The sequence below is a fragment of the Hemitrygon akajei genome, chromosome 9, assembly GCF_048418815.1.
Source record: "Hemitrygon akajei chromosome 9, sHemAka1.3, whole genome shotgun sequence".
NCBI lineage: Eukaryota > Metazoa > Chordata > Chondrichthyes > Myliobatiformes > Dasyatidae > Hemitrygon > Hemitrygon akajei.
Window position 1 is genome coordinate 35,087,319 of NC_133132.1, and position 68,771 is coordinate 35,156,089.

A 68,771-nucleotide genomic window follows, 5' to 3' on the forward strand; every position below is an offset into this window, starting at 1 on the left:
GAGTCCCCGAGAGTGTGTGTGCATAGACCACGAGAGTGAGTCTGCAGAGACCCCGAGAGTGAGTGGGCTGAGACCCCGAGAGGGAGTCTGCAGAGACCCCGAGAGTGAGTGTGAAGAGACCGCGAGAGTGACTGTGCAGAGACCCCGAGAGTGAGTCTGCAGAGACAACCAGAGTGAGTCTCCAAAGACCCCGAGAGTGACTGCGCGGAGTCACCGAGAGTGAGTCTGCGGAGAATCCGAGAGTGAGTGTGCAGAGACCATGAGAGTGAGTGTGCAGAGATCACGAGAGGGAGCGTGCAGCCACCCCTAGAGTGAGTCTGCAGAGACACGAGAGTGAGAGTGCAGAGACACCGAGAGAGCGTGTGCAGAGACACCGAGAGTGAGTGTGCAGAGACCCCGAGAGTGAGTGTGCAGTGACCCCGAGAGTGAGTGTGCAGAGACCCCGAGTGTGTGTGTGCAGAGGCCCTGAGAGTGTCTAAAGAGACCCCGAGAGTGAGTGTGCAGAGACCCCGAGAGTGAGTCTGCAGAGACCCCTAGAGTGAGTGTGCAGAGACCCCGAGAGTGAGTGTGCAGAGAACCCGAGGGAGAGTCTGTAGAGAGCGGGAGAGTGAGTGTGCAGAGTCCCCGAGAGTGAGTGTGCAGAGACCCCGAGAGAGAGTCTGCAGAGTCCGGGAGAGTGAGTCTGCAGAGACCCCGAGAGTGTGTGTGCAGTGACCGCGAGAGAGTGTCTGCAGAGACCCCGAGAGTGAGTGTGCAGAGACCACGAGAGAGAGTCTGCAGAGACCCCGAGAGTGAGTGTGCAGAGTCCCCGAGACTGAGGGTGCAGAGACTCCGAGAGTGTGTGTTCAGAGGCCCCGAGAGTTGGTCTGCAGAGACCCCGAGATTGTGTGTGCAGAGACACCGAGAGTGAGTGGGCTGAGACCCCGAGAGAGAGTCTACAGAGTCCCCGAGAGTGTGTGTGCAGAGACCGCGAGAGTGAGTCTGCAGAGACCCCGAGAGTGTGTGTGCAGAGGCCCCGAGAGTGAGTGCGTAGAGACCGCGAGAGTGAGTCTGCAAAGTCCCCGAGAATGTGTGTGCAGAGACCGCGAGAGTGAGTGTGCAGAGACCCCGAGAGTGAGTCTGCAGAGACAACGAGAGTGAGTCTCCAAAGACCCGAGAGTGACTGTGCGGAGACACCGAGAGTGAGTCTGCGGAGAAACCGAGAGTGAGTGTGCAGAGACCATGAGAGTGAGTGTGCAGAGGTCACGAGAGGGAGAGTGCAGAGACCCTGAGAGTGAGTCTGCAGAGACACGAGAGTGAGTGTGCAGAGACACCGAGAGAGCGTGTGCAGAGACACCGAGAGTGTGTGCAGAGACCCCGAGAGTGAGTGTGCAGTGACCCCGAGAGTGAGTGTGCAGAGACCCCGAGTGTGTGTGTGCAGAGGCCCCGAGGGAGAGTCTGCAGAGAGCGGGAGAGTGAGTGTGCAGAGTCCCCGAGAGTGAGTGTGCAGAGACCCTGAGAGAGAGTCTGCAGAGACCGGGAGAGTGAGTCTGCAGAGTCCACTAGAGTGCGTGTGCAGTGACCGCGAGAGAGAGTCTGCAGTGACCCCGATAGTAAATGTGCGGAGGCCCCAAGAGTGAGTGTGAAGAGACTGCGAGAGTGAGTGCGCAGTGACCCAAAGAGTCAGTCTGCAGAGACACCGAGAGTGACTGTGCGGAGACACAGAGAGTGAGTGTGCAGAGACACGAGAGTGAGTGTGCAGACACCCCAAGAGAGTGAGCAGTGACCCCGAGTGTGAGTGTGCAGAGACCCCGAGAATGAGTGTGCAGAGACCCCGAGTGTGAGTGTGCAGAGACCCCGAGTGTGAGTGTGCAGAGACCCCCAGTGTGAGTGTGCAGTGACCCCGAGAGTGAGTGTGCTGAGACCCCGAGAGTGAGTGTGCTGAGACCCCGAGAGGGAGTCTGCAGAGTCCCCGAGAGTGTGTGTGCATAGACCACGAGAGTGAGTCTGCAGAGACCCCGAGAGTGAGTGGGCCGAGACCCCGAGAGGGAGTCTGCAGAGACCCCGAGAGTGAGTGTGAAGAGACCGCGAGAGTGAGTGTGCAGAGACCCCGAGTGTGAGTGTGCAGAGTCCCCGAGAGTGTGTGTGCATAGACCACGAGAGTGAGTCTGCAGAGACCCCGAGATTGAGTGTGCAGAGACCCTGAGAGTGAGTGTGCTGAGACCCCGAGAGGGAGTCTGCAGAGTCCCCGAGAGTGTGTGTGCAGAGTCCCCGAGAGTGTGTGTGCATAGACCACGAGAGTGAGTCTGCAGAGTCCCCGAGTGTGAGTGTGCAGAGTCCCCGAGAGTGTGTGTGCATAGACCACGAGAGTGAGTCTGCAGAGACCCCGAGAGTGAGTGGGCTGAGACCCCGAGAGGGAGTCTGCAGAGACCCCGAGAGTGAGTGTGAAGAGACCGCGAGAGTGAGTGTGCAGAGACCCCGAGAGAGAGTCTGCAGAGACCGGGAGAGTGAGTGTGCAGAGTCCCCGAGAGTGTGTGTGCAGAGACCGCGAGAATGAGTCTGCAGAGACCCCGAGAGTGTGAGTGCAGAGGCCCCGAGAGTGAGTGTGCAGAGACTCCGAGAGTGAGTGTGCAGAGACCATGAAAGTGAGGGTGCAGAGACACCGAGAGAAAGTCTACATAGCCCACGAGGCTGAGTGTGCAGAGACCCGAGAGTGAGTGTGAAAAGACCCCGAGAGTGAGTGTGCAGAGACCCCGAGAGTGAGTCTGCAGAGACCCCGTGAGTGTGTGTGCAGTGACCGCGAGAGAGTGTCTGCAGAGACCCCGAGAGTGAGTTTGCAGAGACCACGAGAGAGAGTCTGCAGAGACCCCGAGAGTGAGTGTGCAGAGTCCCCGAGACTGAGGGTGCAGAGACTCCGAGAGAAAGTCTGCGGAGATACCGAGAGTGAGTGTGCAGAGATCACGAGAGTGTGTGTGCAGAGACCCTGAGAGTGAGTCTGCAGAGAACCAGAGAATGAGTCTGCAGAGACCCCGAGAGTGTGTGTTCAGAGGCCCCGAGAGTGGGTCTGCAGAGACCCCGAGATTGTGTGTGCAGAGACACCGAGAGTGAGTGGGCTGAGACCCCGAGAGTGAGTCTACAGAGTCCCCGAGAGTGTGTGTGCAGAGACCGCGAGAGTGAGTCTGCAGAGACCCCGAGAGTGTGTGTGCAGAGGCCCCGAGAGTGAGTCTGCAAAGTCCCCGAGAATGTGTGTGCAGAGACCGCGAGAGTGAGTATGCAGAGACCCCGAGTGTGAGTGTGAAGAGACCGCGAGAGTGAGTCTCCAAAGACCCGAGAGTGACTGTGCGGAGACACCGAGAGTGAGTCTGCGGAGAAACCGAGAGTGAGTGTGCAGAGACCATGAGAGTGAGTGTGCAGAGATCACGAGAGGGAGAGTGCAGAGACCCTGAGAGTGAGTCTGCAGAGACACGAGAGTGAGTGTGCAGAGACACCGAGAGAGCGTGTGCAGAGACACCGAGAGTGTGTGCAGAGACCCCGAGAGTGAGTGTGCAGTGACCCCGAGAGTGAGTGTGCAGAGACCCCGAGTGTGTGTGTGCAGAGGCCCCGAGGGAGAGTCTGCAGAGAGCGGGAGAGTGAGTGTGCAGAGTCCCCGAGAGTGAGTGTGCAGAGACCCTGAGAGAGAGTCTGCAGAGACCGGGAGAGTGAGTCTGCAGACTCCACTAGAGTGCGTGTGCAGTGACCGCGAGAGAGAGTCTGCAGAGACCCCGATAGTAAATGTGCGGAGGCCCCAAGAGTGAGTGTGAAGAGACTGCGAGAGTGAGTGCGCAGTGACCCAAAGAGTCAGTCTGCAGAGACACCGAGAGTGACTGTGCGGAGACACAGAGAGTGAGTGTGCAGAGACACGAGAGTGAGTGTGCAGAGACCCCAAGAGAGTGAGCAGTGACCCCGAGTGTGAGTGTGCAGAGACCCCGAGAATGAGTGTGCAGAGACCCCGAGTGTGAGTGTGCAGAGACCCCGAGAGTGAGTGTGCAGAGACCCCCAGTGTGAGTGTGCAGTGACCCCGAGAGTGAGTCAGCATAGACACCGAGAGTGAGTTTGCTGAGACCCCGATAGAGAGTCTGCAGAGACCCCGAGAGTGAGTGTGCAGAGACCCCGAGAGGGAGTCTGCAGAGTCCCCGAGAGTGAGTGTGCTGAGACCCCGAGAGTGAGTCTGCAGAGTCCCCGAGAGTGTGTGTGCAGAGTCCCCGAGAGTGAGTGGGCTGAGACCCCGAGAGTGAGTGTGCAGAGTCCCCGAGAGTGTGTGTGCATAGACCACGAGAGTGAGTCTGCAGAAACCCCGAGAGTGAGTGTGCAGAGACCCCGAGAGTGTGTGTGCATAGACCACGAGAGTGAGTCTGCAGAGACCCCGAGAGTGTGTGTGCATAGACCACGAGAGTGAGTCTGCAGAGACCCCGAGAGTGAGTGTGCAGAGACCCCGCGAGTGAGTGTGCTGAGACCCCGAGAGGGAGTCTGCAGAGTCCCCGAGTGTGAGTGTGCAGAGTCCCCGAGAGTGTGTGTGCATAGACCACGAGAGTGAGTCTGCAGAGACCCCGAGAGTGAGTGGGCTGAGACCCCGAGAGGGAGTCTGCAGAGACCCCGAGAGTGAGTGTGAAGAGACCGCGAGAGTGACTGTGCAGAGACCCCGAGAGTGAGTCTGCAGAGACAACCAGAGTGAGTCTCCAAAGACCCCGAGAGTGACTGCGCGGAGTCACCGAGAGTGAGTCTGCGGAGAATCCGAGAGTGAGTGTGCAGAGATCACGAGAGGGAGCGTGCAGAGACCCCTAGAGTGAGTCTGCAGAGACACGAGAGTGAGAGTGCAGAGACACCGAGAGAACGTGTGCAGAGACACCGAGAGTGAGTGTGCAGAGACCCCGAGAGTGAGTGTGCAGTGACCCCGAGAGTGAGTGTGCAGAGACCCCGAGTGTGTGTGTGCAGAGGCCCTGAGAGTGTCTAAAGAGACCCCGAGAGTGAGTGTGCAGAGACCCCGAGAGTGAGTCTGCAGAGACCCCTAGAGTGAGTGTGCAGAGACCCCGAGAGTGAGTGTGCAGAGAACCCGAGGGAGAGTCTGTAGAGAGCGGGAGAGTGAGTGTGCAGAGTCCCCGAGAGTGAGTGTGCAGAGACCCCGAGAGAGAGTCTGCAGAGTCCGGGAGAGTGAGTCTGCAGAGACCCCGATAGTAAATGTGCGGAGGCCCCAAGAGTGAGTGTGAAGAGACCGCGAGAGTGAGTGCGCAGTGACCCCGAGAGTCAGTCTGCAGAGATACCGAGAGTGTGTGTGCAGAGACCCCGAGAGTGTGTGTGCAGAGGCCCCGAGAGTGAGTGTGCAGAGACTCCGAGAGAGAGTGTGCAGAGACCGCGAGAGTGAGTCTGCAGAGACCCCGAGAGTGTGTGTGCAGATGATCCGAGAGTGAGTGTGCAGAGACCCCGAGAGTGAGTCTGCAGAGTCCCCGAGAGTGTGTGTGCAGAGACCACGAGAGTGAGTGTGAAGAGACCGCGTGAGTGACTGTGCAGAGACCCCGAGAGTGAGTCTGCAGAGACAACCAGAGTGAGTCTCCAATGACCCCGAGAGTGACTGCGAGGAGTCAACGAGAGTGAGTCTGCGGAGAATCCGAGAGTGAGTGTGCAGAGACCATGAGAGTGAGTCTGCAGAGTCCCCGAGAGTGTGTGTGCAGAGACCGCGAGAGTGAGTATGCAGAGACCCCGAGAGTGAGTGTGAAGAGACCACGAGAGTGACTGTGCAGAGACCCCGAGAGTGAGTCTGCAGAGACAATCAGAGTGAGTCTCCAAAGACCCCGAGAGTGACTGCGCGGAGACACCGAGAGTGAGTCTGCGGAGAATCCGAGAGTGAGTGTGCAGAGACCATGAGAGTGAGTGTGCAGAGATCACGAGAGGGAGAGTGCAGAGACCCCTAGAGTGAGTCTGCAGAGACACGAGAGTGAGGGTGCAGAGACACCGAGAGTGAGTGTGCAGAGACCCCGAGAGTGAGTGTGCTGAGACCCCGAGAGTGAGTCTGCAGAGTCCCCGAGAGTGTGTGTGCATAGACCGCGAGAGTGAGTCTGCAGAGACCCCGAGAGTGTTTGTGCAGACGCCCCGAGAGTGAGTGTGCAGAGACTCCGAGAGTGAGTGTGCAGAGACCCCGAGAGTGAGGGTGCAGAGACACCGAGAGAAAGTCTACATAGACCCCGAGGCTGAGTGTGCAGAGTCCCCGAGAGTGAGTGTGAAGAGACCCCGAGTGTGAGTGTGCAGAGACCCCGAGAATGAGTGTGCAGAGACCCCGAGTGTGAGTGTGCAGAGACCCCGAGAGTGAGTGTGCAGAGACCCCCAGTGTGAGTGTGCAGTGACCCCGAGAGTGAGTCAGCATAGACACCGAGAGTGAGTTTGCTGAGACCCCGATAGAGAGTCTGCAGAGACCCCGAGAGTGAGTGTGCAGAGACCCCGAGAGGGAGTCTGCAGAGTCCCCGAGAGTGAGTGTGCTGAGACCCCGAGAGTGAGTCTGCAGAGTCCCCGAGAGTGTGTGTGCAGAGTCCCCGAGAGTGAGTGGGCTGAGACCCCGAGAGTGAGTGTGCAGAGTCCCCGAGAGTGTGTGTGCATAGACCACGAGAGTGAGTCTGCAGAAACCCCGAGAGTGAGTGTGCAGAGACCCCGAGAGTGTGTGTGCATAGACCACGAGAGTGAGTCTGCAGAGACCCCGAGAGTGTGTGTGCATAGACCACGAGAGTGAGTCTGCAGAGACCCCGAGAGTGAGTGTGCAGAGACCCCGCGAGTGAGTGTGCTGAGACCCCGAGAGGGAGTCTGCAGAGTCCCCGAGTGTGAGTGTGCAGAGTCCCCGAGAGTGTGTGTGCATAGACCACGAGAGTGAGTCTGCAGAGACCCCGAGAGTGAGTGGGCTGAGACCCCGAGAGGGAGTCTGCAGAGACCCCGAGAGTGAGTGTGAAGAGACCGCGAGAGTGACTGTGCAGAGACCCCGAGAGTGAGTCTGCAGAGACAACCAGAGTGAGTCTCCAAAGACCCCGAGAGTGACTGCGCGGAGTCACCGAGAGTGAGTCTGCGGAGAATCCGAGAGTGAGTGTGCAGAGATCACGAGAGGGAGCGTGCAGAGACCCCTAGAGTGAGTCTGCAGAGACACGAGAGTGAGAGTGCAGAGACACCGAGAGAACGTGTGCAGAGACACCGAGAGTGAGTGTGCAGAGACCCCGAGAGTGAGTGTGCAGTGACCCCGAGAGTGAGTGTGCAGAGACCCCGAGTGTGTGTGTGCAGAGGCCCTGAGAGTGTCTAAAGAGACCCCGAGAGTGAGTGTGCAGAGACCCCGAGAGTGAGTCTGCAGAGACCCCTAGAGTGAGTGTGCAGAGACTCCGAGAGTGAGTGTGCAGAGAACCCGAGGGAGAGTCTGTAGAGAGCGGGAGAGTGAGTGTGCAGAGTCCCCGAGAGTGAGTGTGCAGAGACCCCGAGAGAGAGTCTGCAGAGTCCGGGAGAGTGAGTCTGCAGAGACCCCGATAGTAAATGTGCGGAGGCCCCAAGAGTGAGTGTGAAGAGACCGCGAGAGTGAGTGCGCAGTGACCCCGAGAGTCAGTCTGCAGAGATACCGAGAGTGTGTGTGCAGAGACCCCGAGAGTGAGTCTGCAGAGACAACCAGAGTGAGTCTCCAATGACCCCGAGAGTGACTGCGAGGAGTCAACGAGAGTGAGTCTGCGGAGAATCCGAGAGTGAGTGTGCAGAGACCATGAGAGTGAGTCTGCAGAGTCCCCGAGAGTGTGTGTGCAGAGACCGCGAGAGTGAGTATGCAGAGACCCCGAGAGTGAGTGTGAAGAGACCACGAGAGTGACTGTGCAGAGACCCCGAGAGTGAGTCTGCAGAGACAATCAGAGTGAGTCTCCAAAGACCCCGAGAGTGACTGCGCGGAGACACCGAGAGTGAGTCTGCGGAGAATCCGAGAGTGAGTGTGCAGAGACCATGAGAGTGAGTGTGCAGAGATCACGAGAGGGAGAATGCAGAGACCCCTAGAGTGAGTCTGCAGAGACACGAGAGTGAGGGTGCAGAGACACCGAGAGTGAGTGTGCAGAGACCCCGAGAGTGAGTGTGCTGAGACCCCGAGAGTGAGTCTGCAGAGTCCCCGAGAGTGTGTGTGCATAGACCGCGAGAGTGAGTCTGCAGAGACCCCGAGAGTGTTTGTGCAGACGCCCCGAGAGTGAGTGTGCAGAGACTCCGAGAGTGAGTGTGCAGAGACCCCGAGAGTGAGGGTGCAGAGACACCGAGAGAAAGTCTACATTGATCCCGAGGCTGAGTGTGCAGAGTCCCCGAGAGTGAGTGTGAAGAGACCCCGAGTGTGAGTGTGCAGAGACCCCGAGAGTGTGTGTGCAGTGACCGCGAGCGAGAGTCTGCAGAGAACACGATAGAGAATGTGCAGAGGCCCCAAGACTGAGTGTGAAGAGACCGCGAGTGTGACTGTGCAGAGACACCGAGAGTGTGTGTGCAGAGACCCTGAGAGTGAGTCTGCAAAGACCCTGAGAGAGACTGTGCGGAGACACCGAGAGTGAGTCTGCGGAGACAGCGAGAGTGAGCGTGCAGAGATCATGAGAGTGTGTGTGCAGAGACCCTGAGAGTGAGTCTGCAGAGACCCCGAGAGTGAGTCTGCAAAGACCCTGAGAGAGACTGTGCGGAGACACCGAGAGTGAGTCTGCGGAGACAGCGAGAGTGAGCGTGCAGAGATCATGAGAGCGTGTGTGCAGAGACCCTGAGAGTGAGTCTGGAGAGAGCCCGAGAGTGAGTCTGCAGAGACCCCGAGAGTGTGTGTGCAGAGGCCCCGAGAGTGGGTCTGCAGAGTCCCCGAGAGTGTGTGTGCAGAGACCCCGAGAGTGAGTGGGCTGAGCCCCGAGAGTGAGTCTGCAGAGTCCCCGAGAGTGTGTGTGCAGAGACCGCGAGAGTGAGTCTGCAGAGACCCCGAGAGTGAGTCTGCAGAGTCCCCGAGAGTGTGTGTGCAGAGACCGCGAGAGTGATTATGCAGAGACCCCGAGAGTGACTGTGAAGAGACCGCGAGAGTGTCTGTGCAGAGACCCCGAGAGTGAGTCTGCAGAGACAACCAGAGTGAGTCTCCAAAGACCCCGAGAGTGACTGCGCGGTGACACCGAGAGTGAGTCTGCGGAGAATCCGAGAGTGAGTGTGCAGAGATCACGAGAGGGAGAGTGCAGAGACCCCTAGAGTGAGTCTGCAGAGACACGAGAGTGAGAGTGCAGAAACACAGAGAGAGCGTGTGCAGAGACACCGAGAGTGTGTGTGCAGAGACCCTGAGAGTGAGTCTGCAGAGACCCCGAGAGTGTGTGTGCAGAGGCCCCGAGAGTGGGTCTGCAGAGTCCCCGAGAGTGTGTGTGCAGAGACCCCGAGAGTGAGTGGGCTGAGCCCCGAGAGTGAGTCTGCAGAGTCCCCGAGAGTGTGTGTGCAGAGACCGCGAGAGTGAGTCTGCAGAGACCCCGAGAGTGAGTCTGCAGAGTCCCCGAGAGTGTGTGTGCAGAGACCGCGAGAGTGAGTATGCAGAGACCCCGAGAGTGAGTGTGAAGAGACCGAGAGAGTGACTGTGCAGAGACCCCGAGAGTGAGTCTGCAGAGACAACCAGAGTGAGTCTCCAAAGACCCCGAGAGTGACTGCGCGGTGACACCGAGAGTGAGTCTGCGGAGAATCCGAGAGTGAGTGTGCAGAGACCATGAGAGTGAGTGTGCAGAGATCACGAGAGGGAGAGTGCAGAGACCCCTAGAGTGAGTCTGCAGAGACACGAGAGTGAGAGTGCAGAGACACCGAGAGAGCGTGTGCAGAGACACCGAGAGTGAGTGTGCAGAGACCCCGAGAGTGAGTGTGCAGTGACCCCGAGAGTGAGTGTGCAGAGACCCCGAGTGTGTGTGTGCAGAGGCCCTGAGAGTGTCTAAAGAGACACCGAGAGTGAGTGTGCAGAGACCCCGAGAGTGAGTCTGCAGAGACCCCTAGAGTGAGTGTGCAGAGACACCGAGAGTGAGTGTGCAGAGACCCCGAGTGTGTGTGTGCAGAGGCCCTGAGAGTGTCTAAAGAGACCCCGAGAGTGAGTGTGCAGAGACCCCGAGAATGAGTCTGCAGAGACCCCTAGAGTGCGTGTGCAGAGACCCCGAGAGTGTGTGTGCAGTGACCGCGAGCGAGAGTCTGCAGAGAACACGATAGAGAATGTGCGGAGGCCCCAAGACTGAGTGTGAAGAGACCGCGAGTGTGACTGTGCAGAGACACCGAGAGTGAGTCTGCAGAGACACCGAGAGTGAGTCTGCAAAGACCCTGAGAATGACTGTGCGGAGACACCGAGAGTGAGTCTGCGGAGACAGCGAGAGTGAGCGTGCAGAGATCATGAGAGTGTGTGTGCAGAGACCCTGAGAGTGAGTCTGCAGAGAGCCCGAGAGTGAGTCTGCAGAGACCCCGAGAGTGTGTGTGCAGAGGCCCCGAGAGTGGGTCTGCAGAGTCCCCGAGAGTGTGTGTGCAGAGACCCCGAGAGTGAGTGGGCTGAGACCCCGCGAGTGAGTCTGCAGAGTCCCCGAGAGTGTGTGTGCAGAGACCGCGAGAGTGAGTCTGCAGAGACCCCGAGAGTGAGTCTGCAGAGTCCCCGAGATTGTGTGTGCAGAGACCGCGAGAGTGAGTATGCAGAGACCCCGAGAGTGAGTGTGAAGAGACCGCGAGAGTGACTGTGCAGAGACCCCGAGAGTGAGTCTGCAGAGACAACCAGAGTGAGTCTCCAAAGACCCCGAGAGTGACTGCGCGGAGTCACCGAGAGTGAGTCTGCAGAGACCCCGAGAGTGTGTGTGCAGAGGCCCCGAGAGTGAGTGCGTAGAGACCCCGAGAGTGAGTCTGCAAAGTCCCCGAGAATGTGTGTGCAGAGACCGCGAGAGTGAGTGTGCAGAGACCCCGAGAGTGAGTCTGCAGAGGCCCTGAGAGTGTCTAAAGAGACCCCGAGAGTGAGTGTGCAGAGACCCCGAGAGTGAGTCTGCAGAGACCCCTAGAGTGAGTGTGCAGAGACACCGAGAGTGAGTGTGCATTCACCCCGAGGGTGATTCTGCAGATACCCTTAGAGTGAGTGTGCAAAGACACCGAGAGTGTGTGTGCAGAGAACCCGAGAGTGTGCGTGCAGAGACCCCGAGAGTGAGTGTGCAGAGACACCGAGAGAAAGTGTGCAGAGACCCCGAGAGTGAGTGTGCAGAGACACGAGAATGATTCTGCAGATACCCCGAGTGTGTGTGTGCATTGACCCCGAGAGTGAGTGTGCAGAGACCCCGAGAGTGTGTGTGCATTTACCCCAAGTGTGATTGAGCAGAGACCCTGAGAGTGAGTCTGCAGAGGCCCCGAGAGTGAGTGTGTAGAGACACCGAGAGTGAGTGTGCAGAGACGCTGAGAGTGAGTCTGCAGAGACACCGAGAGTGAGTGTGCAGAGATCCCGAGAGTGAGTGTGCGGAGACCCTGAGAGCGAGTCTGCAGAGACCCCGAGAGCGAGTGTGCGGACACCCAGAGAGAGAGTGTGCGGAGACACCGAAAGAGTGAGTCTGCAGAGGCGCCGAGAGTGAGTGCCCGGAGACCCCGTGAGTGAGTGTGCAGAGACCCCGAGAGTTTTTGTGCATAGAGCCCGTGTGAGTGTGCAGAGATCCCGAGAGAGTGTGTGCAGAGACCCTGAGAGTGCGTTTGCAGAGACTCCGAGAGTGAGTGTGCAGAGACCCCGAGCGTGTGTGTTCAGAGACCCCGAGAGTGTGTGTGCGGAGACCCTGAGAGAGAGTGTGCGGAGACCCCGAGAGTGAGTGTGCAGGTACCCAAAGTGTGTGTGTGCATTGACCCCGAGATTGATTCTGCAGAAACCCTGAGAGTGAGTGTGCAGAGACGCCGAGAGTGAGTGTGCAGAGACTTCGAGAGTGAGTGTGCAGCGACACCATGAGTGAGTGTGCAGAGACCCCGAGAGTGAGTGTGCAGAGAACCCGAGGGAGAGTCTGTAGAGAGCGGGAGAGTGAGTGTGCAGAGTCCCCGAGAGTGAGTGTGCAGAGACCCCGAGAGAGAGTCTGCAGAGTCCGGGAGAGTGAGTCTGCAGAGACCCCGAGAGTGTGTGTGCAGTGACCGCGAGACAGAGTCTGCAGAGACCCCGATAGTAAATGTGCGGAGGCCCCAAGAGTGAGTGTGAAGAGACCGCGAGAGTGAGTGCGCAGTGACCCCGAGAGTCAGTCTGCAGAGATACCGAGAGTGTGTGTGCAGAGACCCCGAGAGTGTGTGTGCAGAGGCCCCGAGAGTGAGTGTGCAGAGACTCCGAGAGAGAGTGTGCAGAGACCGCGAGAGTGAGTCTGCAGAGACCCCGAGAGTGTGTGTGCAGATGATCCGAGAGTGAGTGTGCAGAGACCCCGAGAGTGAGTCTGCAGAGTCCCCGAGAGTGTGTGTGCAGAGACCCCGAGAGTGAGTGTGAAGAGACCGCGTGAGTGACTGTGCAGAGACCCCGAGAGTGAGTCTGCAGAGACAACCAGAGTGAGTCTCCAATGACCCCGAGAGTGACTGCGAGGAGTCAACGAGAGTGAGTCTGCGGAGAATCCGAGAGTGAGTGTGCAGAGACCATGAGAGTGCGTCTGCAGAGTCCCCGAGAGTGTGTGTGCAGAGACCGCGAGAGTGAGTATGCAGAGACCCCGAGAGTGAGTGTGAAGAGACCACGAGAGTGACTGTGCAGAGACCCCGAGAGTGAGTCTGCAGAGACAATCAGAGTGAGTCTCCAAAGACCCCGAGAGTGACTGCGCGGAGACACCGAGAGTGAGTCTGCGGAGAATCCGAGAGTGAGTGTGCAGAGACCATGAGAGTGAGTGTGCAGAGATCACGAGAGGGAGAGTGCAGAGACCCCTAGAGTGAGTCTGCAGAGACACGAGAGTGAGGGTGCAGAGACACCGAGAGTGAGTGTGCAGAGACCCCGAGAGTGAGTGTGCTGAGACCCCGAGAGTGAGTCTGCAGAGTCCCCGAGAGTGTGTGTGCATAGACCGCGAGAGTGAGTCTGCAGAGACCCCGAGAGTGTTTGTGCAGACGCCCCGAGAGTGAGTGTGCAGAGACTCCGAGAGTGAGTGTGCAGAGACCCCGAGAGTGAGGGTGCAGAGACACCGAGAGAAAGTCTACATAGACCCCGAGGCTGAGTGTGCAGAGTCCCCGAGAGTGAGTGTGAAGAGACCCCGAGTGTGAGTGTGCAGAGACCCCGAGAGTGTGTGTGCAGTGACCGCGAGCGAGAGTCTGCAGAGAACACGATAGAGAATGTGCGGAGGCCCCAAGACTGAGTGTGAAGAGACCGCGAGTGTGACTGTGCAGAGACACCGAGAGTGTGTGTGCAGAGACCCTGAGAGTGAGTCTGCAAAGACCCTGAGAGAGACTGTGCGGAGACACCGAGAGTGAGTCTGCGGAGACAGCGAGAGTGAGCGTGCAGAGATCATGAGAGTGTGTGTGCAGAGACCCTGAGAGTGAGTCTGCAGAGACCCCGAGAGTGAGTCTGCAAAGACCCTGAGAGAGACTGTGCGGAGACACCGAGAGTGAGTCTGCGGAGACAGCGAGAGTGAGCGTGCAGAGATCATGAGAGTGTGTGTGCAGAGACCCTGAGAGTGAGTCTGCAGAGAGCCCGAGAGTGAGTCTGCAGAGACCCCGAGAGTGTGTGTGCAGAGGCCCCGAGAGTGGGTCTGCAGAGTCCCCGAGAGTGTGTGTGCAGAGACCCCGAGAGTGAGTGGGCTGAGCCCCGAGAGTGAGTCTGCAGAGTCCCTGAGAGTGTGTGTGCAGAGACCGCGAGAGTGAGTCTGCAGAGACCCCGAGAGTGAGTCTGCAGAGTCCCCGAGAGTGTGTGTGCAGAGACCGCGAGAGTGAGTATGCAGAGACCCCGAGAGTGTCTGTGCAGAGACCCCGAGAGTGAGTCTGCAGAGACAACCAGAGTGAGTCTCCAAAGACCCCGAGAGTGACTGCGCGGTGACACCGAGAGTGAGTCTGCGGAGAATCCGAGAGTGAGTGTGCAGAGACCATGAGAGTGAGTGTGCAGAGATCACGAGAGGGAGAGTGCAGAGACCCCTAGAGTGAGTCTGCAGAGACACGAGAGTGAGAGTGCAGAAACACCGAGAGAGCGTGTGCAGAGACACCGAGAGTGTGTGTGCAGAGACCCTGAGAGTGAGTCTGCAGAGACCCCGAGAGTGTGTGTGCAGAGGCCCCGAGAGTGGGTCTGCAGAGTCCCCGAGAGTGTGTGTGCAGAGACCCCGAGAGTGAGTGGGCTGAGCCCCGAGAGTGAGTCTGCAGAGTCCCCGAGAGTGTGTGTGCAGAGACCGCGAGAGTGAGTCTGCAGAGACCCCGAGAGTGTTTGTGCAGACGCCCCGAGAGTGAGTGTGCAGAGACTCCGAGAGTGAGTGTGCAGAGACCCCGAGAGTGAGGGTGCAGAGACACCGAGAGTGAGTGTGCAGAGACCCCGAGAGTGTGTGTGCATTTACCCCAAGTGTGATTGAGCAGAGACCCTGAGAGTGAGTCTGCAGAGGCCCCGAGAGTGAGTGTGTAGAGACACCGAGAGTGAGTGTGCAGAGACGCTGAGAGTGAGTCTGCAGAGACACCGAGAGTGAGTGTGCAGAGATCCCGAGAGTGAGTGTGCGGAGACCCTGAGAGCGAGTCTGCAGAGACCCCGAGAGCGAGTGTGCGGACACCCAGAGAGAGAGTGTGCGGAGACACCGAAAGAGTGAGTCTGCAGAGGCGCCGAGAGTGAGTGCCCAGAGACCCCGTGAGTGAGTGTGCAGAGACCCCGAGAGTTTTTGTGCATAGAGCCCGTGTGAGTGTGCAGAGATCCCGAGAGAGTGTGTGCAGAGACCCTGAGAGTGCGTTTGCAGAGACTCCGAGAGTGAGTGTGCAGAGACCCCGAGCGTGTGTGTTCAGAGACCCCGAGAGTGTGTGTGCGGAGACCCTGAGAGAGAGTGTGCGGAGACCCCGAGAGTGAGTGTGCAGGTACCCAAAGTGTGTGTGTGCATTGACCCCGAGATTGATTCTGCAGAAACCCTGAGAGTGAGTGTGCAGAGACGCCGAGAGTGAGTGTGCAGAGACTTCGAGAGTGAGTGTGCAGCGACACCATGAGTGAGTGTGCAGAGACCCCGAGAGTGAGTGTGCAGAGAACCCGAGGGAGAGTCTGTAGAGAGCGGGAGAGTGAGTGTGCAGAGTCCCCGAGAGTGAGTGTGCAGAGACCCCGAGAGAGAGTCTGCAGAGTCCGGGAGAGTGAGTCTGCAGAGACCCCGAGAGTGTGTGTGCAGTGACCGCGAGACAGAGTCTGCAGAGACCCCGATAGTAAATGTGCGGAGGCCCCAAGAGTGAGTGTGAAGAGACCGCGAGAGTGAGTGCGCAGTGACCCCGAGAGTCAGTCTGCAGAGATACCGAGAGTGTGTGTGCAGAGACCCCGAGAGTGTGTGTGCAGAGGCCCCGAGAGTGAGTGTGCAGAGACTCCGAGAGAGAGTGTGCAGAGACCGCGAGAGTGAGTCTGCAGAGACCCCGAGAGTGTGTGTGCAGATGATCCGAGAGTGAGTGTGCAGAGACCCCGAGAGTGAGTCTGCAGAGTCCCCGAGAGTGTGTGTGCAGAGACCCCGAGAGTGAGTGTGAAGAGACCGCGTGAGTGACTGTGCAGAGACCCCGAGAGTGAGTCTGCAGAGACAACCAGAGTGAGCCTCCAATGACCCCGAGAGTGACTGCGAGGAGTCAACGAGAGTGAGTCTGCGGAGAATCCGAGAGTGAGTGTGCAGAGACCATGAGAGTGAGTCTGCAGAGTCCCCGAGAGTGTGTGTGCAGAGACCGCGAGAGTGAGTATGCAGAGACCCCGAGAGTGAGTGTGAAGAGACCACGAGAGTGACTGTGCAGAGACCCCGAGAGTGAGTCTGCAGAGACAATCAGAGTGAGTCTCCAAAGACCCCGAGAGTGACTGCGCGGAGACAGCGAGAGTGAGTCTGCGGAGAATCCGAGAGTGAGTGTGCAGAGACCATGAGAGTGAGTGTGCAGAGATCACGAGAGGGAGAGTGCAGAGACCCCTAGAGTGAGTCTGCAGAGACACGAGAGTGAGGGTGCAGAGACACCGAGAGTGAGTGTGCAGAGACCCCGAGAGTGAGTGTGCTGAGACCCCGAGAGTGAGTCTGCAGAGTCCCCGAGAGTGTGTGTGCATAGACCGCGAGAGTGAGTCTGCAGAGACCCCGAGAGTGTTTGTGCAGACGCCCCGAGAGTGAGTGTGCAGAGACTCCGAGAGTGAGTGTGCAGAGACCCCGAGAGTGAGGGTGCAGAGACACCGAGAGAAAGTCTACATAGACCCCGAGGCTGAGTGTGCAGAGTCCCCGAGAGTGAGTGTGAAGAGACCCCGAGTGTGAGTGTGCAGAGACCCCGAGAGTGTGTGTGCAGTGACCGCGAGCGAGAGTCTGCAGAGAACACGATAGAGAATGTGCGGAGGCCCCAAGACTGAGTGTGAAGAGACCGCGAGTGTGACTGTGCAGAGACACCGAGAGTGTGTGTGCAGAGACCCTGAGAGTGGGTCTGCAAAGACCCTGAGAGAGACTGTGCGGAGACACCGAGAGTGAGTCTGCGGAGACAGCGAGAGTGAGCGTGCAGAGATCATGAGAGTGTGTGTGCAGAGACCCTGAGAGTGAGTCTGCAGAGACCCCGAGAGTGAGTCTGCAAAGACCCTGAGAGAGACTGTGCGGAGACACCGAGAGTGAGTCTGCGGAGACAGCGAGAGTGAGCGTGCAGAGATCATGAGAGTGTGTGTGCAGAGACCCTGAGAGTGAGTCTGCAGAGAGCCCGAGAGTGAGTCTGCAGAGACCCCGAGAGTGTGTGTGCAGAGGCCCCGAGAGTGGGTCTGCAGAGTCCCCGAGAGTGTGTGTGCAGAGACCCCGAGAGTGAGTGGGCTGAGCCCCGAGAGTGAGTCTGCAGAGTCCCCGAGAGTGTGTGTGCAGAGACCGCGAGAGTGAGTCTGCAGAGACCCCGAGAGTGAGTCTGCAGAGTCCCCGAGAGTGTGTGTGCAGAGACCGCGAGAGTGAGTATGCAGAGACCCCGAGAGTGTCTGTGCAGAGACCCCGAGAGTGAGTCTGCAGAGACAACCAGAGTGAGTCTCCAAAGACCCCGAGAGTGACTGCGCGGTGACACCGAGAGTGAGTCTGCGGAGAATCCGAGAGTGAGTGTGCAGAGACCATGAGAGTGAGTGTGCAGAGATCACGAGAGGGAGAGTGCAGAGACCCCTAGAGTGAGTCTGCAGAGACACGAGAGTGAGAGTGCAGAAACACCGAGAGAGCGTGTGCAGAGACACCGAGAGTGTGTGTGCAGAGACCCTGAGAGTGAGTCTGCAGAGACCCCGAGAGTGTGTGTGCAGAGGCCCCGAGAGTGGGTCTGCAGAGTCCCCGAGAGTGTGTGTGCAGAGACCCCGAGAGTGAGTGGGCTGAGCCCCGAGAGTGAGTCTGCAGAGTCCCCGAGAGTGTGTGTGCAGAGACCGCGAGAGTGAGTCTGCAGAGACCCCGAGAGTGTTTGTGCAGACGCCCCGAGAGTGAGTGTGCAGAGACTCCGAGAGTGAGTGTGCAGAGACCCCGAGAGTGAGGGTGCAGAGACACCGAGAGTGAGTGTGCAGAGACCCCGAGAGTGTGTGTGCATTTACCCCAAGTGTGATTGAGCAGAGACCCTGAGAGTGAGTCTGCAGAGGCCCCGAGAGTGAGTGTGTAGAGACACCGAGAGTGAGTGTGCAGAGACGCTGAGAGTGAGTCTGCAGAGACACCGAGAGTGAGTGTGCAGAGATCCCGAGAGTGAGTGTGCGGAGACCCTGAGAGCGAGTCTGCAGAGACCCCGAGAGCGAGTGTGCGGACACCCAGAGAGAGAGTGTGCGGAGACACCGAAAGAGTGAGTCTGCAGAGGCGCCGAGAGTGAGTGCCCAGAGACCCCGTGAGTGAGTGTGCAGAGACCCCGAGAGTTTTTGTGCATAGAGCCCGTGTGAGTGTGCAGAGATCCCGAGAGAGTGTGTGCAGAGACCCTGAGAGTGCGTTTGCAGAGACTCCGAGAGTGAGTGTGCAGAGACCCCGAGCGTGTGTGTTCAGAGACCCCGAGAGTGTGTGTGCGGAGACCCTGAGAGAGAGTGTGCGGAGACCCCGAGAGTGAGTGTGCAGGTACCCAAAGTGTGTGTGTGCATTGACCCCGAGATTGATTCTGCAGAAACCCTGAGAGTGAGTGTGCAGAGACGCCGAGAGTGAGTGTGCAGAGACTTCGAGAGTGAGTGTGCAGCGACACCATGAGTGAGTGTGCAGAGACCCCGAGAGTGAGTGTGCAGAGAACCCGAGGGAGAGTCTGTAGAGAGCGGGAGAGTGAGTGTGCAGAGTCCCCGAGAGTGAGTGTGCAGAGACCCCGAGAGAGAGTCTGCAGAGTCCGGGAGAGTGAGTCTGCAGAGACCCCGAGAGTGTGTGTGCAGTGACCGCGAGACAGAGTCTGCAGAGACCCCGATAGTAAATGTGCGGAGGCCCCAAGAGTGAGTGTGAAGAGACCGCGAGAGTGAGTGCGCAGTGACCCCGAGAGTCAGTCTGCAGAGATACCGAGAGTGTGTGCGCAGAGACCCCGAGAGTGTGTGTGCAGAGGCCCCGAGAGTGAGTGTGCAGAGACTCCGAGAGAGAGTGTGCAGAGACCGCGAGAGTGAGTCTGCAGAGACCCCGAGAGTGTGTGTGCAGATGATCCGAGAGTGAGTGTGCAGAGACCCCGAGAGTGAGTCTGCAGAGTCCCCGAGAGTGTGTGTGCAGAGACCCCGAGAGTGAGTGTGAAGAGACCGCGTGAGTGACTGTGCAGAGACCCCGAGAGTGAGTCTGCAGAGACAACCAGAGTGAGTCTCCAATGACCCCGAGAGTGACTGCGAGGAGTCAACGAGAGTGAGTCTGCGGAGAATCCGAGAGTGAGTGTGCAGAGACCATGAGAGTGAGTCTGCAGAGTCCCCGAGAGTGTGTGTGCAGAGACCGCGAGAGTGAGTATGCAGAGACCCCGAGAGTGAGTGTGAAGAGACCACGAGAGTGACTGTGCAGAGACCCCGAGAGTGAGTCTGCAGAGACAATCAGAGTGAGTCTCCAAAGACCCCGAGAGTGACTGCGCGGAGACACCGAGAGTGAGTCTGCGGAGAATCCGAGAGTGAGTGTGCAGAGACCATGAGAGTGAGTGTGCAGAGATCACGAGAGGGAGAGTGCAGAGACCCCTAGAGTGAGTCTGCAGAGACACGAGAGTGAGGGTGCAGAGACACCGAGAGTGAGTGTGCAGAGACCCCGAGAGTGAGTGTGCTGAGACCCCGAGAGTGAGTCTGCAGAGTCCCCGAGAGTGTGTGTGCATAGACCGCGAGAGTGAGTCTGCAGAGACCCCGAGAGTGTTTGTGCAGACGCCCCGAGAGTGAGTGTGCAGAGACTCCGAGAGTGAGTGTGCAGAGACCCCGAGAGTGAGGGTGCAGAGACACCGAGAGAAAGTCTACATAGACCCCGAGGCTGAGTGTGCAGAGTCCCCGAGAGTGAGTGTGAAGAGACCCCGAGTGTGAGTGTGCAGAGACCCCGAGAGTGTGTGTGCAGTGACCGCGAGCGAGAGTCTGCAGAGAACACGATAGAGAATGTGCGGAGGCCCCAAGACTGAGTGTGAAGAGACCGCGAGTGTGACTGTGCAGAGACACCGAGAGTGTGTGTGCAGAGACCCTGAGAGTGAGTCTGCAAAGACCCTGAGAGAGACTGTGCGGAGACACCGAGAGTGAGTCTGCGGAGACAGCGAGAGTGAGCGTGCAGAGATCATGAGAGTGTGTGTGCAGAGACCCTGAGAGTGAGTCTGCAGAGACCCCGAGAGTGAGTCTGCAAAGACCCTGAGAGAGACTGTGCGGAGACACCGAGAGTGAGTCTGCGGAGACAGCGAGAGTGAGCGTGCAGAGATCATGAGAGTGAGTGTGCAGAGACCATGAGAGTGAGTGTGCAGAGATCACGAGAGGGAGAGTGCAGAGACCCCTAGAGTGAGTCTGCAGAGACACGAGAGTGAGAGTGCAGAAACACCGAGAGAGCGTGTGCAGAGACACCGAGAGTGTGTGTGCAGAGACCCTGAGAGTGAGTCTGCAGAGACCCCGAGAGTGTGTGTGCAGAGGCCCCGAGAGTGGGTCTGCAGAGTCCCCGAGATTGTGTGTGCAGAGACCCGGAGAGTGAGTGGGCTGAGCCCCGAGAGTGAGTCTGCAGAGTCCCCGAGAGTGTGTGTGCAGAGACCGCGAGAGTGAGTCTGCAGAGACCCCGAGAGTGAGTCTGCAGAGTCCCCGAGAGTGTGTGTGCAGAGACCGCGAGAGTGAGTATGCAGAGACCCCGAGAGTGAGTGTGAAGAGACCGAGAGAGTGACTGTGCAGAGACCCCGAGAGTGAGTCTGCAGAGACAACCAGAGTGAGTCTCCAAAGACCCCGAGAGTGACTGCGCGGTGACACCGAGAGTGAGTCTGCGGAGAATCCGAGAGTGAGTGTGCAGAGACCATGAGAGTGAGTGTGCAGAGATCACGAGAGGGAGAGTGCAGAGACCCCTAGAGTGAGTCTGCAGAGACACGAGAGTGAGAGTGCAGAGACACCGAGAGAGCGTGTGCAGAGACACCGAGAGTGAGTGTGCAGAGACCCCGAGAGTGAGTGTGCAGTGACCCCGAGAGTGAGTGTGCAGAGACCCCGAGTGTGTGTGTGCAGAGGCCCTGAGAGTGTCTAAAGAGACCCCGAGAGTGAGTGTGCAGAGACCCCGAGAGTGAGTCTGCAGAGACCCCTAGAGTGAGTGTGCAGAGACACCGAGAGTGAGTGTGCAGAGACCCCGAGTGTGTGTGTGCAGAGGCCCTGAGAGTGTCTAAAGAGACCCCGAGAGTGAGTGTGCAGAGACCCCGAGAGTGAGTCTGCAGAGACCCCGAGAGTGTGTGTGCAGAGGCCCCGAGAGTGGGTCTGCAGAGTCCCCGAGAGTGTGTGTGCAGAGACCCCGAGAGTGAGTGGGCTGAGACCCCGCGAGTGAGTCTGCAGAGTCCCCGAGATTGTGTGTGCCGAGACCGCGAGAGTGAGTATGCAGAGACCCCGAGAGTGAGTGTGAAGAGACCGCGAGAGTGACTGTGCAGAGACCCCGAGAGTGAGTCTGCAGAGACAACCAGAGTGAGTCTCCAAAGACCCCGAGAGTGACTGCGCGGAGTCACCGAGAGTGAGTCTGCAGAGACCCCGAGAGTGTGTGTGCAGAGGCCCCGAGAGTGAGTGCGTAGAGACCCCGAGAGTGAGTCTGCAAAGTCCCCGAGAATGTGTGTGCAGAGACCGCGAGAGTGAGTGTGCAGAGACCCCGAGAGTGAGTCTGCAGAGGCCCTGAGAGTGTCTAAAGAGACCCCGAGAGTGAGTGTGCAGAGACCCCGAGAGTGAGTCTGCAGAGACCCCTAGAGTGAGTGTGCAGAGACACCGAGAGTGAGTGTGCATTCACCCCGAGGGTGATTCTGCAGATACCCTTAGAGTGGGTGTGCAAAGACACCGAGAGTGTGTGTGCAGAGAACCCGAGAGTGTGCGTGCAGAGACCCCGAGAGTGAGTGTGCAGAGACACCGAGAGAAAGTGTGCAGAGACCCCGAGAGTGAGTGTGCAGAGACACGAGAATGATTCTGCAGATACCCCGAGTGTGTGTGTGCATTGGCCCCGAGAGTGAGTGTGCAGAGACCCCGAGAGTGTGTGTGCATTTACCCCAAGTGTGATTGAGCAGAGACGCTGAGAGTGAGTCTGCAGAGGCCCCGAGAGTGAGTGTGTAGAGACACCGAGAGTGAGTGTGCAGAGACGCTGAGAGTGAGTCTGCAGAGACACCGAGAGTGAGTGTGCAGAGATCCCGAGAGTGAGTGTGCGGAGACCCTGAGAGCGAGTCTGCAGAGACCCCGAGAGCGAGTGTGCGGACACCCAGAGAGAGAGTGTGCGGAGACACCGAGAGTGTGTGTGCATAGACCCCGAAAGAGTGAGTCTGCAGAGGCGCCGAGAGTGAGTGCCCAGAGACCCCGTGAGTGAGTGTGCAGAGACCCCGAGAGTTTTTGTGCATAGAGCCCGTGTGAGTGTGCAGAGATCCCGAGAGAGTGCGTGCAGAGACCCTGAGAGTGCGTTTACAGAGACTCCGAGAGTGAGTGTGCAGAGACCCCGAGCGTGTGTGTTCAGAGACCCCGAGAGTGTGTGTGCGGAGACCCTGAGAGAGAGTGTGCGGAGACCCCGAGAGTGAGTGTGCAGGTACCCAAAGTGTGTGTGTGCATTGACCCCGAGATTGATTCTGCAGAAACCCTGAGAGTGAGTGTGCAGAGACGCCGAGAGTGAGTGTGCAGAGACTTCGAGAGTGAGGGTGCAGCGACACCATGAGTGAGTGTGCAGAGACCCCGACAGTGTGTGGAGAGACCCTGAGTGTGAGTGTGCAGAGACCACGAGAGTGAGTGTGCAGAGATACCGAGAGAAACTGTGCAGGGAAATGGAGAGTGAGTGTGCATTGACCCCGAGAGACAGTGTGCAGAGACACCGTGAGTGAGTGTGCAGAGACCCCAACAGTGTGTGGAGAGACCCCGAAACTGAGTGTGCAGAGACCCCAAAAGTGAGTCTGCAGAGACCCAGAGAGTGTGTGTGCGGAGACCCTGAGTGAGAGTGTGCGGAGACCCCGAGAGTGAGTGTGCTGGTACCCCGAGAGTTTGTGTGCATTCACCCCGAGGGTGATTCTGCAGATACCCTTAGAGTGAGTGTGCAAAGACACAGAGAGTGTGTGTGCATTGACCCCGAGAGTGACTCTGCAGAGACCCCGAGAGTGAGTGTGTAGAGACACGGAGAGTGAGTGTTCAGAGACCCCGAGAGTGACTCTGCAGAGACCCCGAGAGTGAGTGTGTAGAGACACGGAGAGAAAGTCTACATAGACCCCGAGGCTGAGTGTGCAGAGTCCCCGAGAGTGAGTGTGAAGAGACCCCGAGTGTGAGTGTGCAGAGACCCCGAGAGTGTGTGTGCAGTGACCGCGAGCGAGAGTCTGCAGAGAACACGATAGAGAATGTGCGGAGGCCCCAAGACTGAGTGTGAAGAGACCGCGAGTGTGACTGTGCAGAGACACCGAGAGTGTGTGTGCAGAGACCCTGAGAGTGAGTCTGCAAAGACCCTGAGAGAGACTGTGCGGAGACACCGAGAGTGAGTCTGCGGAGACAGCGAGAGTGAGCGTGCAGAGATCATGAGAGTGTGTGTGCAGAGACCCTGAGAGTGAGTCTGCAGAGACCCCGAGAGTGAGTCTGCAAAGACCCTGAGAGAGACTGTGCGGAGACACCGAGAGTGAGTCTGCGGAGACAGCGAGAGTGAGCGTGCAGAGATCATGAGAGTGTGTGTGCAGAGACCCTGAGAGTGAGTCTGCAGAGAGCCCGAGAGTGAGTCTGCAGAGACCCCGAGAGTGTGTGTGCAGAGGCCCCGAGAGTGGGTCTGCAGAGTCCCCGAGAGTGTGTGTGCAGAGACCCCGAGAGTGAGTGGGCTGAGCCCCGAGAGTGAGTCTGCAGAGTCCCCGAGAGTGTGTGTGCAGAGACCGCGAGAGTGAGTCTGCAGAGACCCCGAGAGTGAGTCTGCAGAGTCCCCGAGAGTGTGTGTGCAGAGACCGCGAGAGTGAGTATGCAGAGACCCCGAGAGTGTCTGTGCAGAGACCCCGAGAGTGAGTCTGCAGAGACAACCAGAGTGAGTCTCCAAAGACCCCGAGAGTGACTGCGCGGTGACACCGAGAGTGAGTCTGCGGAGAATCCGAGAGTGAGTGTGCAGAGACCATGAGAGTGAGTGTGCAGAGATCACGAGAGGGAGAGTGCAGAGACCCCTAGAGTGAGTCTGCAGAGACACGAGAGTGAGAGTGCAGAAACACCGAGAGAGCGTGTGCAGAGACACCGAGAGTGTGTGTGCAGAGACCCTGAGAGTGAGTCTGCAGAGACCCCGAGAGTGTGTGTGCAGAGGCCCCGAGAGTGGGTCTGCAGAGTCCCCGAGAGTGTGTGTGCAGAGACCCCGAGAGTGAGTGGGCTGAGCCCCGAGAGTGAGTCTGCAGAGTCCCCGAGAGTGTGTGTGCAGAGACCGCGAGAGTGAGTCTGCAGAGACCCCGAGAGTGAGTCTGCAGAGTCCCCGAGAGTGTGTGTGCAGAGACCGCGAGAGTGAGTATGCAGAGACCCCGAGAGTGAGTGTGAAGAGACCGAGAGAGTGACTGTGCAGAGACCCCGAGAGTGAGTCTGCAGAGACAACCAGAGTGAGTCTCCAAAGACCCCGAGAGTGACTGCGCGGTGACACCGAGAGTGAGTCTGCGGAGAATCCGAGAGTGAGTGTGCAGAGACCATGAGAGTGAGTGTGCAGAGATCACGAGAGGGAGAGTGCAGAGACCCCTAGAGTGAGTCTGCAGAGACACGAGAGTGAGAGTGCAGAGACACCGAGAGAGCGTGTGCAGAGACACCGAGAGTGAGTGTGCAGAGACCCCGAGAGTGAGTGTGCAGTGACCCCGAGAGTGAGTGTGCAGAGACCCCGAGTGTGTGTGTGCAGAGGCCCTGAGAGTGTCTAAAGAGACCCCGAGAGTGAGTGTGCAGAGACCCCGAGAGTGAGTCTGCAGAGACCCCTAGAGTGAGTGTGCAGAGACACCGAGAGTGAGTGTGCAGAGACCCCGAGTGTGTGTGTGCAGAGGCCCTGAGAGTGTCTAAAGAGACCCCGAGAGTGAGTGTGCAGAGACCCCGAGAGTGAGTCTGCAGAGACCCCGAGAGTGTGTGTGCAGAGGCCCCGAGAGTGGGTCTGCAGAGTCCCCGAGAGTGTGTGTGCAGAGACCCCGAGAGTGAGTGGGCTGAGACCCCGCGAGTGAGTCTGCAGAGTCCCCGAGAGTGTGTGTGCAGAGACCGCGAGAGTGAGTCTGCAGAGACCCCGAGAGTGAGTCTGCAGAGTCCCCGAGATTGTGTGTGCCGAGACCGCGAGAGTGAGTATGCAGAGACCCCGAGAGTGAGTGTGAAGAGACCGCGAGAGTGACTGTGCAGAGACCCCGAGAGTGAGTCTGCAGAGACAACCAGAGTGAGTCTCCAAAGACCCCGAGAGTGACTGCGCGGAGTCACCGAGAGTGAGTCTGCAGAGACCCCGAGAGTGTGTGTGCAGAGGCCCCGAGAGTGAGTGCGTAGAGACCCCGAGAGTGAGTCTGCAAAGTCCCCGAGAATGTGTGTGCAGAGACCGCGAGAGTGAGTGTGCAGAGACCCCGAGAGTGAGTCTGCAGAGGCCCTGAGAGTGTCTAAAGAGACCCCGAGAGTGAGTGTGCAGAGACCCCGAGAGTGAGTCTGCAGAGACCCCTAGAGTGAGTGTGCAGAGACACCGAGAGTGAGTGTGCATTCACCCCGAGGGTGATTCTGCAGATACCCTTAGAGTGGGTGTGCAAAGACACCGAGAGTGTGTGTGCAGAGAACCCGAGAGTGTGCGTGCAGAGACCCCGAGAGTGAGTGTGCAGAGACACCGAGAGAAAGTGTGCAGAGACCCCGAGAGTGAGTGTGCAGAGACACGAGAATGATTCTGCAGATACCCCGAGTGTGTGTGTGCATTGACCCCGAGAGTGAGTGTGCAGAGACCCCGAGAGTGTGTGTGCATTTACCCCAAGTGTGATTGAGCAGAGACCCTGAGAGTTAGTCTGCAGAGGCCCCGAGAGTGAGTGTGTAGAGACACCGAGAGTGAGTGTGCAGAGACGCTGAGAGTGAGTCTGCAGAGACACCGAGAGTGAGTGTGCAGAGATCCCGAGAGTGAGTGTGCGGAGACCCTGAGAGCGAGTCTGCAGAGACCCCGAGAGCGAGTGTGCGGACACCCAGAGAGAGAGTGTGCGGAGACACCGAGAGTGTGTGTGCATAGACCCCGAAAGAGTGAGTCTGCAGAGGCGCCGAGAGTGAGTGCCCAGAGACACCGTGAGTGAGTGTGCAGAGACCCCGAGAGTTTTTGTGCATAGAGCCCGTGTGAGTGTGCAGAGATCCCGAGAGAGTGTGTGCAGAGACCCTGAGAGTGCGTTTGCAGAGACTCCGAGAGTGAGTGTGCAGAGACCCCGAGCGTGTGTGTTCAGAGACCCCGAGAGTGTGTGTGCGGAGACCCTGAGAGAGAGTGTGTAGAGACCCCGAGAGTGAGTGTGCAGAGACCCCCAGAGTGTGCGTGCATAGACTCCGAGAGAGAGTGTGCAGAGACACCGAGAGAAAGTGTGCAGAGACCACGAGAGTGAGTGTGCAGAGACCCCGAGAGTGAGTGTGTAGAGACACGGAGAGTGAGTGTTCAGAGACCCAGAGAGTGTGGGTGCGGAGACCCTGAGAGAGAGTGTGTAGAGACACAGAGAGTGAGTGTGCAGAGACCACGAGAATGAGTGTGCATAGACCCTGAGAGTGAGTGTGCAGGGACCCTGAGAGTGAGTCTGTAGAGACCCCGAGTGTGCGTGTGCAGAGACCCCCAGAGTCAGTGTGTAGAGACAACGAGAGTGAGCGTGCGGAGACCCTGAGAGCGAGTCTGCAGAGACCCCGAGAGTGAGTGTGCGGACATCCAGAGAGAGAGTGTGCGGAGACACCGTGAGTGTGTGTGCATTGACCCCGAGAGTGAGTCTGCAGAGACCCCCGAGAGTGAGTGTGCAGAGACACCAAGTGTGAGTGTGCAGAGACCCTGAGAGTGTCTGCAGATGCGCCGAGAGTGAGTGCGCAGAGACCCCGTGAGTGAGTGTGCAGAGACCCCGAGAGTGTGTGTGCATAGACCCCGAGTGAGTGTGCACAGACCCCGCGAGAGTGTGTGCATAGACCATGAGAGTGCGTTTGCAGAGACTCCGAGAGTGAGTGTGCAGAGACCCCGAGAGTGTGCGTGCGGAGACCCTGAGAGAGAGTGTGTAGAGACCCCGAGAGTGAGTGTGCAGAGACCCCGAGAGTGTGCGTGCATAGACTCCGAGAGAGAGTGTGCAGAGACACCGAGAGAAAGTGTGCAGAGACCACGAGAGTGAGTGTGCAGAGACACGAGAATGAGTCTGCAGATACCCCGAGTGTGTGTGTGCATTCACCCCGAGTGTGATTCTGCAGAAACCCTGAGAGTGAGTTTGCAAAGACACAGAGAGTGTGTGTGCATTGACCCCGAGAGTGACTCTACAGAGACCCCGAGAATGAGTGTGTAGAGACACCGAGAGTGAGTGTGCAGAGAACCCGAGAGTTAGTCTGCAGAGACACCTAGAGTGAGTGTGCAGAGATACCGAGAGAAACTGTGCAGGGAAATGGAGAGTGAGTGTGCATTGACCCCGAGAGACAGTGTGCAGAGACACCGTGAGTGAGTGTGCAGAGACCCCAACAGTGTGTGGAGAGACCCCGAAACTGAGTGTGCAGAGACCCCAAAAGTGAGTCTGCAGAGACCCAGAGAGTGTGTGTGCGGAGACCCTGAGTGAGAGTGTGCGGAGACCCCGAGAGTGAGTGTGCTGGTACCCCGAGAGTTTGTGTGCATTCACCCCGAGGGTGATTCTGCAGATACCCTTAGAGTGAGTGTGCAAAGACACAGAGAGTGTGTGTGCATTGACCCCGAGAGTGACTCTGCAGAGACCCCGAGAGTGAGTGTGTAGAGACACGGAGAGTGAGTGTTCAGAGACCCCGAGAGTGACTCTGCAGAGACCCCGAGAGTAAGTGTGTAGAGACACGGAGAGTGAGTGTTCAGAGACCCAGAGAGTGTGGGTGCGGAGACCCTGAGAGAGAGTGTGTAGAGACACAGAGTGTGAGTGTGCAGAGACCCTGAGTGTGATTCTGCAGAAACCCTGAGAGTGAGTGTGCAGAGACCCCGAGAGTGTGTGTGCATTCACCCCGAGTGTGAATGTGCAGATACCCCGAGAGTGAGTGTGCAGAGACCACGAGAATGAGTGTGCAGAGACCCTGAGAGTGAGTGTGCAGGGACCCTGAGAGTGAGTCTGTAGAGACCCCGAGTGTGCGTGTGCAGAGACCCCGAGAGTCAGTGTGTAGAGACAACGAGAGTGAGCGTGCGGAGACCCTGAGAGCGAGTCTGCAGAGACCCCGAGAGTGAGTGTGCGGACATCCAGAGAGAGAGTGTGCGGAGACACCGTGAGTGTGTGTGCATTGACCCCGAGAGTGAGTCTGCAGAGACCCCGAGAGTGAGTGCGCAGAGACCCCGTGAGTGAGTGTGCAGAGACCCCGAGAGTGTGTGTGCATAGACCGCGAGCGAGAGTCTGCAGAGAACACGATAGAGAATGTGCGGAGGCCCCAAGACTGAGTGTGAAGAGACCGCGAGTGTGACTGTGCAGAGACACCGAGAGTGTGTGTGCAGAGACCCTGAGAGTGAGTCTGCAAAGACCCTGAGAGAGACTGTGCGGAGACACCGAGAGTGAGTCTGCGGAGACAGCGAGAGTGAGCGTGCAGAGATCATGAGAGTGTGTGTGCAGAGACCCTGAGAGTGAGTCTACAGAGACCCCGAGAGTGAGTCTGCAAAGACCCTGAGAGAGACTGTGCGGAGACACCGAGAGTGAGTCTGCGGAGACAGCGAGAGTGAGCGTGCAGAGATCATGAGAGTGTGTGTGCAGAGACCCTGAGAGTGAGTCTGCAGAGAGCCCGAGAGTGAGTCTGCAGAGACCCCGAGAGTGTGTGTGCAGAGGCCCCGAGAGTGGGTCTGCAGAGTCCCCGAGAGTGTGTGTGCAGAGACCCCGAGAGTGAGTGGGCTGAGCCCCGAGAGTGAGTCTGCAGAGTCCCTGAGAGTGTGTGTGCAGAGACCGCGAGAGTGAGTCTGCAGAGACCCCGAGAGTGAGTCTGCAGAGTCCCCGAGAGTGTGTGTGCAGAGACCGCGAGAGTGAGTATGCAGAGACCCCGAGAGTGTCTGTGCAGAGACCCCGAGAGTGAGTCTGCAGAGACAACCAGAGTGAGTCTCCAAAGACCCCGAGAGTGACTGCGCGGTGACACCGAGAGTGAGTCTGCGGAGAATCCGAGAGTGAGTGTGCAGAGACCATGAGAGTGAGTGTGCAGAGATCACGAGAGGGAGAGTGCAGAGACCCCTAGAGTGAGTCTGCAGAGACACGAGAGTGAGAGTGCAGAAACACCGAGAGAGCGTGTGCAGAGACACCGAGAGTGTGTGTGCAGAGACCCTGAGAGTGAGTCTGCAGAGACCCCGAGAGTGTGTGTGCAGAGGCCCCGAGAGTGGGTCTGCAGAGTCCCCGAGAGTGTGTGTGCAGAGACCCCGAGAGTGAGTGGGCTGAGCCCCGAGTGTGAGTCTGCAGAGTCCCCGAGAGTGTGTGTGCAGAGACCGCGAGAGTGAGTCTGCAGAGACCCCGAGAGTGTTTGTGCAGACGCCCCGAGAGTGAGTGTGCAGAGACTCCGAGAGTGAGTGTGCAGAGACCCCGAGAGTGAGGGTGCAGAGACACCGAGAGTGAGTGTGCAGAGACCCCGAGAGTGTGTGTGCATTTACCCCAAGTGTGATTGAGCAGAGACCCTGAGAGTGAGTCTGCAGAGGCCCCGAGAGTGAGTGTGTAGAGACACCGAGAGTGAGTGTGCAGAGACGCTGAGAGTGAGTCTGCAGAGACACCGAGAGTGAGTGTGCAGAGATCCCGAGAGTGAGTGTGCGGAGACCCTGAGAGCGAGTCTGCAGAGACCCCGAGAGCGAGTGTGCGGACACCCAGAGAGAGAGTGTGCGGAGACACCGAAAGAGTGAGTCTGCAGAGGCGCCGAGAGTGAGTGCCCAGAGACCCCGTGAGTGAGTGTGCAGAGACCCCGAGAGTTTTTGTGCATAGAGCCCGTGTGAGTGTGCAGAGATCCCGAGAGAGTGTGTGCAGAGACCCTGAGAGTGCGTTTGCAGAGACTCCGAGAGTGAGTGTGCAGAGACCCCGAGCGTGTGTGTTCAGAGACCCCGAGAGTGTGTGTGCGGAGACCCTGAGAGAGAGTGTGCGGAGACCCCGAGAGTGAGTGTGCAGGTACCCAAAGTGTGTGTGTGCATTGACCCCGAGATTGATTCTGCAGAAACCCTGAGAGTGAGTGTGCAGAGACGCCGAGAGTGAGTGTGCAGAGACTTCGAGAGTGAGTGTGCAGCGACACCATGAGTGAGTGTGCAGAGACCCCGAGAGTGAGTGTGCAGAGAACCCGAGGGAGAGTCTGTAGAGAGCGGGAGAGTGAGTGTGCAGAGTCCCCGAGAGTGAGTGTGCAGAGACCCCGAGAGAGAGTCTGCAGAGTCCGGGAGAGTGAGTCTGCAGAGACCCCGAGAGTGTGTGTGCAGTGACCGCGAGACAGAGTCTGCAGAGACCCCGATAGTAAATGTGCGGAGGCCCCAAGAGTGAGTGTGAAGAGACCGCGAGAGTGAGTGCGCAGTGACCCCGAGAGTCAGTCTGCAGAGATACCGAGAGTGTGTGTGCAGAGACCCCGAGAGTGTGTGTGCAGAGGCCCCGAGAGTGAGTGTGCAGAGACTCCGAGAGAGAGTGTGCAGAGACCGCGAGAGTGAGTCTGCAGAGACCCCGAGAGTGTGTGTGCAGATGATCCGAGAGTGAGTGTGCAGAGACCCCGAGAGTGAGTCTGCAGAGTCCCCGAGAGTGTGTGTGCAGAGACCCCGAGAGTGAGTGTGAAGAGACCGCGTGAGTGACTGTGCAGAGACCCCGAGAGTGAGTCTGCAGAGACAACCAGAGTGAGCCTCCAATGACCCCGAGAGTGACTGCGAGGAGTCAACGAGAGTGAGTCTGCGGAGAATCCGAGAGTGAGTGTGCAGAGACCATGAGAGTGAGTCTGCAGAGTCCCCGAGAGTGTGTGTGCAGAGACCGCGAGAGTGAGTATGCAGAGACCCCGAGAGTGAGTGTGAAGAGACCACGAGAGTGACTGTGCAGAGACCCCGAGAGTGAGTCTGCAGAGACAATCAGAGTGAGTCTCCAAAGACCCCGAGAGTGACTGCGCGGAGACACCGAGAGTGAGTCTGCGGAGAATCCGAGAGTGAGTGTGCAGAGACCATGAGAGTGAGTGTGCAGAGATCACGAGAGGGAGAGTGCAGAGACCCCTAGAGTGAGTCTGCAGAGACACGAGAGTGAGGGTGCAGAGACACCGAGAGTGAGTGTGCAGAGACCCCGAGAGTGAGTGTGCTGAGACCCCGAGAGTGAGTCTGCAGAGTCCCCGAGAGTGTGTGTGCATAGACCGCGAGAGTGAGTCTGCAGAGACCCCGAGAGTGTTTGTGCAGACGCCCCGAGAGTGAGTGTGCAGAGACTCCGAGAGTGAGTGTGCAGAGACCCCGAGAGTGAGGGTGCAGAGACACCGAGAGAAAGTCTACATAGACCCCGAGGCTGAGTGTGCAGAGTCCCCGAGAGTGAGTGTGAAGAGACCCCGAGTGTGAGTGTGCAGAGACCCCGAGAGTGTGTGTGCAGTGACCGCGAGCGAGAGTCTGCAGAGAACACGATAGAGAATGTGCGGAGGCCCCAAGACTGAGTGTGAAGAGACCGCGAGTGTGACTGTGCAGAGACACCGAGAGTGTGTGTGCAGAGACCCTGAGAGTGGGTCTGCAAAGACCCTGAGAGAGACTGTGCGGAGACACCGAGAGTGAGTCTGCGGAGACAGCGAGAGTGAGCGTGCAGAGATCATGAGAGTGTGTGTGCAGAGACCCTGAGAGTGAGTCTGCAGAGACCCCGAGAGTGAGTCTGCAAAGACCCTGAGAGAGACTGTGCGGAGACACCGAGAGTGAGTCTGCGGAGACAGCGAGAGTGAGCGTGCAGAGATCATGAGAGTGTGTGTGCAGAGACCCTGAGAGTGAGTCTGCAGAGAGCCCGAGAGTGAGTCTGCAGAGACCCCGAGAGTGTGTGTGCAGAGGCCCCGAGAGTGGGTCTGCAGAGTCCCCGAGAGTGTGTGTGCAGAGACCCCGAGAGTGAGTGGGCTGAGCCCCGAGAGTGAGTCTGCAGAGTCCCCGAGAGTGTGTGTGCAGAGACCGCGAGAGTGAGTCTGCAGAGACCCCGAGAGTGAGTCTGCAGAGTCCCCGAGAGTGTGTGTGCAGAGACCGCGAGAGTGAGTATGCAGAGACCCCGAGAGTGTCTGTGCAGAGACCCCGAGAGTGAGTCTGCAGAGACAACCAGAGTGAGTCTCCAAAGACCCCGAGAGTGACTGCGCGGTGACACCGAGAGTGAGTCTGCGGAGAATCCGAGAGTGAGTGTGCAGAGACCATGAGAGTGAGTGTGCAGAGATCACGAGAGGGAGAGTGCAGAGACCCCTAGAGTGAGTCTGCAGAGACACGAGAGTGAGAGTGCAGAAACACCGAGAGAGCGTGTGCAGAGACACCGAGAGTGTGTGTGCAGAGACCCTGAGAGTGAGTCTGCAGAGACCCCGAGAGTGTGTGTGCAGAGGCCCCGAGAGTGGGTCTGCAGAGTCCCCGAGAGTGTGTGTGCAGAGACCCCGAGAGTGAGTGGGCTGAGCCCCGAGAGTGAGTCTGCAGAGTCCCCGAGAGTGTGTGTGCAGAGACCGCGAGAGTGAGTCTGCAGAGACCCCGAGAGTGTTTGTGCAGACGCCCCGAGAGTGAGTGTGCAGAGACTCCGAGAGTGAGTGTGCAGAGACCCCGAGAGTGAGGGTGCAGAGACACCGAGAGTGAGTGTGCAGAGACCCCGAGAGTGTGTGTGCATTTACCCCAAGTGTGATTGAGCAGAGACCCTGAGAGTGAGTCTGCAGAGGCCCCGAGAGTGAGTGTGTAGAGACACCGAGAGTGAGTGTGCAGAGACGCTGAGAGTGAGTCTGCAGAGACACCGAGAGTGAGTGTGCAGAGATCCCGAGAGTGAGTGTGCGGAGACCCTGAGAGCGAGTCTGCAGAGACCCCGAGAGCGAGTGTGCGGACACCCAGAGAGAGAGTGTGCGGAGACACCGAAAGAGTGAGTCTGCAGAGGCGCCGAGAGTGAGTGCCCAGAGACCCCGTGAGTGAGTGTGCAGAGACCCCGAGAGTTTTTGTGCATAGAGCCCGTGTGAGTGTGCAGAGATCCCGAGAGAGTGTGTGCAGAGACCCTGAGAGTGCGTTTGCAGAGACTCCGAGAGTGAGTGTGCAGAGACCCCGAGCGTGTGTGTTCAGAGACCCCGAGAGTGTGTGTGCGGAGACCCTGAGAGAGAGTGTGCGGAGACCCCGAGAGTGAGTGTGCAGGTACCCAAAGTGTGTGTGTGCATTGACCCCGAGATTGATTCTGCAGAAACCCTGAGAGTGAGTGTGCAGAGACGCCGAGAGTGAGTGTGCAGAGACTTCGAGAGTGAGTGTGCAGCGACACCATGAGTGAGTGTGCAGAGACCCCGAGAGTGAGTGTGCAGAGAACCCGAGGGAGAGTCTGTAGAGAGCGGGAGAGTGAGTGTGCAGAGTCCCCGAGAGTGAGTGTGCAGAGACCCCGAGAGAGAGTCTGCAGAGTCCGGGAGAGTGAGTCTGCAGAGACCCCGAGAGTGTGTGTGCAGTGACCGCGAGACAGAGTCTGCAGAGACCCCGATAGTAAATGTGCGGAGGCCCCAAGAGTGAGTGTGAAGAGACCGCGAGAGTGAGTGCGCAGTGACCCCGAGAGTCAGTCTGCAGAGATACCGAGAGTGTGTGTGCAGAGACCCCGAGAGTGTGTGTGCAGAGGCCCCGAGAGTGAGTGTGCAGAGACTCCGAGAGAGAGTGTGCAGAGACCGCGAGAGTGAGTCTGCAGAGACCCCGAGAGTGTGTGTGCAGATGATCCGAGAGTGAGTGTGCAGAGACCCCGAGAGTGAGTCTGCAGAGTCCCCGAGAGTGTGTGTGCAGAGACCCCGAGAGTGAGTGTGAAGAGACCGCGTGAGTGACTGTGCAGAGACCCCGAGAGTGAGTCTGCAGAGACAACCAGAGTGAGTCTCCAATGACCCCGAGAGTGACTGCGAGGAGTCAACGAGAGTGAGTCTGCGGAGAATCCGAGAGTGAGTGTGCAGAGACCATGAGAGTGAGTCTGCAGAGTCCCCGAGAGTGTGTGTGCAGAGACCGCGAGAGTGAGTATGCAGAGACCCCGAGAGTGAGTGTGAAGAGACCACGAGAGTGACTGTGCAGAGACCCCGAGAGTGAGTCTGCAGAGACAATCAGAGTGAGTCTCCAAAGACCCCGAGAGTGACTGCGCGGAGACACCGAGAGTGAGTCTGCGGAGAATCCGAGAGTCAGTGTGCAGAGACCATGAGAGTGAGTGTGCAGAGATCACGAGAGGGAGAGTGCAGAGACCCCTAGAGTGAGTCTGCAGAGACACGAGAGTGAGGGTGCAGAGACACCGAGAGTGAGTGTGCAGAGACCCCGAGAGTGAGTGTGCTGAGACCCCGAGAGTGAGTCTGCAGAGTCCCCGAGAGTGTGTGTGCATAGACCGCGAGAGTGAGTCTGCAGAGACCCCGAGAGTGTTTGTGCAGACGCCCCGAGAGTGAGTGTGCAGAGACTCCGAGAGTGAGTGTGCAGAGACCCCGAGAGTGAGGGTGCAGAGACACCGAGAGAAAGTCTACATAGACCCCGAGGCTGAGTGTGCAGAGTCCCCGAGAGTGAGTGTGAAGAGACCCCGAGTGTGAGTGTGCAGAGACCCCGAGAGTGTGTGTGCAGTGACCGCGAGCGAGAGTCTGCAGAGAACACGATAGAGAATGTGCGGAGGCCCCAAGACTGAGTGTGAAGAGACCGCGAGTGTGACTGTGCAGAGACACCGAGAGTGTGTGTGCAGAGACCCTGAGAGTGAGTCTGCAAAGACCCTGAGAGAGACTGTGCGGAGACACCGAGAGTGAGTCTGCGGAGACAGCGAGAGTGAGCGTGCAGAGATCATGAGAGTGTGTGTGCAGAGACCCTGAGAGTGAGTCTGCAGAGACCCCGAGAGTGAGTCTGCAAAGACCCTGAGAGAGACTGTGCGGAGACACCGAGAGTGAGTCTGCGGAGACAGCGAGAGTGAGCGTGCAGAGATCATGAGAGTGAGTGTGCAGAGACCATGAGAGTGAGTGTGCAGAGATCACGAGAGGGAGAGTGCAGAGACCCCTAGAGTGAGTCTGCAGAGACACGAGAGTGAGAGTGCAGAAACACCGAGAGAGCGTGTGCAGAGACACCGAGAGTGTGTGTGCAGAGACCCTGAGAGTGAGTCTGCAGAGACCCCGAGAGTGTGTGTGCAGAGGCCCCGAGAGTGGGTCTGCAGAGTCCCCGAGATTGTGTGTGCAGAGACCCCGAGAGTGAGTGGGCTGAGCCCCGAGAGTGAGTCTGCAGAGTCCCCGAGAGTGTGTGTGCAGAGACCGCGAGAGTGAGTCTGCAGAGACCCCGAGAGTGAGTCTGCAGAGTCCCCGAGAGTGTGTGTGCAGAGACCGCGAGAGTGAGTATGCAGAGACCCCGAGAGTGAGTGTGAAGAGACCGAGAGAGTGACTGTGCAGAGACCCCGAGAGTGAGTCTGCAGAGACAACCAGAGTGAGTCTCCAAAGACCCCGAGAGTGACTGCGCGGTGACACCGAGAGTGAGTCTGCGGAGAATCCGAGAGTGAGTGTGCAGAGACCATGAGAGTGAGTGTGCAGAGATCACGAGAGGGAGAGTGCAGAGACCCCTAGAGTGAGTCTGCAGAGACACGAGAGTGAGAGTGCAGAGACACCGAGAGAGCGTGTGCAGAGACACCGAGAGTGAGTGTGCAGAGACCCCGAGAGTGAGTGTGCAGTGACCCCGAGAGTGAGTGTGCAGAGACCCTGAGTGTGTGTGTGCAGAGGCCCTGAGAGTGTCTAAAGAGACCCCGAGAGTGAGTGTGCAGAGACCCCGAGAGTGAGTCTGCAGAGACCCCTAGAGTGAGTGTGCAGAGACACCGAGAGTGAGTGTGCAGAGACCCCGAGTGTGTGTGTGCAGAGGCCCTGAGAGTGTCTAAAGAGACCCCGAGAGTGAGTGTGCAGAGACCCCGAGAGTGAGTCTGCAGAGACCCCGAGAGTGTGTGTGCAGAGGCCCCGAGAGTGGGTCTGCAGAGTCCCCGAGAGTGTGTGTGCAGAGACCCCGAGAGTGAGTGGGCTGAGACCCCGCGAGTGAGTCTGCAGAGTCCCCGAGATTGTGTGTGCCGAGACCGCGAGAGTGAGTATGCAGAGACCCCGAGAGTGAGTGTGAAGAGACCGCGAGAGTGACTGTGCAGAGACCCCGAGAGTGAGTCTGCAGAGACAACCAGAGTGAGTCTCCAAAGACCCCGAGAGTGACTGCGCGGAGTCACCGAGAGTGAGTCTGCAGAGACCCCGAGAGTGTGTGTGCAGAGGCCCCGAGAGTGAGTGCGTAGAGACCCCGAGAGTGAGTCTGCAAAGTCCCCGAGAATGTGTGTGCAGAGACCGCGAGAGTGAGTGTGCAGAGACCCCGAGAGTGAGTCTGCAGAGGCCCTGAGAGTGTCTAAAGAGACCCCGAGAGTGAGTGTGCAGAGACCCCGAGAGTGAGTCTGCAGAGACCCCTAGAGTGAGTGTGCAGAGACACCGAGAGTGAGTGTGCATTCACCCCGAGGGTGATTCTGCAGATACCCTTAGAGTGGGTGTGCAAAGACACCGAGAGTGTGTGTGCAGAGAACCCGAGAGTGTGCGTGCAGAGACCCCGAGAGTGAGTGTGCAGAGACACCGAGAGAAAGTGTGCAGAGACCCCGAGAGTGAGTGTGCAGAGACACGAGAATGATTCTGCAGATACCCCGAGTGTGTGTGTGCATTGACCCCGAGAGTGAGTGTGCAGAGACCCCGAGAGTGTGTGTGCATTTACCCCAAGTGTGATTGAGCAGAGACGCTGAGAGTGAGTCTGCAGAGGCCCCGAGAGTGAGTGTGTAGAGACACCGAGAGTGAGTGTGCAGAGACGCTGAGAGTGAGTCTGCAGAGACACCGAGAGTGAGTGTGCAGAGATCCCGAGAGTGAGTGTGCGGAGACCCTGAGAGCGAGTCTGCAGAGACCCCGAGAGCGAGTGTGCGGACACCCAGAGAGAGAGTGTGCGGAGACACCGAGAGTGTGTGTGCATAGACCCCGAAAGAGTGAGTCTGCAGAGGCGCCGAGAGTGAGTGCCCAGAGACCCCGTGAGTGAGTGTGCAGAGACCCCGAGAGTTTTTGTGCATAGAGCCCGTGTGAGTGTGCAGAGATCCCGAGAGAGTGTGTGCAGAGACCCTGAGAGTGCGTTTACAGAGACTCCGAGAGTGAGTGTGCAGAGACCCCGAGCGTGTGTGTTCAGAGACCCCGAGAGTGTGTGTGCGGAGACCCTGAGAGAGAGTGTGCGGAGACCCCGAGAGTGAGTGTGCAGGTACCCAAAGTGTGTGTGTGCATTGACCCCGAGATTGATTCTGCAGAAACCCTGAGAGTGAGTGTGCAGAGACGCCGAGAGTGAGTGTGCAGAGACTTCGAGAGTGAGTGTGCAGCGACACCATGAGTGAGTGTGCAGAGACCCCGACAGTGTGTGGAGAGACCCTGAGTGTGAGTGTGCAGAGACCACGAGAGTGAGTGTGCAGAGATACCGAGAGAAACTGTGCAGGGAAATGGAGAGTGAGTGTGCATTGACCCCGAGAGACAGTGTGCAGAGACACCGTGAGTGAGTGTGCAGAGACCCCAACAGTGTGTGGAGAGACCCCGAAACTGAGTGTGCAGAGACCCCAAAAGTGAGTCTGCAGAGACCCAGAGAGTGTGTGTGCGGAGACCCTGAGTGAGAGTGTGCGGAGACCCCGAGAGTGAGTGTGCTGGTACCCCGAGAGTTTGTGTGCATTCACCCCGAGGGTGATTCTGCAGATACCCTTAGAGTGAGTGTGCAAAGACACAGAGAGTGTGTGTGCATTGACCCCGAGAGTGACTCTGCAGAGACCCCGAGAGTGAGTGTGTAGAGACACGGAGAGTGAGTGTTCAGAGACCCCGAGAGTGACTCTGCAGAGACCCCGAGAGTGAGTGTGTAGAGACACGGAGAGAAAGTCTACATAGACCCCGAGGCTGAGTGTGCAGAGTCCCCGAGAGTGAGTGTGAAGAGACCCCGAGTGTGAGTGTGCAGAGACCCCGAGAGTGTGTGTGCAGTGACCGCGAGCGAGAGTCTGCAGAGAACACGATAGAGAATGTGCGGAGGCCCCAAGACTGAGTGTGAAGAGACCGCGAGTGTGACTGTGCAGAGACACCGAGAGTGTGTGTGCAGAGACCCTGAGAGTGAGTCTGCAAAGACCCTGAGAGAGACTGTGCGGAGACACCGAGAGTGAGTCTGCGGAGACAGCGAGAGTGAGCGTGCAGAGATCATGAGAGTGTGTGTGCAGAGACCCTGAGAGTGAGTCTGCAGAGACCCCGAGAGTGAGTCTGCAAAGACCCTGAGAGAGACTGTGCGGAGACACCGAGAGTGAGTCTGCGGAGACAGCGAGAGTGAGCGTGCAGAGATCATGAGAGTGTGTGTGCAGAGACCCTGAGAGTGAGTCTGCAGAGAGCCCGAGAGTGAGTCTGCAGAGACCCCGAGAGTGTGTGTGCAGAGGCCCCGAGAGTGGGTCTGCAGAGTCCCCGAGAGTGTGTGTGCAGAGACCCCGAGAGTGAGTGGGCTGAGCCCCGAGAGTGAGTCTGCAGAGTCCCCGAGAGTGTGTGTGCAGAGACCGCGAGAGTGAGTCTGCAGAGACCCCGAGAGTGAGTCTGCAGAGTCCCCGAGAGTGTGTGTGCAGAGACCGCGAGAGTGAGTATGCAGAGACCCCGAGAGTGTCTGTGCAGAGACCCCGAGAGTGAGTCTGCAGAGACAACCAGAGTGAGTCTCCAAAGACCCCGAGAGTGACTGCGCGGTGACACCGAGAGTGAGTCTGCGGAGAATCCGAGAGTGAGTGTGCAGAGACCATGAGAGTGAGTGTGCAGAGATCACGAGAGGGAGAGTGCAGAGACCCCTAGAGTGAGTCTGCAGAGACACGAGAGTGAGAGTGCAGAAACACCGAGAGAGCGTGTGCAGAGACACCGAGAGTGTGTGTGCAGAGACCCTGAGAGTGAGTCTGCAGAGACCCCGAGAGTGTGTGTGCAGAGGCCCCGAGAGTGGGTCTGCAGAGTCCCCGAGAGTGTGTGTGCAGAGACCCCGAGAGTGAGTGGGCTGAGCCCCGAGAGTGAGTCTGCAGAGTCCCCGAGAGTGTGTGTGCAGAGACCGCGAGAGTGAGTCTGCAGAGACCCCGAGAGTGAGTCTGCAGAGTCCCCGAGAGTGTGTGTGCAGAGACCGCGAGAGTGAGTATGCAGAGACCCCGAGAGTGAGTGTGAAGAGACCGAGAGAGTGACTGTGCAGAGACCCCGAGAGTGAGTCTGCAGAGACAACCAGAGTGAGTCTCCAAAGACCCCGAGAGTGACTGCGCGGTGACACCGAGAGTGAGTCTGCGGAGAATCCGAGAGTGAGTGTGCAGAGACCATGAGAGTGAGTGTGCAGAGATCACGAGAGGGAGAGTGCAGAGACCCCTAGAGTGAGTCTGCAGAGACACGAGAGTGAGAGTGCAGAGACACCGAGAGAGCGTGTGCAGAGACACCGAGAGTGAGTGTGCAGAGACCCCGAGAGTGAGTGTGCAGTGACCCCGAGAGTGAGTGTGCAGAGACCCCGAGTGTGTGTGTGCAGAGGCCCTGAGAGTGTCTAAAGAGACCCCGAGAGTGAGTGTGCAGAGACCCCGAGAGTGAGTCTGCAGAGACCCCTAGAGTGAGTGTGCAGAGACACCGAGAGTGAGTGTGCAGAGACCCCGAGTGTGTGTGTGCAGAGGCCCTGAGAGTGTCTAAAGAGACCCCGAGAGTGAGTGTGCAGAGACCCCGAGAGTGAGTCTGCAGAGACCCCGAGAGTGTGTGTGCAGAGGCCCCGAGAGTGGGTCTGCAGAGTCCCCGAGAGTGTGTGTGCAGAGACCCCGAGAGTGAGTGGGCTGAGACCCCGCGAGTGAGTCTGCAGAGTCCCCGAGAGTGTGTGTGCAGAGACCGCGAGAGTGAGTCTGCAGAGACCCCGAGAGTGAGTCTGCAGAGTCCCCGAGATTGTGTGTGCCGAGACCGCGAGAGTGAGTATGCAGAGACCCCGAGAGTGAGTGTGAAGAGACCGCGAGAGTGACTGTGCAGAGACCCCGAGAGTGAGTCTGCAGAGACAACCAGAGTGAGTCTCCAAAGACCCCGAGTGTGACTGCGCGGAGTCACCGAGAGTGAGTCTGCAGAGACCCCGAGAGTGTGTGTGCAGAGGCCCCGAGAGTGAGTGCGTAGAGACCCCGAGAGTGAGTCTGCAAAGTCCCCGAGAATGTGTGTGCAGAGACCGCGAGAGTGAGTGTGCAGAGACCCCGAGAGTGAGTCTGCAGAGGCCCTGAGAGTGTCTAAAGAGACCCCGAGAGTGAGTGTGCAGAGACCCCGAGAGTGAGTCTGCAGAGACCCCTAGAGTGAGTGTGCAGAGACACCGAGAGTGAGTGTGCATTCACCCCGAGGGTGATTCTGCAGATACCCTTAGAGTGGGTGTGCAAAGACACCGAGAGTGTGTGTGCAGAGAACCCGAGAGTGTGCGTGCAGAGACCCCGAGAGTGAGTGTGCAGAGACACCGAGAGAAAGTGTGCAGAGACCCCGAGAGTGAGTGTGCAGAGACACGAGAATGATTCTGCAGATACCCCGAGTGTGTGTGTGCATTGACCCCGAGAGTGAGTGTGCAGAGACCCCGAGAGTGTGTGTGCATTTACCCCAAGTGTGATTGAGCAGAGACCCTGAGAGTTAGTCTGCAGAGGCCCCGAGAGTGAGTGTGTAGAGACACCGAGAGTGAGTGTGCAGAGACGCTGAGAGTGAGTCTGCAGAGACACCGAGAGTGAGTGTGCAGAGATCCCGAGAGTGAGTGTGCGGAGACCCTGAGAGCGAGTCTGCAGAGACCCCGAGAGCGAGTGTGCGGACACCCAGAGAGAGAGTGTGCGGAGACACCGAGAGTGTGTGTGCATAGACCCCGAAAGAGTGAGTCTGCAGAGGCGCCGAGAGTGAGTGCCCAGAGACACCGTGAGTGAGTGTGCAGAGACCCCGAGAGTTTTTGTGCATAGAGCCCGTGTGAGTGTGCAGAGATCCCGAGAGAGTGTGTGCAGAGACCCTGAGAGTGCGTTTGCAGAGACTCCGAGAGTGAGTGTGCAGAGACCCCGAGCGTGTGTGTTCAGAGACCCCGAGAGTGTGTGTGCGGAGACCCTGAGAGAGAGTGTGTAGAGACCCCGAGAGTGAGTGTGCAGAGACCCCCAGAGTGTGCGTGCATAGACTCCGAGAGAGAGTGTGCAGAGACACCGAGAGAAAGTGTGCAGAGACCACGAGAGTGAGTGTGCAGAGACCCCGAGAGTGAGTGTGTAGAGACACGGAGAGTGAGTGTTCAGAGACCCAGAGAGTGTGGGTGCGGAGACCCTGAGAGAGAGTGTGTAGAGACACAGAGAGTGAGTGTGCAGAGACCACGAGAATGAGTGTGCATAGACCCTGAGAGTGAGTGTGCAGGGACCCTGAGAGTGAGTCTGTAGAGACCCCGAGTGTGCGTGTGCAGAGACCCCCAGAGTCAGTGTGTAGAGACAACGAGAGTGAGCGTGCGGAGACCCTGAGAGCGAGTCTGCAGAGACCCCGAGAGTGAGTGTGCGGACATCCAGAGAGAGAGTGTGCGGAGACACCGTGAGTGTGTGTGCATTGACCCCGAGAGTGAGTCTGCAGAGACCCCCGAGAGTGAGTGTGCAGAGACACCAAGTGTGAGTGTGCAGAGACCCTGAGAGTGTCTGCAGATGCGCCGAGAGTGAGTGCGCAGAGACCCCGTGAGTGAGTGTGCAGAGACCCCGAGAGTGTGTGTGCATAGACCCCGAGTGAGTGTGCACAGACCCCGCGAGAGTGTGTGCATAGACCATGAGAGTGCGTTTGCAGAGACTCCGAGAGTGAGTGTGCAGAGACCCCGAGAGTGTGCGTGCGGAGACCCTGAGAGAGAGTGTGTAGAGACCCCGAGAGTGAGTGTGCAGAGACCCCGAGAGTGTGCGTGCATAGACTCCGAGAGAGAGTGTGCAGAGACACCGAGAGAAAGTGTGCAGAGACCACGAGAGTGAGTGTGCAGAGACACGAGAATGAGTCTGCAGATACCCCGAGTGTGTGTGTGCATTCACCCCGAGTGTGATTCTGCAGAAACCCTGAGAGTGAGTTTGCAAAGACACAGAGAGTGTGTGTGCATTGACCCCGAGAGTGACTCTACAGAGACCCCGAGAATGAGTGTGTAGAGACACCGAGAGTGAGTGTGCAGAGAACCCGAGAGTTAGTCTGCAGAGACACCTAGAGTGAGTGTGCAGAGATACCGAGAGAAACTGTGCAGGGAAATGGAGAGTGAGTCTGCAGAGACCCCGAGAGTGTGTGTGCAGAGGCCCCGAGAGTGGGTCTGCAGAGTCCCCGAGAGTGTGTGTGCAGAGACCCCGAGAGTGAGTGGGCTGAGACCCCGCGAGTGAGTCTGCAGAGTCCCCGAGAGTGTGTGTGCAGAGACCGCGAGAGTGAGTCTGCAGAGACCCCGAGAGTGAGTCTGCAGAGTCCCCGAGATTGTGTGTGCCGAGACCGCGAGAGTGAGTATGCAGAGACCCCGAGAGTGAGTGTGAAGAGACCGCGAGAGTGACTGTGCAGAGACCCCGAGAGTTAGTCTGCAGAGACACCTAGAGTGAGTGTGCAGAGATACCGAGAGAAACTGTGCAGGGAAATGGAGAGTGAGTGTGCATTGACCCCGAGAGACAGTGTGCAGAGACACCGTGAGTGAGTGTGCAGAGACCCCAACAGTGTGTGGAGAGACCCCGAAACTGAGTGTGCAGAGACCCCAAAAGTGAGTCTGCAGAGACCCAGAGAGTGTGTGTGCGGAGACCCTGAGAGAGAGTGTGCGGAGACCCCGAGAGTGAGTGTGCTGGTACCCCGAGAGTTTGTGTGCATTCACCCCGAGGGTGATTCTGCAGATACCCTTAGAGTGAATGTGCAAAGACACAGAGAGTGTGTGTGCATTGACCCCGAGAGTGACTCTGCAGAGACCCCGAGAGTGAGTGTGTAGAGACACGGAGAGTGAGTGTTCAGAGACCCCGAGAGTGACTCTGCAGAGACCCCGAGAGTGAGTGTGTAGAGACACGGAGAGTGAGTGTTCAGAGACCCAGAGAGTGTGGGTGCGGAGACCCTGAGAGAGAGTGTGTAGAGACACAGAGTGTGAGTGTGCAGAGACCCTGAGTGTGATTCTGCAGAAACCCTGAGAGTGAGTGTGCAGAGACCCCGAGAGTGTGTGTGCATTCACCCCGAGTGTGAATGTGCAGATACCCCGAGAGTGAGTGTGCAGAGACCACGAGAATGAGTGTGCAGAGACCCTGAGAGTGAGTGTGCAGGGACCCTGAGAGTGAGTCTGTAGAGACCCCGAGTGTGCGTGTGCAGAGACCCCGAGAGTCAGTGTGTAGAGACAACGAGAGTGAGCGTGCGGAGACCCTGAGAGCGAGTCTGCAGAGACCCCGAGAGTGAGTGTGCGGACATCCAGAGAGAGAGTGTGCGGAGACACCGTGAGTGTGTGTGCATTGACCCCGAGAGTGAGTCTGCAGAGACCCCGAGAGTGAGTGTGCAGAGACACCAAGTGTGAGTGTGCAGAGACCCCGAGAGTGTGTGTGCATAGACCCCGAGTGAGTGTGCACAGACCCCGCGAGAGTGTGTGCATAGACCATGAGAGTGCGTTTGCAGAGACTCCGAGAGTGAGTGTGCAGAGACCCCGAGAGTGTGCGTGCGGAGACCCCGAGAGTGAGTGTGCAGAGACATCAAGTGTGAGTGTGCAGAGACCCTGAGAGTGTCTGCAGATGCGCCGAGAGTGAGTGCGCAGAGACCCCGTGAGTGAGTGTGCAGAGACCCCGAGAGTGTGTGTGCATAGACCCCGAGTGGGTGTGCACAGACCCCGCGAGAGTGTGTGCATAGACCATGAGAGTGCGTTTGCAGAGACTCCGAGAGTGAGTGTGCAGAGACCCCGAGAGTGTGCGTGCGGAGACCCTGAGAGAGAGTGTGTAGAGACCCCGAGAGTGAGTGTGCAGAGACCCCGAGAGTGTGCGTGCATAGACTCCGAGAGAGAGTGTGCAGAGACACCGAGAGAAAGTGTGCAGAGACCACGAGAGTGAGTGTGCAGAGACACGAGAATGAGTCTGCAGATACCCCGAGTGTGTGTGTGCATTCACCCCGAGTGTGATTCTGCAGAAACCCTGAGAGTGAGTGTGCAAAGACACAGAGAGTGTGTGTGCATTGACCCCGAGAGTGACTCTGCAGAGACCCCGAGAATGAGTGTGTAGAGACACGGAGAGTGAGTGTGCAGAGACCCCGAGAGTGAGTGTGCAGAGACCCCAAGAGTGTGCGTGCAGAGACTCCAAGAGTGAGTGTGCAGAGACACCGAGAGAAAGTGTGCAGAGACCCCGAGAGTGAGTGTGCAGAGACACGAGAATGAGTCTGCAGATACCCCGAGTGTGTGTGTGTGCATTGACCCAGAGAGTGTGTGTGCGGAGACCCTGAGAGAGAGCGTGCGGAGAGCCCGAGAGTGAGTGTGCTGGTACCCCGAGAGTTTGTGTGCATTCACCCCGAGGGTGATTCTGCAGATACCCTTAGAGTGAGTGTGCAAAGACACCGAGAGTGTGTGTGCAGAGACCCCGAGAGTGTGCGTGCAGAGACCCCGAGAGTGAGTGTGCAGAGACACCGAGAGAAAGTGTGCAGAGACCCCGAGAGTGAGTGTGCAGAGACACGAGAATGATTCTGCAGATACCCCGAGTGTGTGTGTGCATTGACCCCGAGAGTGAGTGTGCAGAGACCCCGAGAGTGTGTGTGCATTTACCCCAAGTGTGATTGAGCAGAGACCCTGAGAGTGAGTCTGCAGAGGCCCCGAGAGTGAGTGTGTAGAGACACCGAGAGTGAGTGTGCAGAGACGCTGAGAGTGAGTCTGCAGAGACACCGAGAGTGAGTGTGCAGAGATCCCGAGAGTGAGTGTGCGGAGACCCTGAGAGCGAGTCTGCAGAGACCCCGAGAGCGAGTGTGCGGACACCCAGAGAGAGAGTGTGCGGAGACACCGAGAGTGTGTGTGCATAGACCCCGAAAGAGTGAGTCTGCAGAGGCGCCGAGAGTGAGTGCCCAGAGACCCCGTGAGTGAGTGTGCAGAGACCCCGAGAGTTTTTGTGCATAGAGCCCGAGTGAGTGTGCACAGACCCCGCGAGAGTGTGTGCATAGACCATGAGAGTGCGTTTGCAGAGACTCCGAGAGTGAGTGTGCAGAGACCCCGAGAGTGTGCGTGCGGAGACCCTGAGAGAGAGTGTGTAGAGACCCCGAGAGTGAGTGTGCAGAGACCCCCAGAGTGTGCGTGCATAGACTCCGAGAGAGAGTGTGCAGAGACACCGAGAGAAAGTGTGCAGAGACCACGAGAGTGAGTGTGCAGAGACACGAGAATGAGTCTGCAGATACCCCGAGTGTGTGTGTGCATTCACCCCGAGTGTGATTCTGCAGAAACCCTGAGAGTGAGTGTGCAAAGACACAGAGAGTGTGTGTGCATTGACCCCGAGAGTGACTCTGCAGAGACCCCGAGAATGAGTGTGTTAAGACACGGAGAGTGAGTGTACAGATACCCCGAGAGTGAGTGTGCAGAGACCCCGAGAGTGTGCGTGCAGAGACTCCAAGAGTGAGTGTGCAGAGACACCGAGAGAAAGTGTGCAGAGACCCCGAGAGAGAGTGTGCAGAGACACGAGAATGAGTCTGCAGAAACCCCGAGTGTGTGTGTGCATTGACCCCGAGAGTGAGTGTGCAGAGACCACGAGAGTGAGTGTGCAGAGAACCCGAGAGTTAGTCTGCAGAGACACCGAGAGAAAGTGTGCAGGGAAATGGAGAGTGAGTGTGCATTGACCCCGAGAGACAGTGTGCAGAGACACCGTGAGTGAGTGTGCAGAGACCCCAACAGTGTGTGGAGAGACCCCGAAAGTGAATGTGCAGAGACCCCAAAAGTGAGTCTGCAGAGACCCAGAGAGTGTGTGTGCGGAGACCCTGAGAGAGAGTGTGCGGAGAGCCCGAGAGTGAGTGTGCTGGTACCCCGAGAGTTTGTGTGCATTCACCCCGAGGGTGATTCTGCAGATACCCTTAGAGTGAGTGTGCAAAGACACCGAGAGTGTGTGTGCATTGACCCCGAGAGTGACTCTGCAGAGACCCCAAGAGTGAGTGTGCAGAGACCCCGAGAGTGAGTGTGCAGAGACCCCGAGAGTGTGCGTGCAGAGACCCCGAGAGTGAGTGTGCAGAGACACCGAGAGAAAGTGTGCAGAGACCCCGAGAGTGAGTGTGCAGAGACACGAGAATGCTTCTGCAGATACACCGAGTGTGTGTGTGCATTGAACCCGAGAGTGAGTGTGCAGAGACCCCGAGAGTGTGTGCATTTACCCGAAGTGTGATTGAGCAGAGACCCTGCGAGTGAGTTTGCAGAGACCCCGAGAGTGAGTGTGTAGAGACACCGACAGTGAGTGTGCAGAGACGCTGAGAGTGAGTCTGCAGAGACACCGAGAGTGAGTGTGCAGAGACCCCGAGAGTGAGTGTGCGGAGACCCTGAGAGCGAGTCTGCAGAGACCCCGAGAGTGAGTGTGCGGACACCCAGAGAGAGAGTGTGCGGAGACACCGAGAGTGTGTGTGCATAGACCCCGAAAGATTGAGTCTGCAGAGGCGCCGAGAGTGAGTGCCCAGAGACCCCGTGAGTGAGTGTGCAGAGACCCCGAGAGTTTTTGTGCATAGAGCCCGAGTGAGTGTGCAGAGACCCCGAGAGAGTGTGTGCATAGACCCTTAGAGTGCGTTTGCAGAGACCCCGAGAGTGAGTGTGCAGAAACCCCGAGCGTGTGTGTTCAGAGACCCAGAGAGTGTGTGTGCGGAGACCCTGAGAGAGAGTGTGCGGAGACCACGAGAGTGAGTGTGCAGAGACCCCGAGAGTGAGTGTGCAGAGACACCGAGAGTGAGTGTGCAGACACCCTGAGACTGAGTGTGCATGGACCCCGAGAGTGAGTGTGCAGAGACCCCGACAGTGAATGTGCAGAGACACCGAAAGGGAGTGTGCAGGGACCCAGAGAGTGAGTGTGCAGAGACCCCGAGAGAGTGTGTGCATAGACCCCGAGAGTGAGTGTGCAGAGACCCCAATATTGAGTGTGCAGAGACCCCGAGAGTGAGTCTGTAGAGTCACCGATACTGAGCGTGCAGAGACCCCGAGTGTGAGTGTGCAGATACCCCGAGAGTGAGTGTGCAGAGACCACGAGTGTGAGTCTGTAGAGTTACCGAGGGTGAGCGTGCAGAGACCCCGAGAGTTAGTGTGCAGATACCGCGAGACTGATTGTGCAGACCACGAGAGTGAGTGTGCAGAGACCCTGAGAGTGAGTGTGCAGACACCCTGAGACTGAGTGTGCAGGGACCCCGAGAGTGAGAGTGCAGAGACCCCGACAGTGAGTGTTTAGAGACCCTAAGAGTGAGTGCAGAGACACCGAGTGTGAGTGTGCAGACACCCTGAGACTGAATGTGCAGGGACCCCGAGAGTGAGTCTGCAGAGACCCCGACAGTGAGTGTGCAGATACCCCGAGTGTGACTGTGCAGAGACCACGAGAATGAGTGTGCAGAGACCCTGAGAGTCAGTGTGCAGGTACCCTGAGAGTGAGTCTGTAGAGTCACCGAGACTGGGCGTGCTGAGACCCCGAGTGTGAGTGTGCAGATACCCCGAGTGAGTGTGCAGAGACCACGAGAATGACTGTGCAGAGACCCTGAGAGTGAGAGTGCAGGGACCCTGAGAGTGAGTCTGTAGAGACCCCGAGAGTGAGTGTGCAGAGACCCCGAGAGTCAGTGTGTAGAGACAACGAGAGTGAGCGTGCGGAGACCCTGACAGCGAGTCTGCAGAGACCCCGAGAGTGAGTGTGCGGACATCCAGAGAGAGAGTGTGCGGAGACACCGAGAGTGTGTGTGCATTGACCCCGAGAGTGAGTCTGCAGAGACCCCGAGAGTGAGTGTGCAGAGACACCAAGTGTGAGTGTGCAGAGACCCTGAGAGTGAGTCTGCAGAGGCGCCGAGAGTGAGTGCGCAGAGACCCCGTGAGTGAGTGTGCAGAGACCCAGAGAGTGTGTGTGCATAGACCCCGAGTGAGTGTGCACAGACCCCGCGAGAGTGTGTGCATAGACCCTGAGAGTGCGTTTGCAGAGACTCCGAGAGTGAGTGTGCAAAGACACAGAGTGTGTGTGCATTGACCCCGAGAGTGACTCTGCAGAGACCCCGAGAGTGAGTGCGTAGAGACCCCGAGAGTGTGCGTGCAGAGACTCCAAGAGTGAGTGTGCAGAGACACCGAGAGAAAGTGTGCAGAGACCCCGAGAGTGAGTGTGCAGAGACTCGAGAATGAGTCTGCAGATACCCCGAGTGTGTGTGTGCATTGGCCCCGAGAGTGATTGTGCAGAGACCCCGAGAGTGTGTGTGCATTTACCCCAAATGTGATTGAGCAGAGACCCTGAGAGTGAGTCTGCAGAGACCCCGAGAGTGAGTGTGTAGAGACACCGAGAGTGAGTGTGCAGAGACCCCGAGAGTGAGTGTGTAGAGACCCTGAGAGTGAGTCTGCAGAGACACCGAGAGTGAGTGTGCAGAGACCCGGAGAGTGAGTGTGCGGAGACGCTGAGAGCTTGTCTGCAGAGACCCAGAGAGTGAGTGTGCGGACACCCAGAGAGAGAGCGTGCGGAGACACCGAGAGTGTGTGTGCATAGACCCCGAGAGAGTGTGCAGAGACCCCGAGCGTGTGTGTTCAGAGACCCAGAGAGTGTGTGTGCATTGACTCTGAGAGTGAGTCTGCAGAGGCGCTGAGAGTGAGTGCGCAGAGACCCCGTGAGTGAGTGTGCAGAGACCCCGAGAGTTTTTGTGCATAGAGCCCGAGTGAGTGTGCACAGACCCCGCGAGAGTGTGTGCATAGACCATGAGAGTGCGTTTGCAGAGACTCCGAGAGTGAGTGTGCAGAGACCCCGAGAGTGTGCGTGCGGAGACCCTGAGAGAGAGTGTGTAGAGACCCCGAGAGTGAGTGTGCAGAGACCCCCAGAGTGTGCGTGCAGAGACCACGAGAGTGAGTGTGCAGAGACACGAGAATGAGTCTGCAGATACCCCGAGTGTGTGTGTGCATTCACCCCGAGTGTGATTCTGCAGAAACCCTGAGAGTGAGTGTGCAAAGACACAGAGAGTGTGTGTGCATTGACCCCGAGAGTGACTCTGCAGAGACCCCGAGAATGAGTGTGTTAAGACACGGAGAGTGAGTGTACAGATACCCCGAGAGTGAGTGTGCAGAGACCCCGAGAGTGTGCGTGCAGAGACTCCAAGAGTGAGTGTGCAGAGACACCGAGAGAAAGTGTGCAGAGACCCCGAGAGAGAGTGTGCAGAGACACGAGAATGAGTCTGCAGAAACCCCGAGTGTGTGTGTGCATTGACCCCGAGAGTGAGTGTGCAGAGACCACGAGAGTGAGTGTGCAGAGAACCCGAGAGTTAGTCTGCAGAGACACCGAGAGAAAGTGTGCAGGGAAATGGAGAGTGAGTGTGCATTGACCCCGAGAGACAGTGTGCAGAGACACCGTGAGTGAGTGTGCAGAGACCCCAACAGTGTGTGGAGAGACCCCGAAAGTGAATGTGCAGAGACCCCAAAAGTGAGTCTGCAGAGACCCAGAGAGTGTGTGTGCGGAGACCCTGAGAGAGAGTGTGCGGAGAGCCCGAGAGTGAGTGTGCTGGTACCCCGAGAGTTTGTGTGCATTCACCCCGAGGGTGATTCTGCAGATACCCTTAGAGTGAGTGTGCAAAGACACCGAGAGTGTGTGTGCATTGACCCCGAGAGTGACTCTGCAGAGACCCCAAGAGTGAGTGTGCAGAGACCCCGAGAGTGAGTGTGCAGAGACCCCGAGAGTGTGCGTGCAGAGACCCCGAGAGTGAGTGTGCAGAGACACCGAGAGAAAGTGTGCAGAGACCCCGAGAGTGAGTGTGCAGAGACACGAGAATGCTTCTGCAGATACACCGAGTGTGTGTGTGCATTGAACCCGAGAGTGAGTGTGCAGAGACCCCGAGAGTGTGTGCATTTACCCGAAGTGTGATTGAGCAGAGACCCTGCGAGTGAGTTTGCAGAGACCCCGAGAGTGAGTGTGTAGAGACACCGACAGTGGGTGTGCAGAGACGCTGAGAGTGAGTCTGCAGAGACACCGAGAGTGAGTGTGCAGAGACCCCGAGAGTGAGTGTGCGGAGACCCTGAGAGCGAGTCTGCAGAGACCCCGAGAGTGAGTGTGCGGACACCCAGAGAGAGAGTGTGCGGAGACACCGAGAGTGTGTGTGCATAGACCCCGAAAGATTGAGTCTGCAGAGGCGCCGAGAGTGAGTGCCCAGAGACCCCGTGAGTGAGTGTGCAGAGACCCCGAGAGTTTTTGTGCATAGAGCCCGAGTGAGTGTGCAGAGACCCCGAGAGAGTGTGTGCATAGACCCTTAGAGTGCGTTTGCAGAGACCCCGAGAGTGAGTGTGCAGAAACCCCGAGCGTGTGTGTTCAGAGACCCAGAGAGTGTGTGTGCGGAGACCCTGAGAGAGAGTGTGCGGAGACCACGAGAGTGAGTGTGCAGAGACCCCGAGAGTGAGTGTGCAGAGACACCGAGAGTGAGTGTGCAGACACCCTGAGACTGAGTGTGCATGGACCCCGAGAGTGAGTGTGCAGAGACCCCGACAGTGAATGTGCAGAGACACCGAAAGGGAGTGTGCAGGGACCCAGAGAGTGAGTGTGCAGAGACCCCGAGAGAGTGTGTGCATAGACCCCGAGAGTGAGTGTGCAGAGACCCCAATATTGAGTGTGCAGAGACCCCGAGAGTGAGTCTGTAGAGTCACCGATACTGAGCGTGCAGAGACCCCGAGTGTGAGTGTGCAGATACCCCGAGAGTGAGTGTGCAGAGACCACGAGTGTGAGTCTGTAGAGTTACCGAGGGTGAGCGTGCAGAGACCCCGAGAGTTAGTGTGCAGATACCGCGAGACTGATTGTGCAGACCACGAGAGTGAGTGTGCAGAGACCCTGAGAGTGAGTGTGCAGACACCCTGAGACTGAGTGTGCAGGGACCCCGAGAGTGAGAGTGCAGAGACCCCGACAGTGAGTGTTTAGAGACCCTAAGAGTGAGTGCAGAGACACCGAGTGTGAGTGTGCAGACACCCTGAGACTGAATGTGCAGGGACCCCGAGAGTGAGTCTGCAGAGACCCCGACAGTGAGTGTGCAGATACCCCGAGTGTGACTGTGCAGAGACCACGAGAATGAGTGTGCAGAGACCCTGAGCGTGAGTGTGCAGGGACCCTGAGAGTGAGTCTGTAGAGTCACCGAGACTGGGAGTGCTGAGACCCCGAGTGTGAGTGTGCAGATACCCCGAGTGAGTGTGCAGAGACCACGAGAATGACTGTGCAGAGACCCTGAGAGTGAGTGTGCAGGGACCCTGAGAGTGAGTCTGTAGAGACCCCGAGAGTGAGTGTGCAGAGACCCCGAGAGTCAGTGTGTAGAGACAACGAGAGTGAGCGTGCGGAGACCCTGAGAGCGAGTCTGCAGAGACCCCGAGAGTGAGTGTGCGGACATCCAGAGAGAGAGTGTGCGGAGACACCGAGAGTGTGTGTGCATTGACCCCGAGAGTGAGTCTGCAGAGACCCCGAGAGTGAGTGTGCAGAGACACCAAGTGTGAGTGTGCAGAGACCCTGAGAGTGAGTCTGCAGAGGCGCCGAGAGTGAGTGCGCAGAGACCCCGTGAGTGAGTGTGCAGAGACCCAGAGTGTGTGTGTGCATAGACCCAGAGTGAGTGTGCACAGACCCCGCGAGAGTGTGTGCATAGACCCTGAGAGTGCGTTTGCAGAGACTCCGAGAGTGAGTGTGCAAAGACACAGAGTGTGTGTGCATTGACCCCGAGAGTGACTCTGCAGAGACCCCGAGAGTGAGTGCGTAGAGACCCCGAGAGTGTGCGTGCAGAGACTCCAAGAGTGAGTGTGCAGAGACACCGAGAGAAAGTGTGCAGAGACCCCGAGAGTGAGTCTGTAGAGACCCCGAGTGTGCGTGTGCAGAGACCCCCAGAGTCAGTGTGTAGAGACAACGAGAGTGAGCGTGCGGAGACCCTGAGAGCGAGTCTGCAGAGACCCCGAGAGTGAGTGTGCGGACATCCAGAGAGAGAGTGTGCGGAGACACCGTGAGTGTGTGTGCATTGACCCCGAGAGTGAGTCTGCAGAGACCCCGAGAGTGAGTGTGCAGAGACACCAAGTGTGAGTGTGCAGAGACCCTGAGAGTGTCTGCAGATGCGCCGAGAGTGAGTGCGCAGAGACCCCGTGAGTGAGTGTGCAGAGACCCCGAGAGTGTGTGTGCATAGACCCCGAGTGAGTGTGCACAGACCCCGCGAGAGTGTGTGCATAGACCATGAGAGTGCGTTTGCAGAGACTCCGAGAGTGAGTGTGCAGAGACCCCGAGAGTGTGCGTGCGGAGACCCTGAGAGAGAGTGTGTAGAGACCCCGAGAGTGAGTGTGCAGAGACCCCGAGAGTGTGCGTGCATAGACTCCGAGAGAGAGTGTGCAGAGACACCGAGAGAAAGTGTGCAGAGACCACGAGAGTGAGTGTGCAGAGACACGAGAATGAGTCTGCAGATACCCCGAGTGTGTGTGTGCATTCACCCCGAGTGTGATTCTGCAGAAACCCTGAGAGTGAGTTTGCAAAGACACAGAGAGTGTGTGTGCATTGACCCCGAGAGTGACTCTACAGAGACCCCGAGAATGAGTGTGTAGAGACACGGAGAGTGAGTGTGCAGAGAACCCGAGAGTTAGTCTGCAGAGACACCTAGAGTGAGTGTGCAGAGATACCGAGAGAAACTGTGCAGGGAAATGGAGAGTGAGTGTGCATTGACCCCGAGAGACAGTGTGCAGAGACACCGTGAGTGAGTGTGCAGAGACCCCAACAGTGTGTGGAGAGACCCCGAAACTGAGTGTGCAGAGACCCCAAAAGTGAGTCTGCAGAGACCCAGAGAGTGTGTGTGCGGAGACCCTGAGAGAGAGTGTGCGGAGACCCCGAGAGTGAGTGTGCTGGTACCCCGAGAGTTTGTGTGCATTCACCCCGAGGGTGATTCTGCAGATACCCTTAGAGTGAATGTGCAAAGACACAGAGAGTGTGTGTGCATTGACCCCGAGAGTGACTCTGCAGAGACCCCGAGAGTGAGTGTGTAGAGACACGGAGAGTGAGTGTTCAGAGACCCCGAGAGTGACTCTGCAGAGACCCCGAGAGTGAGTGTGTAGAGACACGGAGAGTGAGTGTTCAGAGACCCAGAGAGTGTGGGTGCGGAGACCCTGAGAGAGTGTGTGTAGAGACACAGAGTGTGAGTGTGCAGAGACCCTGAGTGTGATTCTGCAGAAACCCTGAGAGTGAGTGTGCAGAGACCCCGAGAGTGTGTGTGCATTCACCCCGAGTGTGAATGTGCAGATACCCCGAGAGTGAGTGTGCAGAGACCACGAGAATGAGTGTGCAGAGACCCTGAGAGTGAGTGTGCAGGGACCCTGAGAGTGAGTCTGTAGAGACCCCGAGTGTGCGTGTGCAGAGACCCCGAGAGTCAGTGTGTAGAGACAACGAGAGTGAGCGTGCGGAGACCCTGAGAGCGAGTCTGCAGAGACCCCGAGAGTGAGTGTGCGGACATCCAGAGAGAGAGTGTGCGGAGACACCGTGAGTGTGTGTGCATTGACCCCGAGTGAGTGTGCACAGACCCCGCGAGAGTGTGTGCATAGACCATGAGAGTGCGTTTGCAGAGACTCCGAGAGTGAGTGTGCAGAGACCCCGAGAGTGTGCGTGCGGAGACCCTGAGAGAGAGTGTGTAGAGACCCCGAGAGTGAGTGTGCAGAGACCCCGAGAGTGTGCGTGCATAGACTCCGAGAGAGAGTGTGCAGAGACACCGAGAGAAAGTGTGCAGAGACCACGAGAGTGAGTGTGCAGAGACTCGAGAATGAGTCTGCAGATACCCCGAGTGTGTGTGTGCATTCACCCCGAGTGTGATTCTGCAGAAACCCTGAGAGTGAGTGTGCAAAGACACAGAGAGTGTGTGTGCATTGACCCCGAGAGTGACTCTGCAGAGACCCCGAGAATGAGTGTGTAGAGACACGGAGAGTGAGTGTGCAGAGACCCCGAGAGTGAGTGTGCAGAGACCCCAAGAGTGTGCGTGCAGAGACTCCAAGAGTGAGTGTGCAGAGACACCGAGAGAAAGTGTGCAGAGACCCCGAGAGTGAGTGTGCAGAGACACGAGAATGAGTCTGCAGATACCCCGAGTGTGTGTGTGTGCATTGACCCAGAGAGTGTGTGTGCGGAGACCCTGAGAGAGAGCGTGCGGAGAGCCCGAGAGTGAGTGTGCTGGTACCCCGAGAGTTTGTGTGCATTCACCCCGAGGGTGATTCTGCAGATACCCTTAGAGTGAGTGTGCAAAGACACCGAGAGTGTGTGTGCAGAGACCCCGAGAGTGTGCGTGCAGAGACCCCGAGAGTGAGTGTGCAGAGACACCGAGAGAAAGTGTGCAGAGACCCCGAGAGTGAGTGTGCAGAGACACGAGAATGATTCTGCAGATACCCCGAGTGTGTGTGTGCATTGACCCCGAGAGTGAGTGTGCAGAGACCCCGAGAGTGTGTGTGCATTTACCCCAAGTGTGATTGAGCAGAGACCCTGAGAGTGAGTCTGCAGAGGCCCCGAGAGTGAGTGTGTAGATACACCGAGAGTGAGTGTGCAGAGACGCTGAGAGTGAGTCTGCAGAGACACCGAGAGTGAGTGTGCAGAGATCCCGAGAGTGAGTGTGCGGAGACCCTGAGAGCGAGTCTGCAGAGACCCCGAGAGCGAGTGTGCGGACACCCAGAGAGAGAGTGTGCGGAGACACCGAGAGTGTGTGTGCATAGACCCCGAAAGAGTGAGTCTGCAGAGGCGCCGAGAGTGAGTGCCCAGAGACCCCGTGAGTGAGTGTGCAGAGACCCCGAGAGTTTTTGTGCATAGAGCCCGAGTGAGTGTGCACAGACCCCGCGAGAGTGTGTGCATAGACCATGAGAGTGCGTTTGCAGAGACTCCGAGAGTGAGTGTGCAGAGACCCCGAGAGTGTGCGTGCGGAGACCCTGAGAGAGAGTGTGTAGAGACCCCGAGAGTGAGTGTGCAGAGACCCCCAGAGTGTGCGTGCATAGACTCCGAGAGAGAGTGTGCAGAGACACCGAGAGAAAGTGTGCAGAGACCACGAGAGTGAGTGTGCAGAGACACGAGAATGAGTCTGCAGATACCCCGAGTGTGTGTGTGCATTCACCCCGAGTGTGATTCTGCAGAAACCCTGAGAGTGAGTGTGCAAAGACACAGAGAGTGTGTGTGCATTGACCCCGAGAGTGACTCTGCAGAGACCCCGAGAATGAGTGTGTTAAGACACGGAGAGTGAGTGTACAGATACCCCGAGAGTGAGTGTGCAGAGACCCCGAGAGTGTGCGTGCAGAGACTCCAAGAGTGAGTGTGCAGAGACACCGAGAGAAAGTGTGCAGAGACCCCGAGAGAGAGTGTGCAGAGACACGAGAATGAGTCTGCAGAAACCCCGAGTGTGTGTGTGCATTGACCCCGAGAGTGAGTGTGCAGAGACCACGAGAGTGAGTGTGCAGAGAACCCGAGAGTTAGTCTGCAGAGACACCGAGAGAAAGTGTGCAGGGAAATGGAGAGTGAGTGTGCATTGACCCCGAGAGACAGTGTGCAGAGACACCGTGAGTGAGTGTGCAGAGACCCCAACAGTGTGTGGAGAGACCCCGAAAGTGAATGTGCAGAGACCCCAAAAGTGAGTCTGCAGAGACCCAGAGTGTGTGTGTGCGGAGACCCTGAGAGAGAGTGTGCGGAGAGCCCGAGAGTGAGTGTGCTGGTACCCCGAGAGTTTGTGTGCATTCACCCCGAGGGTGATTCTGCAGATACCCTTAGAGTGAGTGTGCAAAGACACCGAGAGTGTGTGTGCATTGACCCCGAGAGTGACTCTGCAGAGACCCCAAGAGTGAGTGTGCAGAGACCCCGAGAGTGAGTGTGCAGAGACCCCGAGAGTGTGCGTGCAGAGACCCCGAGAGTGAGTGTGCAGAGACACCGAGAGAAAGTGTGCAGAGACCCCGAGAGTGAGTGTGCAGAGACACGAGAATGATTCTGCAGATACACCGAGTGTGTGTGTGCATTGAACCCGAGAGTGAGTGTGCAGAGACCCCGAGAGTGTGTGCATTTACCCGAAGTGTGATTGAGCAGAGACCCTGCGAGTGAGTTTGCAGAGACCCCGAGAGTGAGTGTGTAGAGACACCGACAGTGAGTGTGCAGAGACGCTGAGAGTGAGTCTGCAGAGACACCGAGAGTGAGTGTGCAGAGACCCCGAGAGTGAGTGTGCGGAGACCCTGAGAGCGAGTCTGCAGAGACCCCGAGAGTGAGTGTGCGGACACCCAGAGAGAGAGTGTGCGGAGACACCGAGAGTGTGTGTGCAGAGACCCCAATATTGAGTGTGCAGAGACCCCGAGAGTGAGTCTGTAGAGTCACCGATACTGAGCGTGCAGAGACCCCGAGTGTGAGTGTGCAGATACCCCGAGAGTGAGTGTGCAGAGACCACGAGTGTGAGTCTGTAGAGTTACCGAGGGTGAGCGTGCAGAGACCCCGAGAGTTAGTGTGCAGATACCGCGAGACTGATTGTGCAGACCACGAGAGTGAGTGTGCAGAGACCCTGAGAGTGAGTGTGCAGACACCCTGAGACTGAGTGTGCAGGGACCCCGAGAGTGAGAGTGCAGAGACCCCGACAGTGAGTGTTTAGAGACCCTAAGAGTGAGTGCAGAGACACCGAGTGTGAGTGTGCAGACACCCTGAGACTGAATGTGCAGGGACCCCGAGAGTGAGTCTGCAGAGACCCCGACAGTGAGTGTGCAGATACCCCGAGTGTGACTGTGCAGAGACCACGAGAATGAGTGTGCAGAGACCCTGAGCGTGAGTGTGCAGGGACCCTGAGAGTGAGTCTGTAGAGTCACCGAGACTGGGAGTGCTGAGACCCCGAGTGTGAGTGTGCAGATACCCCGAGTGAGTGTGCAGAGACCACGAGAATGACTGTGCAGAGACCCTGAGAGTGAGTGTGCAGGGACCCTGAGAGTGAGTCTGTAGAGACCCCGAGAGTGAGTGTGCAGAGACCCCGAGAGTCAGTGTGTAGAGACAACGAGAGTGAGCGTGCGGAGACCCTGAGAGCGAGTCTGCAGAGACCCCGAGTGTGAGTGTGCGGACATCCAGAGAGAGAGTGTGCGGAGACACCGAGAGTGTGTGTGCATTGACCCCGAGAGTGAGTCTGCAGAGACCCCGAGAGTGAGTGTGCAGAGACACCAAGTGTGAGTGTGCAGAGACCCTGAGAGTGAGTCTGCAGAGGCGCCGAGAGTGAGTGCGCAGAGACCCCGTGAGTGAGTGTGCAGAGACCCAGAGTGTGTGTGTGCATAGACCCAGAGTGAGTGTGCACAGACCCCGCGAGAGTGTGTGCATAGACCCTGAGAGTGCGTTTGCAGAGACTCCGAGAGTGAGTGTGCAAAGACACAGAGTGTGTGTGCATTGACCCCGAGAGTGACTCTGCAGAGACCCCGAGAGTGAGTGCGTAGAGACCCCGAGAGTGTGCGTGCAGAGACTCCAAGAGTGAGTGTGCAGAGACACCGAGAGAAAGTGTGCAGAGACCCCGAGAGTGAGTCTGTAGAGACCCCGAGTGTGCGTGTGCAGAGACCCCCAGAGTCAGTGTGTAGAGACAACGAGAGTGAGCGTGCGGAGACCCTGAGAGCGAGTCTGCAGAGACCCCGAGAGTGAGTGTGCGGACATCCAGAGAGAGAGTGTGCGGAGACACCGTGAGTGTGTGTGCATTGACCCCGAGAGTGAGTCTGCAGAGACCCCGAGAGTGAGTGTGCAGAGACACCAAGTGTGAGTGTGCAGAGACCCTGAGAGTGTCTGCAGATGCGCCGAGAGTGAGTGCGCAGAGACCCCGTGAGTGAGTGTGCAGAGACCCCGAGAGTGTGTGTGCATAGACCCCGAGTGAGTGTGCACAGACCCCGCGAGAGTGTGTGCATAGACCATGAGAGTGCGTTTGCAGAGACTCCGAGAGTGAGTGTGCAGAGACCCCGAGAGTGTGCGTGCGGAGACCCTGAGAGAGAGTGTGTAGAGACCCCGAGAGTGAGTGTGCAGAGACCCCGAGAGTGTGCGTGCATAGACTCCGAGAGAGAGTGTGCAGAGACACCGAGAGAAAGTGTGCAGAGACCACGAGAGTGAGTGTGCAGAGACACGAGAATGAGTCTGCAGATACCCCGAGTGTGTGTGTGCATTCACCCCGAGTGTGATTCTGCAGAAACCCTGAGAGTGAGTTTGCAAAGACACAGAGAGTGTGTGTGCATTGACCCCGAGAGTGACTCTACAGAGACCCCGAGAATGAGTGTGTAGAGACACGGAGAGTGAGTGTGCAGAGAACCCGAGAGTTAGTCTGCAGAGACACCTAGAGTGAGTGTGCAGAGATACCGAGAGAAACTGTGCAGGGAAATGGAGAGTGAGTGTGCATTGACCCCGAGAGACAGTGTGCAGAGACACCGTGAGTGAGTGTGCAGAGACCCCAACAGTGTGTGGAGAGACCCCGAAACTGAGTGTGCAGAGACCCCAAAAGTGAGTCTGCAGAGACCCAGAGAGTGTGTGTGCGGAGACCCTGAGAGAGAGTGTGCGGAGACCCCGAGAGTGAGTGTGCTGGTACCCCGAGAGTTTGTGTGCATTCACCCCGAGGGTGATTCTGCAGATACCCTTAGAGTGAATGTGCAAAGACACAGAGAGTGTGTGTGCATTGACCCCGAGAGTGACTCTGCAGAGACCCCGAGAGTGAGTGTGTAGAGACACGGAGAGTGAGTGTTCAGAGACCCCGAGAGTGACTCTGCAGAGACCCCGAGAGTGAGTGTGTAGAGACACGGAGAGTGAGTGTTCAGAGACCCAGAGAGTGTGGGTGCGGAGACCCTGAGAGAGAGTGTGTAGAGACACAGAGTGTGAGTGTGCAGAGACCCTGAGTGTGATTCTGCAGAAACCCTGAGAGTGAGTGTGCAGAGACCCCGAGAGTGTGTGTGCATTCACCCCGAGTGTGAATGTGCAGATACCCCGAGAGTGAGTGTGCAGAGACCACGAGAATGAGTGTGCAGAGACCCTGAGAGTGAGTGTGCAGGGACCCTGAGAGTGAGTCTGTAGAGACCCCGAGTGTGCGTGTGCAGAGACCCCGAGAGTCAGTGTGTAGAGACAACGAGAGTGAGCGTGCGGAGACCCTGAGAGCGAGTCTGCAGAGACCCCGAGAGTGAGTGTGCGGACATCCAGAGAGAGAGTGTGCGGAGACACCGTGAGTGTGTGTGCATTGACCCCGAGAGTGAGTCTGCAGAGACCCCGAGAGTGAGTGTGCAGAGACACCAAGTGTGAGTGTGCAGAGACCCCGAGAGTGTGTGTGCATAGACCCCGAGTGAGTGTGCACAGACCCCGCGAGAGTGTGTGCATAGACCATGAGAGTGCGTTTGCAGAGACTCCGAGAGTGAGTGTGCAGAGACCCCGAGAGTGTGCGTGCGGAGACCCTGAGAGAGAGTGTGTAGAGACCCCGAGAGTGAGTGTGCAGAGACCCCGAGAGTGTGCGTGCATAGACTCCGAGAGAGAGTGTGCAGAGACACCGAGAGAAAGTGTGCAGAGACCACGAGAGTGAGTGTGCAGAGACTCGAGAATGAGTCTGCAGATACCCCGAGTGTGTGTGTGCATTCACCCCGAGTGTGATTCTGCAGAAACCCTGAGAGTGAGTGTGCAAAGACACAGAGAGTGTGTGTGCATTGACCCCGAGAGTGACTCTGCAGAGACCCCGAGAATGAGTGTGTAGAGACACGGAGAGTGAGTGTGCAGAGACCCCGAGAGTGAGTGTGCAGAGACCCCAAGAGTGTGCGTGCAGAGACTCCAAGAGTGAGTGTGCAGAGACACCGAGAGAAAGTGTGCAGAGACCCCGAGAGTGAGTGTGCAGAGACACGAGAATGAGTCTGCAGATACCCCGAGTGTGTGTGTGTGCATTGACCCAGAGAGTGTGTGTGCGGAGACCCTGAGAGAGAGCGTGCGGAGAGCCCGAGAGTGAGTGTGCTGGTACCCCGAGAGTTTGTGTGCATTCACCCCGAGGGTGATTCTGCAGATACCCTTAGAGTGAGTGTGCAAAGACACCGAGAGTGTGTGTGCAGAGACCCCGAGAGTGTGCGTGCAGAGACCCCGAGAGTGAGTGTGCAGAGACACCGAGAGAAAGTGTGCAGAGACCCCGAGAGTGAGTGTGCAGAGACACGAGAATGATTCTGCAGATACCCCGAGTGTGTGTGTGCATTGACCCCGAGAGTGAGTGTGCAGAGACCCCGAGAGTGTGTGTGCATTTACCCCAAGTGTGATTGAGCAGAGACCCTGAGAGTGAGTCTGCAGAGGCCCCGAGAGTGAGTGTGTAGATACACCGAGAGTGAGTGTGCAGAGACGCTGAGAGTGAGTCTGTAGAGACACCGAGAGTGAGTGTGCAGAGATCCCGAGAGTGAGTGTGCGGAGACCCTGAGAGCGAGTCTGCAGAGACCCCGAGAGCGAGTGTGCGGACACCCAGAGAGAAAGTGTGCAGAGACACCGAGAGTGTGTGTGCATAGACCCCGAAAGAGTGAGTCTGCAGAGGCGCCGAGAGTGAGTGCCCAGAGACCCCGTGAGTGAGTGTGCAGAGACCCCGAGAGTTTTTGTGCATAGAGCCCGAGTGAGTGTGCACAGACCCCGCGAGAGTGTGTGCATAGACCATGAGAGTGCGTTTGCAGAGACTCCGAGAGTGAGTGTGCAGAGACCCCGAGAGTGTGCGTGCGGAGACCCTGAGAGAGAGTGTGTAGAGACCCCGAGAGTGAGTGTGCAGAGACCCCCAGAGTGTGCGTGCATAGACTCCGAGAGAGAGTGTGCAGAGACACCGAGAGAAAGTGTGCAGAGACCACGAGAGTGAGTGTGCAGAGACACGAGAATGAGTCTGCAGATACCCCGAGTGTGTGTGTGCATTCACCCCGAGTGTGATTCTGCAGAAACCCTGAGAGTGAGTGTGCAAAGACACAGAGAGTGTGTGTGCATTGACCCCGAGAGTGACTCTGCAGAGACCCCGAGAATGAGTGTGTTAAGACACGGAGAGTGAGTGTACAGATACCCCGAGAGTGAGTGTGCAGAGACGCTGAGAGTGAGTCTGCAGAGACACCGAGAGTGAGTGTGCAGAGATCCCGAGAGTGAGTGTGCGGAGACCCTGAGAGCGAGTCTGCAGAGACCCCGAGAGCGAGTGTGCGGACACCCAGAGAGAGAGTGTGCGGAGACACCGAGAGTGTGTGTGCATAGACCCCGAAAGAGTGAGTCTGCAGAGGCGCCGAGAGTGAGTGCCCAGAGACCCCGTGAGTGAGTGTGCAGAGACCCCGAGAGTTTTTGTGCATAGAGCCCGAGTGAGTGTGCACAGACCCCGCGAGAGTGTGTGCATAGACCATGAGAGTGCGTTTGCAGAGACTCCGAGAGTGAGTGTGCAGAGACCCCGAGAGTGTGCGTGCGGAGACCCTGAGAGAGAGTGTGTAGAGACCCCGAGAGTGAGTGTGCAGAGACCCCCAGAGTGTGCGTGCATAGACTCCGAGAGAGAGTGTGCAGAGACACCGAGAGAAAGTGTGCAGAGACCACGAGAGTGAGTGTGCAGAGACACGAGAATGAGTCTGCAGATACCCCGAGTGTGTGTGTGCATTCACCCCGAGTGTGATTCTGCAGAAACCCTGAGAGTGAGTGTGCAAAGACACAGAGAGTGTGTGTGCATTGACCCCGAGAGTGACTCTGCAGAGACCCCGAGAATGAGTGTGTTAAGACACGGAGAGTGAGTGTACAGATACCCCGAGAGTGAGTGTGCAGAGACCCCGAGAGTGTGCGTGCAGAGACTCCAAGAGTGAGTGTGCAGAGACACCGAGAGAAAGTGTGCAGAGACCCCGAGAGAGAGTGTGCAGAGACACGAGAATGAGTCTGCAGAAACCCCGAGTGTGTGTGTGCATTGACCCCGAGAGTGAGTGTGCAGAGACCACGAGAGTGAGTGTGCAGAGAACCCGAGAGTTAGTCTGCAGAGACACCGAGAGAAAGTGTGCAGGGAAATGGAGAGTGAGTGTGCATTGACCCCGAGAGACAGTGTGCAGAGACACCGTGAGTGAGTGTGCAGAGACCCCAACAGTGTGTGGAGAGACCCCGAAAGTGAATGTGCAGAGACCCCAAAAGTGAGTCTGCAGAGACCCAGAGTGTGTGTGTGCGGAGACCCTGAGAGAGAGTGTGCGGAGAGCCCGAGAGTGAGTGTGCTGGTACCCCGAGAGTTTGTGTGCATTCACCCCGAGGGTGATTCTGCAGATACCCTTAGAGTGAGTGTGCAAAGACACCGAGAGTGTGTGTGCATTGACCCCGAGAGTGACTCTGCAGAGACCCCAAGAGTGAGTGTGCAGAGACCCCGAGAGTGAGTGTGCAGAGACCCCGAGAGTGTGCGTGCAGAGACCCCGAGAGTGAGTGTGCAGAGACACCGAGAGAAAGTGTGCAGAGACCCCGAGAGTGAGTGTGCAGAGACACGAGAATGATTCTGCAGATACACCGAGTGTGTGTGTGCATTGAACCCGAGAGTGAGTGTGCAGAGACCCCGAGAGTGTGTGCATTTACCCGAAGTGTGATTGAGCAGAGACCCTGCGAGTGAGTTTGCAGAGACCCCGAGAGTGAGTGTGTAGAGACACCGACAGTGAGTGTGCAGAGACGCTGAGAGTGAGTCTGCAGAGACACCGAGAGTGAGTGTGCAGAGACCCCGAGAGTGAGTGTGCGGAGACCCTGAGAGCGAGTCTGCAGAGACCCCGAGAGTGAGTGTGCGGACACCCAGAGAGAGAGTGTGCGGAGACACCGAGAGTGTGTGTGCATAGACCCCGAAAGATTGAGTCTGCAGAGGCGCCGAGAGTGAGTGCCCAGAGACCCCGTGAGTGAGTGTGCAGAGACCCCGAGAGTTTTTGTGCATAGAGCCCGAGTGAGTGTGCAGAGACCCCGAGAGAGTGTGTGCATAGACCCTTAGAGTGCGTTTGCAGAGACCCCGAGAGTGAGTGTGCAGAAACCCCGAGCGTGTGTGTTCAGAGACCCAGAGAGTGTGTGTGCGGAGACCCTGAGAGAGAGTGTGCGGAGACCACGAGAGTGAGTGTGCAGAGACCCCGAGAGTGAGTGTGCAGAGACACCGAGAGTGAGTGTGCAGACACCCTGAGACTGAGTGTGCATGGACCCCGAGAGTGAGTGTGCAGAGACCCCGACAGTGAATGTGCAGAGACACCGAAAGGGAGTGTGCAGGGACCCAGAGAGTGAGTGTGCAGAGACCCCGAGAGAGTGTGTGCATAGACCCCGAGAGTGAGTGTGCAGAGACCCCAATATTGAGTGTGCAGAGACCCCGAGAGTGAGTCTGTAGAGTCACCGATACTGAGCGTGCAGAGACCCCGAGTGTGAGTGTGCAGATACCCCGAGAGTGAGTGTGCAGAGACCACGAGTGTGAGTCTGTAGAGTTACCGAGGGTGAGCGTGCAGAGACCCCGAGAGTTAGTGTGCAGATACCGCGAGACTGATTGTGCAGACCACGAGAGTGAGTGTGCAGAGACCCTGAGAGTGAGTGTGCAGACACCCTGAGACTGAGTGTGCAGGGACCCCGAGAGTGAGAGTGCAGAGACCCCGACAGTGAGTGTTTAGAGACCCTAAGAGTGAGTGCAGAGACACCGAGTGTGAGTGTGCAGACACCCTGAGACTGAATGTGCAGGGACCCCGAGAGTGAGTCTGCAGAGACCCCGACAGTGAGTGTGCAGATACCCCGAGTGTGACTGTGCAGATACCACGAGAATGAGTGTGCAGAGACCCTGAGAGTGAGTGTGCAGGGACCCTGAGAGTGAGTCTGTAGAGTCACCGAGACTGCGCGTGCTGAGACCCCGAGTGTGAGTGTGCAGATACCCCGAGTGAGTGTGCAGAGACCACGAGAATGACTGTGCAGAGACCCTGAGAGTGAGTGTGCAGGGACCCTGAGAGTGAGTCTGTAGAGACCCCGAGAGTGAGTGTGCAGAGACCCCGAGAGTCAGTGTGTAGAGACAACGAGAGTGAGCGTGCGGAGACCCTGACAGCGAGTCTGCAGAGACCCCGAGAGTGAGTGTGCGGACATCCAGAGAGAGAGTGTGCGGAGACACCGAGAGTGTGTGTGCATTGACCCCGAGAGTGAGTCTGCAGAGACCCCGAGAGTGAGTGTGCAGAGACACCAAGTGTGAGTGTGCAGAGACCCTGAGAGTGAGTCTGCAGAGGCGCCGAGAGTGAGTGCGCAGAGACCCCGTGAGTGAGTGTGCAGAGACCCAGAGAGTGTGTGTGCATAGACCCCGAGTGAGTGTGCACAGACCCCGCGAGAGTGTGTGCATAGACACTGAGAGTGCGTTTGCAGAGACTCCGAGAGTGAGTGTGCAAAGACACAGAGTGTGTGTGCATTGACCCCGAGAGTGACTCTGCAGAGACCCCGAGAGTGAGTGCGTAGAGACCCCGAGAGTGTGCGTGCAGAGACTCCAAGAGTGAGTGTGCAGAGACACCGAGAGAAAGTGTGCAGAGACCCCGAGAGTGAGTGTGCAGAGACTCGAGAATGAGTCTGCAGATACCCCGAGTGTGTGTGTGCATTGGCCCCGAGAGTGATTGTGCAGAGACCCCGAGAGTGTGTGTGCATTTACCCCAAATGTGATTGAGCAGAGACCCTGAGAGTGAGTCTGCAGAGACCCCGAGAGTGAGTGTGTAGAGACACCGAGAGTGAGTGTGCAGAGACCCCGAGAGTGAGTGTGTAGAGACCCTGAGAGTGAGTCTGCAGAGACACCGGGAGTGAGTGTGCAGAGACCCGGAGAGTGAGTGTGCGGAGACGCTGAGAGCTTGTCTGCAGAGACCCAGAGAGTGAGTGTGCGGACACCCAGAGAGAGAGCGTGCGGAGACACCGAGAGTGTGTGTGCATAGACCCCGAGAGAGTGTGCAGAGACCCCGAGCGTGTGTGTTCAGAGACCCAGAGAGTGTGTGTGCATTGACTCTGAGAGTGAGTCTGCAGAGGCGCTGAGAGTGAGTGCGCAGAGACCCCGTGAGTGAGTGTGCAGAGACCCCGAGAGTTTTTGTGCATAGAGCCCGAGTGAGTGTGCACAGACCCCGCGAGAGTGTGTGCATAGACCATGAGAGTGCGTTTGCAGAGACTCCGAGAGTGAGTGTGCAGAGACCCCGAGAGTGTGCGTGCGGAGACCCTGAGAGAGAGTGTGTAGAGACCCCGAGAGTGAGTGTGCAGAGACCCCCAGAGTGTGCGTGCATAGACTCCGAGAGAGAGTGTGCAGAGACACCGAGAGAAAGTGTGCAGAGACCACGAGAGTGAGTGTGCAGAGACACGAGAATGAGTCTGCAGATACCCCGAGTGTGTGTGTGCATTCACCCCGAGTGTGATTCTGCAGAAACCCTGAGAGTGAGTGTGCAAAGACACAGAGAGTGTGTGTGCATTGACCCCGAGAGTGACTCTGCAGAGACCCCGAGAATGAGTGTGTAGAGACACGGAGAGTGAGTGTGCAGAGACCCCGAGAGTGAGTGTGCAGAGACCCCAAGAGTGTGCGTGCAGAGACTCCAAGAGTGAGTGTGCAGAGACACCGAGAGAAAGTGTGCAGAGACCCCGAGAGAGAGTGTGCAGAGACACGAGAATGAGTCTGCAGAAACCCCGAGTGTGTGTGTGCATTGACCCCGAGAGTGAGTGTGCAGAGACCACGAGAGTGAGTGTGCAGAGAACCCGAGAGTTAGTCTGCAGAGACACCGAGAGAAAGTGTGCAGGGAAATGGAGAGTGAGTGTGCATTGACCCCGAGAGACAGTGTGCAGAGACACCGTGAGTGAGTGTGCAGAGACCCCAACAGTGTGTGGAGAGACCCCGAAAGTGAATGTGCAGAGACCCCAAAAGTGAGTCTGCAGAGACCCAGAGAGTGTGTGTGCGGAGACCCTGAGAGAGAGTGTGCGGAGAGCCCGAGAGTGAGTGTGCTGGTACCCCGAGAGTTTGTGTGCATTCACCCCGAGGGTGATTCTGCAGATACCCTTAGAGTGAGTGTGCAAAGACACCGAGAGTGTGTGTGCATTGACCCCGAGAGTGACTCTGCAGAGACCCCAAGAGTGAGTGTGCAGAGACCCCGAGAGTGAGTGTGCAGAGACCCCGAGAGTGTGCGTGCAGAGACCCCGAGAGTGAGTGTGCAGAGACACCGAGAGAAAGTGTGCAGAGACCCCGAGAGTGAGTGTGCAGAGACACGAGAATGCTTCTGCAGATACACCGAGTGTGTGTGTGCATTGAACCCGAGAGTGAGTGTGCAGAGACCCCGAGAGTGTGTGCATTTACCCGAAGTGTGATTGAGCAGAGACCCTGCGAGTGAGTTTGCAGAGACCCCGAGAGTGAGTGTGTAGAGACACCGACAGTGAGTGTGCAGGGACGCTGAGAGTGAGTCTGCAGAGACACCGAGAGTGAGTGTGCAGAGACCCCGAGAGTGAGTGTGCGGAGACCCTGAGAGCGAGTCTGCAGAGACCCCGAGAGTGAGTGTGCGGACACCCAGAGAGAGAGTGTGCGGAGACACCGAGAGTGTGTGTGCATAGACCCCGAAAGATTGAGTCTGCAGAGGCGCCGAGAGTGAGTGCCCAGAGACCCCGTGAGTGAGTGTGCAGAGACCCCGAGAGTTTTTGTGCATAGAGCCCGAGTGAGTGTGCAGAGACCCCGAGAGAGTGTGTGCATAGACCCTTAGAGTGCGTTTGCAGAGACCCCGAGAGTGAGTGTGCAGAAACCCCGAGCGTGTGTGTTCAGAGACCCAGAGAGTGTGTGTGCGGAGACCCTGAGAGAGAGTGTGCGGAGACCACGAGAGTGAGTGTGCAGAGACCCCGAGAGTGAGTGTGCAGAGACACCGAGAGTGAGTGTGCAGACACCCTGAGACTGAGTGTGCATGGACCCCGAGAGTGAGTGTGCAGAGACCCCGACAGTGAATGTGCAGAGACACCGAAAGGGAGTGTGCAGGGACCCAGAGAGTGAGTGTGCAGAGACCCCGAGAGAGTGTGTGCATAGACCCCGAGAGTGAGTGTGCAGAGACCCCAATATTGAGTGTGCAGAGACCCCGAGAGTGAGTCTGTAGAGTCACCGATACTGAGCGTGCAGAGACCCCGAGTGTGAGTGTGCAGATACCCCGAGAGTGAGTGTGCAGAGACCACGAGTGTGAGTCTGTAGAGTTACCGAGGGTGAGCGTGCAGAGACCCCGAGAGTTAGTGTGCAGATACCGCGAGACTGATTGTGCAGACCACGAGAGTGAGTGTGCAGAGACCCTGAGAGTGAGTGTGCAGACACCCTGAGACTGAGTGTGCAGGGACCCCGAGAGTGAGAGTGCAGAGACCCCGACAGTGAGTGTTTAGAGACCCTAAGAGTGAGTGCAGAGACACCGAGTGTGAGTGTGCAGACACCCTGAGACTGAATGTGCAGGGACCCCGAGAGTGAGTCTGCAGAGACCCCGACAGTGAGTGTGCAGATACCCCGAGTGTGACTGTGCAGAGACCACGAGAATGAGTGTGCAGAGACCCTGAGAGTGAGTGTGCAGGGACCCTGAGAGTGAGTCTGTAGAGTCACCGAGACTGGGAGTGCTGAGACCCCGAGTGTGAGTGTGCAGATACCCCGAGTGAGTGTGCAGAGACCACGAGAATGACTGTGCAGAGACCCTGAGAGTGAGTGTGCAGGGACCCTGAGAGTGAGTCTGTAGAGACCCCGAGAGTGAGTGTGCAGAGACCCCGAGAGTCAGTGTGTAGAGACAACGAGAGTGAGCGTGCGGAGACCCTGACAGCGAGTCTGCAGAGACCCCGAGAGTGAGTGTGCGGACATCCAGAGAGAGAGTGTGCGGAGACACCGAGAGTGTGTGTGCATTGACCCCGAGAGTGAGTCTGCAGAGACCCCGAGAGTGAGTGTGCAGAGACACCAAGTGTGAGTGTGCAGAGACCCTGAGAGTGAGTCTGCAGAGGCGCCGAGAGTGAGTGCGCAGAGACCCCGTGAGTGAGTGTGCAGAGACCCAGAGAGTGTGTGTGCATAGACCCCGAGTGAGTGTGCACAGACCCCGCGAGAGTGTGTGCATAGACCCTGAGAGTGCGTTTGCAGAGACTCCGAGAGTGAGTGTGCAAAGACACAGAGTGTGTGTGCATTGACCCCGAGAGTGACTCTGCAGAGACCCCGAGAGTGAGTGCGTAGAGACCCCGAGAGTGTGCGTGCAGAGACTCCAAGAGTGAGTGTGCAGAGACACCGAGAGAAAGTGTGCAGAGACCCCGAGAGTGAGTGTGCAGAGACTCGAGAATGAGTCTGCAGATACCCCGAGTGTGTGTGTGCATTGGCCCCGAGAGTGATTGTGCAGAGACCCCGAGAGTGTGTGTGCATTTACCCCAAATGTGATTGAGCAGAGACCCTGAGAGTGAGTCTGCAGAGACCCCGAGAGTGAGTGTGTAGAGACACCGAGAGTGAGTGTGCAGAGACCCCGAGAGTGAGTGTGTAGAGACCCTGAGAGTGAGTCTGCAGAGACACCGAGAGTGAGTGTGCAGAGACCCGGAGAGTGAGTGTGCGGAGACGCTGAGAGCTTGTCTGCAGAGACCCAGAGAGTGAGTGTGCGGACACCCAGAGAGAGAGCGTGCGGAGACACCGAGAGTGTGTGTGCATAGACCCCGAGAGAGTGTGCAGAGACCCCGAGCGTGTGTGTTCAGAGACCCAGAGAGTGTGTGTGCATTGACTCTGAGAGTGAGTCTGCAGAGGCGCTGAGAGTGAGTGCGCAGAGACCCCGTGAGTGAGTGTGCAGAGACCCCGAGAG